We start from the raw sequence: 55,166 nt of genomic DNA, 5'->3' as shown, positions 1-55,166 counted from the left end.
TAAAACAAAAACATGCAGAATAAATATACACACATACAATACACGGAGGACAATCCTAAGCGAAGAGACAAGAAATGGCAACACATCAACATAATGACATAAGGCAAAGATTAATATGGACAAAAAGCCGTATTTAAAAGGACACAAGCAATGGATTAGATTATAAAAACCACCCCTAACTAAACGTCAAGAGCACTCACCAAAAAGAAAAGATCCACCTGCAGGATCATATAACATCATTGCATGGTGATGAAGAAGTCTTTGTGATCAAAAGTCCCAAGGAATATACATATAACCACAGGTTTCTATATGGTGAGAGGAAGGCGTCTCAGTAACTATGGCATCCAAAGAAGACACATGATCCTCCAGTCACATGATGCGAGTCACATGATCGGGATTCTTAGCCAGAATGTTCCACATAGAAAAATATACATGGCTTGTGAACACTTGGTCTGTGGTTGCATGCCACAGACCAAAGGATCAAAATGCTGTACAAAGAATAATGGTAATTAGCAAGTAAGTATAAAAAATACATCATCCGATCATGTGACTGTTTAGATCTAGATCATGTGGTCATATCACGTGACCGCTATTGCTATGGGTACGTGACGGAGACGGAGGAAAACATGTCTGAGGAATTGAGGTAGGCTTTCCCTCTCCTTTCTTTCTGATGTCTAAAACTAATATTTATTCTTGTATTGCTCTGTGGATAGCATTGAGATACACATATAAGTTTAGTGTTTGTAGGGAGAACCTTTACTATGACAAATTGATGAAGGGTGTACTTTTGCAACAACATAATATCATCATGTCATCTTACTTTATATGACTTAAGTATGATCATTCATAACATTGATCATAATTTTTTGATCATCATTCTATAAGCTTGTTCACATACATGCGTTTTTGTGTATCTTTAAGGGTGGTTTCTACTTAGTCTGCCTACACATTTGTTTCTAATGAGACAATTAGAGGTGTGGTTTGTCAAGCTATAAATGTGTTCCGAAGTTTGTATTCTATATGCCATGACTAAGAGACCATGAACTAGGTCTCGAAACGCGTAGGCCATCTGTTTTTGTCTTCTCTGGATCCATGTTGTAAGATAAAAATTTTTTTTTCTTTTTTAACCGAAATGAAGTAAAAGTTACATTTTATCTTATTCAACTGGTTTTCGGGCATGCTGGATTTTATATTTTGTTCTATCATTGCAATCCACCCTTTAGCCAAAAGGTTTCCGTGCAGCCCTTACCATTACAATACACCATTCCCAGTTTATTCCGTAAGGTTGAGCGTGGTTTTTTTCTGGACTCTCAAAAAATACATCAGGTTATAAATGAAAATATATTTTTTTCTTTTTTGTCTTTTCCTGTTTACGTATATATAAGAATATCACATTTTTTCTACACTATGGAGGACACATCTAGCGAAAGCAACAGAATCAAAAGATTAGCGGAAGTTTTTGATAACGCTGACATTTCTGATGTGGACAATGACTGTAAACATTTGCTGCACAAATATTCTAAAATTCGAACCATGGAGACTAAAACGTGGTGGGACCATAACGCTCTTAAAACCTATCATGATAAGGCGATGATCCCGAGAGGTTTAAGGATCAATAAATTTTCCACTACAGTTTTCAATGAGGAGTTTAAATCTAAATGGGAACGCATTCTTTCTCAGTGTTCTCTGGATCTGATGAACTTGATTATTCAGGAGGAGGAGGTTAGAATGAAGGAGTACAAGACTGAGTTAATTAAAGTTAAAGAGGATCTTGTGAAGTTTGAAAGTTCAAAAACATATTTGGACTTGTATCCTAAGATCCAGGCCCAGATGAAAGACCTGGAGGATAACATCATCAAAACTAAAAAAACGAAATTTGTGCGGGATAAGCACGATTATGAAACAGGTGAGGTCTACAGGTGGAGAAATCCTGCAGAGCAACACACACCTAAATCAATCTTGAAAAAAGGTAAAAAACGCTACCATCAGTATAAGAATTTTACACCACGCAAGGTGTCATTTAGCTCATCTGAATCTGACTTTCTTGATGATGTTAACCCTTTGAATAGTTCCAGGAATTCTTCTGATACATCAGTCAGTAACCTCAGATCCTCAAAAAACTCAAAAAACGCAGAGCGGGACGAAAACACCGCTCAAAATACCGAAAGGAAATCCAGATACTGGACGAGAAGGAAACAACATCCTCAATAACCCCTTCAGCTCCACAGGAGACACACACTGACACTGTTCAAACCTTCAGTGTGTTGAATTTGTCAATGTTTGAGTTAACAACTGATATGCTATCTTTACTCAGTAAAGGTCTTAACTTTGTACCTACCTCCAGCTTCAACTTGTTCGATACTATTTTGGACTTGAACAAATTTGTTCGATCGCTTACAGTGAAACGGCACTTTTTTGATTGTAATAAGTCTAATGATGGTGATAATGAATTGTTTTTTTCCGGTGACCTATTGAATAATGAATACAGTAATCTCATGTTTTCTGAGCAAATGTGTCTATTCAGTCTAAAAGCTTTAGAGGACACCTCTGGTAAGATACGTGATTACCACACTACCAATGTAAAGAAATCCAATCCCCTCTACTACCCCATTGCTTCAAGAACCCCTTGTTATGATATTTTTCAACAGGTGGTTGAAAGGGACCTCAGGGAGTTAGCAAAGTCCAAGACACATATACATTTGAACAACAATCTTACAAAAGAGGAGAGGTCCGCCCTTTATGTATTGTCTCAGAATGACTCCTTGGTCATAAAAATGGCCGATAAGGGGGGTCTTGTCGTGGTAATGAACAAGGGGGATTATTATGAGGGAGTTATGCGGATTTTGAATGACTCTTCTACATATAGAATCTTGGGTTCAGACCCTACTCCTGCTTTTTCTGTGATTTTGGAGAATTTGTTGTCAGAGGGTGTGAATTTGGGGATCATCCGGGAAGATCAGAAAGAACATCTCATGACTGATCACCCGGTGGTCCCCATTTTCCACGGGTTACCGAAAGTCCATAAGGACATTAACCCTACTCCTTTACGCCCTATCATAGCGGGCATCCACTCGCTAAACGAACGTGTTAGTGAGTGGGTAGATTCCCTGCTCCAACCACTTGTTCAAAAAATTCCGGGTTTTTTGAGGGACACTAAACAAGTTCTGAAAACCTTTGATAATTTTCAATGGCACTCTAATTTTATGTGGATCTCTTGTGACGTTGAAAGTCTCTATTCGTCTATCCCACATGATTTTGCCCTGTTAGCCCTCTCGAACCATCTTTATAAACACTCAAATTTTTCGGAGGAATTATGTGAATTTATCATATCAATAACAGATTATCTCTTAAGACACAATTTCTTTAAATTCGATGAAAGTTTCTACCTGCAAACATGCGGAGCCCCTATGGGGTCCCGTTTCTCCCCCACCTTGGCCAATATTTATATGGCATGGTGGGAGGAGACTTTTGTATATAGTGACACCAATCCTTATGGGAAACATCTGCGCTGGTACGGCCGCTACATTGACGACCTGCTATTGGTATGGTTGGGAGATGTGGCGGCCGTACCGGCGCTGATGGAATATTTTAATAACAATCAGATGAATCTCAAATTTACCTATAGGGTTGAACATACGTCCATAGACTTTTTGGACGTTTCACTTTTGGGAGATTCTGAGAGGGGCCTTGTACTCTCTAGGATCTTCCGTAAAAGTGTGTCGGGCAATACGGTCTTACATGCAACTAGCTGCCACCCCCGCCATACAATTCAATCCATTTAGGTGGGGGAGCTTTTGAGGACCAAACGGGCCTGTTCTCTGGATACTGATTTCCAGGAACAGGAACGCGAAGTCTATAGTAGACTCAAACGTAGAGGCTATCCCTCTTGGCAGTTGCAGAGGGCGTCTGCCATTGTTAGAAAGAGGTCTAGATCCTCCTTATTGTCGGATCAGGAAAGATGTAACAATAGAAGTTTCTCAGATGGTGTCTTCTTTTGTACGAATTACAGTAGGGATTACAAGGCGGTGGTTAATATTATCAGAAAACACCTTCCAATACTTACACAGGACGATATAACTGCAAGAATTCTAGATAGGGGGTGTAAATTTATTTCCCGCAGGGGTAAATCCTTGGGCAATACTCTGTCCCCCAGTCTGTATACCAACTCTAGTATTGGGAGCAAAAAAACTTGGCTTGACGTACAAGGCTTTTACAGATGTGGCACCTCCCGGTGCCAGGTCTGTCGGTTTGCATCCAAATCTTTATTTTTTGAAAATGTGCACACACATAAAAAATATTGCATCAAACAATTTTTAAATTGTAAAACGGATCATGTTATATATTTAATTTGGTGCAATATTTGCAATTTATTTTATGTGGGGTGCACTATCCGGCCTCTGAAGATTCGAATCTCGGAACACTTGTCTGACTGCAATAAATCTGCTGCCAATAATGTATCTGGGGCGTCCAAACACTTTATTTTGCATCACAATGGCAACACATCATCATTCTGCTTCTGTGCAATTGAGCATGTTAATCGACCAACCCGAGGTGGTGACTGGCGGAGGAAGGTGCTCAAGCGGAGGCGTTCTGGATTTTTGAGCTTGGCACACGTTTCCCCAAAGGGTTAAAATGTATTTATTTATTTATTTATTTATTTATTTATTTTCCATATATATGTATATATGTGTATATATATATATTTTATTTTTTTTTTTTTTTTTTTTTATTTATAATTTTTTTTTTATTATTATTATTTTCTATTTTTATGTTTGTTTGTTTTTTATATTTTTATATATTTTTTTATTTTTTATTTTTTATTTTTCACAAATATTTTTTTTTTTTTGTTCTGTTTTATATATATATATATATATATATATATATATATATATATATATATATATATATACATGTGTATTTTTTATACTTACTTGCTAATTACCATTATTCTTTGTACAGCATTTTGATCCTTTGGTCTGTGGCATGCAACCACAGACCAAGTGTTCACAAGCCATGTATATTTTTCTATGTGGAACATTCTGGCTAAGAATCCCGATCATGTGACTCGCATCATGTGACTGGAGGATCATGTGTCTTCTTTGGATGCCATAGTTACTGAGACGCCTTCCTCTCACCATATAGAAACCTGTGGTTATATGTATATTCCTTGGGACTTTTGATCACAAAGACTTCTTCATCACCATGCAATGATGTTATATGATCCTGCAGGTGGATCTTTTCTTTTTGGTGAGTGCTCTTGACGTTTAGTTAGGGGTGGTTTTTATAACCTAATCCATTGCTTGTGTCCTTTTAAATACGGCTTTTTGTCCATATTAATCTTTGCCTTATGTCATTATGTTGATGTGTTGCCATTTCTTGTCTCTTCGCTTAGGATTGTCCTCCGTGTATTGTATGTGTGTATATTTATTCTGCATGTTTTTGTTTTAGTCAACATTTGTTTTTAATTATATGCCAGCTGTATGCTAATTTCACACCTGTGAGCTTACCTATTTATAGCTCCAGTGTAACAGACGCAGTAGTATTGCCATGAGTAAGGGACGGATGTCCCGAAACGCGTAGGCTTGTCTGTCTTCAACCATACATGCATACTTGGAATTGACCATGTAAGTTTTTCTACATCTTTTTTCCTATGTCTGGTACCTATTTTTTATATTTTTCCAATAAAAGTCAAGTTTTACTATAGACCTCTTGTGCTGAAGGAATATTTTTCTACTGGGTTCTTACCGTAATGACTCGACTATAAGCCGAGGCGGACTTTTTCAGCACATAAACTGTGCTGAAAAACTCAGCTTATACACGAGTATTTACAGTATATGACCTTCCCATATCATCAGCAGGTCATCTATAAAACCATACCACTTAATATGGAAAAAAAATGGATTCTCCTCTATGTAAAGCTACAGTTCTCATTTGACATAAATTAGTTAGCTATCAAAGGGCAACATGGTGGCCCAGTGGTTAGCATTGCAGCCTTGCAGCAATGGATTTCTGGGTTCGTATCCCGCCAGGAACAACACCTGCAAAGAGTTTGTATGTTCTCCCTGTGTTTGTGTGGATTTCCTCCCATTCTACAAAGACATATTGATAGGAAAAAAAAAAAAAAGTACATTGTGATCCCTATGTGGGTCTCACAATCTACATAACAAATTAAATAAATAACTTAGTTAGCTATCACAGGAGAGAATATCGCTCCCATCGACGTTCCCTGTTGCTGTAAAAAATACATTCCATTAAAGGGGTTGTCCCATAACAAGGATCCTATCTATACTGCTAGTTTATGTGGATATAAGACTTTTTCCTAAATGCATTGCTTTATCAAAACTGCTTTGTTCTGCCACTATCTTAATTTATTCACTTCATTGTTTACATTCGTTTCTATGACCACGGTCCCCAGACCATAAGCTTATCTGCTCAGTCCCCAAGTGAGGACTCTCAGGGGAGGAGGCTGAGTGCTGGGAGCAGCTCTGAGCTGTGTATGTCTCTGCCACAGACAAGCAACGGAGCTCCTCAGATAGGGAAGGGGGGAGGTGAGAGCTCGGGGATTTCTGAGCTCTTATCTCCTGCTCTTCCACTTATCAGTCTGTTTAATTGAATTTGGCTGATAAGGGCTGAGATAGGGAGTCCAGTACCTCTGTATGTATTACAAACTGACTCAAATCCAGCTCTGCTACATCAGCCTCTACATCAGCTTCATACTGTGGTAATTCATTTATAACCAATCCCTCATTACTGACTGCAAACATAGCAGATAGCAGAGCAAGTGAAACCCCGCCCACCAATGTGCCAAGAAAACCAGGAAGTGAAGAGAGCACACAGCCTGCAGGCTGCTGAACAAGCGTGATGGGAATACCCCTTTAAATATATAAAAAAAAAAAAAAAATTACGTTGCAATAAAAAATCCACTGCCATACACAGAAACTCCTTTGATAAGAATATTCTGTATTTCTCTGCACAATGTCTTAGACATTCTAATGTGATGTCATGTGGTATTTATGGATACAATGTTACAACATCACACATAAAAGATGTTTGTGTCCAACTCACATTCTGTATGATAGAAATAACATGTTTAGTATCCCTCAAATAGCTTGGTATACCGTTCACTAATGATTGTAAATGAAGATCAATCCATTCTCCTAATTTTTCTCCCAAAGATCTAATTCCTAAAAATAAAGGTCTTAAAGTTGGTGGGAACAAATTTTTGTGTTCGACATAGAGGTATTCCAGTATTTACACAACATGGGCCCATTCATGATTCCTGAATAAAGTTCCAATTTGCTGGATAGGTTAACCCCTTCCAGTTCCGTCTCGTACTGTTGCCATGTGCCTGTGGCATTATTAGGGTACATTCACACGGAGTAACGCTCCGCTCATTCTGACACGTAAACACGTGTCAGAGTGACCGCTGTAAAACGGAATCCCATTGACTTCAATGGGTGCCGGTCTTATGAGCGCTACACATTGAAATCAATGGGAGGCTTTTAAACCCATTGAGTTCAATGTGTAGCGCGCATAAGACGGCACCCATTGAAGTCAGTGGGATTCGGTATTTACGTGTTTATGTGTGAGAATTAGTGGCGTGTTACTCCGTGGGAACGGGGCCTTACTTCTGGCAATAACGGATTAACCCCTTTCACAAGGAAAGTCAATCACTACCAAAGAAATCCTAGAAAAGCTGGGCAACGGTAATGACACACTGTGGACGGAACACAGTTATAGGAATGGGAAATATAAAGGAAGCACTTGTATTTCGCCCTTATGCAAAACCCACTTGTGACTTTAGCTCAAAAAACAGCAAAATCTGCAACAATGCAGCTTTTCTGCCATGTCTGGCCTGATCTTCACATGCTGCAGTTGGGTGCAGTTAGATCTATATCAGAAAAAACTACATGCAGTTTTGATTTTTTTTTCTTTGTTTGTTTAGTTTCTTTGTTAAACACAACACAAAAACTGCATCAAAAACCACATTAAGGCTAAGATCCCACAGGCCGGAAACGCGCGCTGCGGGAACAACTGCGGCGTGAACGCATCGCGGTTCTTCCCGCAGCACTTTGAACAGAAAGTTCACAGAGTTTTCCTCCACGGACTTTCTGTTACAATTATATCTATGGGAAAGCCGCCAGCGTTTCCGTAGTTATAATTGACATGCTGCAATTTTCAAAACCGCAACGGTGGGCATGGGATTCGCATGAATCACATCCACTTTGCAAGTACTGTAAAATGCTGCGATTTTTACCGCGGCATCTCCGCCGCGGCCAAATCGCGGTGTTTACGGCCCATGGGGCCCCGGCCTTAGGCTGAGGCCCAACGTTGCGGAAACTGAGCTTTTTTTTAATTGCAGATTTTGCTGCAGGTGTTTGAGCAAAAGACCGCAGCAAAATCTGCAACCAAAAAAGTTGTGTTTCCACAATGTGGGGCCTCAGCCTAAGGCTGGGGCTCCACATAGTGTAAATGCTGCCATTTTGGAGCAGCATTTTATATCAACACATTGCAGAAAATAATAATGCTGCAGTTTGAAAAGCTTGCGTTTTTGCAAATCACAGCATGTCAATTATAGCTACGGAAATGCTGGTGGTTTCCGTATAGTTATAATGGAAACAGAAAGTCTCTAGAGGAAGACTGCAGACTCTGTGGGGAAAACGGCAATTTATTTCAACAATGTACACTGCTCAAAAAAGTAAAGGGAACACTCAAATAACACATCTTTGATCTGAATGAATGAAATAGTCTCATGGAATACTTTGTTCTGTACAAAGTTGAATGTGATGACAACAAAATCACACAAAAATCATCAATGGAAATCATATTTATTAACCAATGGAGGCCTGGATTTGGAGTCATCCCCAAAATAAAAGTGGAAAAAACCCCTACAGGTTGATGCAATTTTGATGTCCTTAAAACATGTCAAAATGAGGCTCAGTAGTGCATGTGGCGTCCACGTGCCTGTATGACCTCACTACAACGCCTGGGCATGCGGACGGTCTCCTGAGGGATCTCCTCCCAGACATGGACTAAAGCATCTGCCAACCCCTGGACAGTCTGTGGTGCAACGTGACACGCTGGAGGTGCTACCAGGAGACAGGCCAGTACACCAGGAGATGTGGAGGGGGCTGTAGGAGGGCAACAACCCAGCAGCAGGACCGCTACTTCCGCCTTTGTGCAAAGAGGAACAGGAAGAGCACTGCCAGAGCCCTGCAAAATGCCCTCCACCCAGCCACAAATGTGCATGTGTATGCACAAACGATTAGAAACCGACGCTATGAGGATGGTATGAGAGCCCGATGTCCACAGATGTGGGTTGTGCTCACAGCTCAACACCATGCAGGACGCTTGCCACAGAGCACCAAGATTGGCAACTTCGCCACTGGTGCCCTCTGCTCTTCACAGATGAAAGCAGGTTCATATTGAGCACGTGATAGACGTAACAAAATCTGGAGATGCCGTGGAGAGCCATCTGCTTCCTGCAACATCCTTCAGCATGACCGGTTTGGCAGTGGGTCAGTAATAGTATGGGGTGGCATTTCTTTGGAGGGCCACACAGCCCTGCATGTGCTCGCCAGCGGTAGCCTAACTGCCATTAGGTACTGAGATGAGATCCTCAGACCCCTTGTGAGACCATATGCTGGTGCAGTTGGCCCTGGGTTCCTCCTAATGCAGGACAATGCCAGACCTCATGTGACTGGAGTGTGTCAGCAGTTCCTGCAAGATGAAGGCATTGAAGCTATGGACTGGCTCGTTCCAAAGACCTGAATCTGATTGAGCACATCTGGGACATCATGTCTTGCTCCATCCACCAACGTCACGTTGCACCACAGACTGTCCAGGAGTTGACAGATGCTTTAGTCCAGGTCCTGGAGGAGATCCCTCCGGAGACCATCTGCAACCTCATCAGGAGCATGTCTGGGAATTGTAGGGAGGTCATAGGCACTACTGAGCCTCATTTTGACATGTTTTAAGGACATTACATCAAAGTTGGATCAGCCTGTAGTGTGTTTTTCCACTTTTATTTTGGGGGTGACTCCAAATCCAGGCCTTCATTGGTTAATAAATATGATTTCCATTGATGATTTTTGTGTTATTTTGTTGTCATCATATTCAACTTTGTATAGAACAAAGTATTCAATGAGAATATTTAATTCATTCAGATCTAGGATGTGTTATTTGAGTGTTCCCTTTATTTCATTGAGCAGTGTATTTTCCTGCAGTGCTTTTGGCTGCAGCTCACTATGTGGTGATCATATGCCCACATTGCATGATCTCCTGGCCAATCAAGGAACCCAACCAGCCTATTAGAGAACATGGATGAATAACCAATCAGAGAATTGAATGTGTACTTTAGGCCCCATGATTTGTAAATGCAGCTTTTTTTATTGCAAATTTTTGGAGTCAAAACCAAGAATGGCTATAAAAGGAATGGAAAATATATAAAAGTACTTCTACTTTCTGATCAATCCACTCCTGGCATTGGTGCCAAAAAAACCACAGCAAAATCTGCAACAAAAATAGCTGCATTTCTGCAACCTGGGGGCCTTAGCCGGCTGAAGTCCCATGTTGCGGAAACAGTCATGGCAGCAAAATCTTCAAGCAGCTTATACACTGCTGCATATAAGCATTTTAGATGCTGTTTTAACTGTACCAAACTGCACTATGTAAAGTTCCCTTACTTCAGCTGCTGGCATTCATAGTGGCGGCAAGGAAGGTTCATTTACTTTGGTTCTGGTTTCTTTGCTTTTTATTGAATTTTCAACAGTTTTATATAAAACAGTCCCAAGCACCACCTTTCCGTGCCCGCCCTCTCCCAGTTTGTTCAGATAAACTAATAAAAAGTATTATAAGCTTAGATTATATCCACGTCGTCATAATCATCATCATCATCATCATCTGCAAGTACATCAATATATTCCGCTTCTTTTGTATAATCTGTAAAAAAAAAAAATGTAGATCACATAAAATGTTTAAATATATGTTAGATAATCTATGTATTAGATCTATCACCCAATACTCATAGATAATTTGTTTCCACTAAAAATAATGCAATGTAAAGATTTTTTGCAGTAGTGGCTCTCAGAGAAATCTGCCACTGAGTTTCTAAAATGGAGAAGCACAGCTCCTCATAAATAGGGGGCAACCTCTGCCAGGCTTTGCGCTCGTAGCTGGGTACAGCAGGGCCACATCCTTTTCAGGAAAGTGGCCGATTTCTCACACGTCAAGTCACACAACAAATTTCTGCTGTCTGTGAAAGGAGATGGTTGCATACTTTGTTTTTCATACTACATACCTACAGTTATGGCCTTAAGTGTTTGCACTCCTGAAATTTTTCCATAAAATTATAGCAATTACACATGTTTTGTTATACACATGATTATTTCTTTAGTGTGTAACGGAACAACACAAAAACAGAGAAATGCAAAACTCCAAAAATTGGCCCGACGAAATTACTGGTGCCTCTAAACTGGAATTCTGGACCACTTTTTTTTGCAAAGTGCTCCAGGTCTCTCATATTTGAAGGGTCCTTCTACCAACTGCAATTTTAAGATTTCGCCAGAGGTGTTCAATGGGATTTAGATCTAGACTCATTGCTGGACACTTCTGAACTCTCCACCCCGTTGTTTCCATCTATTTCTGGCTGCTTTTTGAAGTATGTTTAGGGTCATTGTCCTGCTGGAAGATTCATGGTCTAGGACCCAGCTTTCTGACACTGGATCCTACATTGAGACCTAAAATCCTTTGATAATCTTCAGATTTCATGATGCCTTTCGCATAGTCAAGGCATCCAGTGCCATAGGCAGCAAAACTACCCTAAAACATCTTTGAACCTCAAAGATGAGTTGCAGTTATGTTGAATTTGGACCTATAATACTACTCACTAGACAGATCAAATCAGGAGAACTGAATCAAAAGAAACATATCTAGGCTGGGGTCAATCCAAGAGATCAAAATCGTCCCCAAAACCAGAAGGCAAGAGAATATTTGGTAAACAAGGCAAGTAGTAATGTTCTTAATTACTTAGTAATAATTAACTAATAGCAGGCACATTGGAACATTGAGAACAGACCTTACATAGCCCTCCTCAATTGCTAATAGGTTTGGCATAGAGTTCTCACAGATACAGAAAGCTTCATGTGTTGGCAGGACAACCTTAAAGTAGCAGCAGTGATTAGAACTACAGAGTGATGCAAACGGAAACCTAATCTGCTTAAAAAGCGGTTACCTGCAGGGACCTGCAGACCTCATAGAATCTAATAGTGTCCGCCAGGTTTCCGCTTGAAGAAGGTGGAAAAATGCAGAGAGAAAAGTCCTACTTGCAGAACTTTTCTCTCTGCATTTTTAATCAGATTTGGGGATGTAAACCCCAAGCGGAGACCAGGCGCAGGTATGAACCTAGCCTGAGATTCCTAACAAAATCCATTGTAAATTTAAATAAAAAAAGAAACTTTACACATGTGGATTCTGCCATAGATTTGGCATGGAGTTGCATTAAAATCTGCAAACATATTTGCAAAGTAATTTGTCACCCCACCTGCAGCTCTATTAAAGGGTTTTAAGGGCTTAAAAATACCAAATACACACCTATAGGTACAGTAGTCATTGTTGTACTGAAGGTGAATAGATGCGTATTTGTTATTTAATGACATAGGCAGCTGCCAAAAAAAACCTTAAGAGTAGGCAAAACGTAAACCCTCACAGAAATCACAGCCATATAACTTACTTTTCGCATCTGTGTTAATATAATCAATTTCTGTGATGTGTCCAACAGAATCATAAGACGCATTTGAATATCTGTCATTTTTGTTGGGTACGTGTAAATTGACATCATATTTTTGGCCATGATATTCAGGATCTGGGAAAACAAAAACATATTGTTATAGACGATAAGTTAGTAAGCAAATATTCTCATGAAATCTAAATGGTACATTACTCACGTATTCCTTGTTGCTGAAGAGTGACTTTCTCTTTTTTCACTATAGCGTACATAACTGGGCTTGTAGAAATTCCTGCATTGGGATCTGAGAACCAGATATTTCCATTATTTAGGTGGAGAGAAAATTCTTAAAATATTCATAGTATAAAAATAAACCAAGGCTAGGTTGACATTTGCATTGGAGTCTCCTGTCCAATACTACTGTGAATACTGTTATGTATGGCTCTGGAAAGGGCATCGTCATTGGGCCCTGTATATAGCATTTTGTATTGTTTAGAATATGTCTCATGAGAAGGCTTGAAATCATACAATTTACATACCAGTCTAGAACATAAGATAGCAGCTAAGCTAGTAAAAAGAAAAGTAAAGTACTAAAAATCCTGAACAGATAAATTGACCAAACAATAGGTATAAATCAGTATTTCCTAACCTTTTCAGACTCAGGGCACCCCTGGATTAAAAAATCCTTACTAAATAATTTTTTATGCTTTTATTTTTAACGCAGTCTTTAAAATTACAACATTGTATGCATTTTTCTGTTGCAATTTTGACACAATTGTAACTGAATTACAACTGCACCAGGTGCATCCTCAAGGCTGTACCATCTGTACCATCCTATATTTTAAACCCAGCATAGCAAAAATTCACCTGTTCAATCACCAAACTTCCTAGTGGCCCCACATAGAATCATGCTCCCAGTGGTCCACCAGACGGTATATGCTTGTTAGGGGCCCTCGGACAAATAATAATGCTTCGCAGTGGCCCCCAGATACCTAATAATGTAGTACTCAACAGTAGCCCCCAGACAAATAATATTCTTCAGTAGCCCCCAGACAAGTAATAATGTTTCCTGTGACCCTCAGAAAAGTAATAATGTCTTCAGTGACCCATAGGCAAGTAATAATATCCTCCAGTGGCCCCCAGACATCTCATAATGCACCCTATTGACCCCAAACAACTAACAATGCTTCTCAGTGCCTCCCACACAACTAATAATTATTCCCAGCGCCCCCAGACACTTAATAATGCTCCCTAGTGGCGCCCAGACAAGTAATAATGTCCCCCAGTGGCCCCTAGATACCTAATAATGTTCCTCAGTGGCCCCCAAGCACGTTGTAATACTCAACAGTGCCCCCAGACAAGTAGTTATGTTCTTCAGTAGCCCCCAGGCAAGTAATAATGTCCCCTGTGACCCATGGGCAAGTAATAATGTCCTCCACTGGCCCACACACACTTCATAATACACACCATTGGCCCCAAACAACTAATAATGCTTCCCAGTGCCCCCCAGACAACTAATAATTCTTCCGAGTGGCCCCCTGGCAAATAACAATACTTCCTTAGAGGCACTCAGTCAAATATTAATGTTCTCCAGTAGCCCCCAGACAAGTAATAAGGTCCCCACTGGGGCCAAGACAGGTAATAGTAGCTCCCAGTCAAGTAATAATGACCTGCAGTCAAGAAATAATGTAGCCCCCTGACAACTATTAATGTCCCTCAGTGTCCCCCAGACAAGTAATAATATCCCCCAGTGGCCCTCAGGCAAATAATAATGGCCCCAAATGGCCCCCAGACAACTATTGATGTCCCCCAGTCGACCCTAGACAACTAAGGATGCCCTCCAGTGGCCCTCTGCCAACTAATGATATCCCCTAGTAGCCCTCTAACAATGAATAATGTCCCCCAGTAGCCCTCTGACAACTAATGCCCCCCCAATAGCCCCCTGACAACTAACGATGTCCCCCAGTGGCCCCACACTGTAGTTGTGCTGTACTTGTGCTAGCTATATGAATTTAAAAAAAAAAAAAAAAACACCACTTGCCCATCATCGTTCTCCGAAGGTCTAAGATCCTCCGTCTCTCGAGAACGATGCAGCAGAGTAATTGAGCTAAAGCCTTCTTTTCAACTACATCAATATTGCTGTTAAAACATACCTCCCACCTTTCAAAGGACAGAAAGAGTGACAGAATGTGTGGGGCGCATATCGCACCGCAGAAAATTTAGTTCCGCTCACTTCTACATTGACTCAGCCCATTCCCATCTATTTCTCTTTGTGCCCCCACACAGTATAATGCTCCTACAGTCACCCTAATATTATATGCTCCCACATTATAATGTTCCACTCCAATTGCCCCCACTATTTAAACCATGGAGGCAGCTAGAGGGGTACATTAAACTGAGGTCAACTGGAAGAGGATTTTAAACCATGGAGATAGCTGGAGGGGGACATTAAAATGGGGACAACTAGAGGGGGACATTAAGAAAAATTTGTCCTGTAAACAATAAGACCTCATATGAATTCAAAAAGTTATGGGATTTGGAAGGTGGGGGAAGCGGCTAGGCGTCAAAAATGAAAAACAAAAATTTGAAAAATGCCTGTGGCAGGAAGGGGTTAAACTGTAATTTTTATTAACTTTTTTTTTTACAATAGAATAAAGACATAGGCAAATGGAAACACGGTGCTGCAACATGCAACAGAACAGTGCAACAAATCTAAATTCTTTCAAAACACATACAGAACAAAGGAACAACAAGGATCAACAAGGAGGAGATATTAGGATTAAGGATGTGGAGTAGCACAGGGGTGTGATACCAACGCATAAGTAACTTGTATTGGGTTTCCCGAAAAGTGACACAGGACAAAGAATTAGCCACTCGGGACCATATAATCTGCCACTGTCCGGGTGAGATCTTCCTATTCAAATTCACTGTCCACCTATCCATATATTTATGAGGCTGAGAAGGTCCTCCCTCAGGACAAGATAGGAGTTTATAGATGTCGGAAATAAGCCCCTTAGTAGAGGTACTGACACGGCATAATCTTTCACACGGTGGCTCAGTGGTTAGCACTGCAGCCTTGCAGCGCTGGAGGCCTGGTGTTCAAATCCCGCCAAGGACAAAAAAACATCTGCAAGGAATTTGTATGTTCTCCCCATGTTTGCATGGATTTCCATCCCATATTCCAAAAAAGACATACTGATAGCGAAAAATGTACATTGTGAGCTCTATGTGGGGCTCACAATCTACATTTAAAAAAAAAAAAATCTTTCAAAGGCTGTAGGGAGTGAGACTTGAGTGGCTCCAATCTGGGCTATAACAAAGTGAGCAATCTGTCGGTAATGGAACCATTCAGAGGTGGGTAAGTAAAGAACTGATGTAAAATAGTTGAAAGGAGTTCCAAGGTTGAAGGATCAACTAGATGGAACAGACCCAGTCTACTCCATGGACAAACCATGGCAGAAGTCATTCCCCCTGGAAGTAGTGGGTTATACAAGAACAACACCATAGAATAGTGTTGGTAGACCAAAGGAAACATTTTAGAGTGGCTGCCCAGTAATAATGCAAGTTATGTGGCACCATCAGTCCCCCCTCTGCCTTGCCAGTCAACATCACCAAGCGGGGAATACAGTGATGTTTAGCATACCAAATAATCTTGAATATCACTTTTTGAAGGGAACCTAGTACAGAACACAGGACCATCACCAGAAGTGTCTCAAAGAAGTTTCTGGAGAAGAGTCATCTTAACTAGAGATGAGCGAACAGTGTTCTATCGAACTCATGTTCGATCGGATATTAGGCTGTTCGGCATGTTCGAATCGAATCGAACACCGCGTGGTAAAGTGCGCCATTACTCGATTCCCCTCCCACCTTCCCTGGCGCCTTTTTTGCTCCAATAACAGCGCAGGGTAGGTGGGACAGGAACTACGACACCGGTGACGTTGAGAAAAGTAGGCAAAACCCATTGGCTGCCGAAAACATGTGACCTCTAATTTAAAAGAACAGCGCCGCCCAGGTTCGCGTCATTCTGAGCTTGCAATTCACCGAGGACGGAGGTTTCCGTCCAGTTAGCTAGGGCTTAGATTCTGGGTAGGCAGGGACAGGCTAGATAGGAAGGAGAAGACAACCAACAGCTCTTATAAGAGCTAAATTCCAGGGAGAAGCTTGTCAGTGTAACGTGGCACTGACGGGCTCAATCGCCGCAACCCAGCTTTCCCAGGATCCTGAATGGAATACACTGTCAGTGTATTCCCGTATACCCGATATATACCCCGATACCCGTTCCAACGGTGTGCCCCCCCACCTTCACCCCAGAAATACCCTGCAAGTCCCCTAGCAATAGAATTGGGGCTATATACACCCACTATTTTTGCTACTGCCATATAGTGCCATTGTCTCACTGGGAATTCAAAGAATATATTGGGGTTACGTGCACCCACAATTTTTACTACTGGTATACAGTGCCATTGTCTGACTGGGAATTCAAAGAATATATTGGGGTTACGTGCACCCACAATTTTTGCTACTTGTATATAGTGCCATTGTCTCACTGGGAATTCAAAGAATATATTGGGCTTACATATAACTTCAATTCCAGGGAGAAGCTTGTCAGTGTAACGTGGCACTGACGGGCTCAATCGCCGCAACCCAGCTTTCCCAGGATCCTGAATGGAATACACTGTCAGTGTATTCCCGTATACCCCATATATACACCCCAAATCACCGTTCCAACGGTGTGCCCCCCCACCTTCACCTCAGAAATACCCTGCAATTCCCCTAGCAATAGAATTGGGGCTATATACACCCACAATTTTTGCTACTGCTATACAGTGCCATTGTCTCACTGGGAATTCAAAGAATATATTGGGGTTATGTGCACCCACAATTTTTACTACTGGTATACAGTGCCATTGTCTCACTGGGAATTCAAAGAATATATGGGGGTTACGTGCACCCACAATTTTTGCTACTGCTATACAGTGCCATTGTCTCACTGGGAATTCAAAGATTATATTGGGGTTATGTGCACCCACAATTTTTGCTACTGCTATATAGTGCCAGTTTATGACTGGTAATTCAAAGAATATATTGGGGTTACGTGCACCCACAATTTTTGCTACTGGTATATAGTGCCATTGTCTGACTGGGAATTCAAAGAATATATGGGGGTTACGTGCACCCACAATTTTTGCTACTGCTATACAGTGCCATTGTCTCACTGGGAATTCAAAGAATATATTGGGGTTATGTGCACCCACCATTTTTACTACTGGTATACAGTGCCATTGTCTAACTGGGAATTCAAAGAATATATGGGGGTTACGTGCACCCACAATTTTTGCTACTGCTATACAGTGCCATTGTCTCACTGGGAATTCAAAGAATATATTGGGGTTACGTGCACCCACAATTTTTACTACTGGTATACAGTGCCATTGTCTGACTGGGAATTCAAAGAATATATTGGGGTTACGTGCACCCACAATTTTTGCTACTGCTATACAGTGCCATTGTCTCACTGGGAATTCAAAGAATATATGGGGGTTACGTGCATCCACAATTTTTGCTACTGCTATACAGTGCCATTGTCTCACTGGGAATTCAAAGAATATATTGGGGTTACGTGCACCCACAATTTTTACTACTGGTATACAGTGCCATTGTCTGACTGGGAATTCAAAGAATATATTGGGGTTACGTGCACCCACAATTTTTGCTACTGCTATACAGTGCCATTGTCTCACTGGGAATTCAAAGATTATATTGGGGTTATGTGCACCCACAATTTTTACTACTGGTATACAGTGCCATTGTCTAACTGGGAATTCAAAGAATATATGGGGGTTACGTGCACCCACAATTTTTGCTACTGCTATACAGTGCCATTGTCTCACTGGGAATTCAAAGAATATATTGGGGTTACGTGCACCCACAATTTTTACTACTGGTATACAGTGCCATTGTCTGACTGGGAATTCAAAGAATATATTGGGGTTACGTGCACCCACAATTTTTGCTACTGCTATACAGTGCCATTGTCTCACTGGGAATTCAAAGAATATATTGGGGTTATGTGCACCCACAATTTTTACTACTGGTATACAGTGCCATTGTCTGACTGGGAATTAAAAGAATATATGGGGGTTACGTGCACCCACAATTTTTGCTACTGCTATACAGTGCCATTGTCTCACTGGGAATTCAAAGAATATATTGGGGTTATGTGCACCCACAATTTTTACTACTGGTATACAGTGCCATTGTCTGACTGGGAATTCAAAGAATATATGGGGGTTACGTGCACCCACAATTTTTGCTACTGCTATACAGTGCCATTGTCTCACTGGGAATTCAAAGAATATATTGGGGTTATGTGCACCCACAATTTTTACTACTGGTATACAGTGCCATTGTCTGACTGGGAATTAAAAGAATATATGGGGGTTACGTGCACCCACAATTTTTGCTACTGCTATACAGTGCCATTGTCTCACTGGGAATTCAAAGAATATATTGGGGTTACGTGCACCCACAATTTTTACTACTGGTATACAGTGCCATTGTCTCACTGGGAATTCAAAGAATATATTGGGGTTACGTGCACCCACAATTTTTGCTACTGCTATACAGTGCCATTGTCTCACTGGGAATTCAAAGATTATATTGGGGTTATGTGCACCCACAATTATTGCTACTGCTATATAGTGCCAGTTTATGACTGGTAATTCAAAGAATATATTGGGGTTACGTGCACCCACAATTTTTGCTACTGGTATATAGTGCCATTGTCTGACTGGGAATTCAAAGAATATATGGGGGTTACGTGCACCCACAATTTTTGCTACTGCTATACAGTGCCATTGTCTCACTGGGAATTCAAAGAATATATTGGGGTTATGTGCACCCACAATTTTTACTACTGGTATACAGTGCCATTGTCTGACTGGGAATTCAAAGAATATATGGGGGTTACGTGCACCCACAATTTTTGCTACTGCTATACAGTGCCATTGTCTCACTGGGAATTCAAAGAATATATTGGGGTTATGTGCACCCACAATTTTTACTACTGGTATACAGTGCCATTGTCTCACTGGGAATTCAAAGAATATATGGGGGTTACGTGCACCCACAATTTTTGCTACTGCTATACAGTGCCATTGTCTCACTGGGAATTCAAAGAATATATTGGGGTTATGTGCACCCACAATTTTTACTACTGGTATACAGTGCCATTGTCTGACTGGGAATTCAAAGAATATATGGGGGTTACGTGCACCCACAATTTTTGCTACTGCTATACAGTGCCATTGTCTCACTGGGAATTCAAAGAATATATTGGGGTTACGTGCACCCACAATTTTTACTACTGGTATACAGTGCCATTGTCTGACTGGGAATTCAAAGAATATATTGGGGTTACGTGCACCCACAATTTTTGCTACTGCTATACAGTGCCATTGTCTCACTGGGAATTCAAAGAATATATTGGGGTTATGTGCACCCACAATTTTTACTACTGGTATACAGTGCCATTGTCTGACTGGGAATTCAAAGAATATATGGGGGTTACGTGCACCCACAATTTTTGCTACTGCTATACAGTGCCATTGTCTCACTGGGAATTCAAAGAATATATTGGGGTTACGTGCACCCACAATTTTTACTACTGGTATACAGTGCCATTGTCTCACTGGGAATTCAAAGAATATATTGGGGTTATGTGCACCCACAATTTTTACTACTGGTATACAGTGCCATTGTCTGACTGGGAATTCAAAGAATATATGGGGGTTACGTGCACCCACAATTTTTGCTACTGCTATACAGTGCCATTGTCTCACTGGGAATTCAAAGAATATATTGGGGTTACGTGCACCCACAATTTTTACTACTGGTATACAGTGCCATTGTCTGACTGGGAATTCAAAGAATATATTGGGGTTACGTGCACCCACAATTTTTGCTACTGCTATACAGTGCCATTGTCTCACTGGGAATTCAAAGATTATATTGGGGTTATGTGCACCCACAATTTTTACTACTGGTATACAGTGCCATTGTCTGACTGGGAATTCAAAGAATATATGGGGGTTACGTGCACCCACAATTTTTGCTACTGCTATACAGTGCCATTGTCTCACTGGGAATTCAAAGAATATATTGGGGTTACGTGCACCCACAATTTTTACTACTGGTATACAGTGCCATTGTCTCACTGGGAATTCAAAGAATATATTGGGGTTACGTGCACCCACAATTTTTACTACTGGTATACAGTGCCATTGTCTGACTGGGAATTCAAAGAATATATTGGGGTTACGTGCACCCACAATTTTTACTACTGGTATACAGTGCCATTGTCTGACTGGGAATTAAAAGAATATATGGGGGTTACGTGCACCCACAATTTTTGCTACTGCTATACAGTGCCATTGTCTCACTGGGAATTCAAAGAATATATTGGGGTTACGTGCACCCACAATTTTTACTACTGGTATACAGTGCCATTGTCTCACTGGGAATTCAAAGAATATATTGGGGTTACGTGCACCCACAATTTTTACTACTGGTATACAGTGCCATTGTCTGACTGGGAATTCAAAGAATATATTGGGGTTACGTGCACCCACAATTTTTACTACTGGTATACAGTGCCATTGTCTGACTGGGAATTAAAAGAATATATGGGGGTTACGTGCACCCACAATTTTTGCTACTGCTATACAGTGCCATTGTCTCACTGGGAATTCAAAGAATATATTGGGGTTATGTGCACCCACAATTTTTACTACTGGTATACAGTGCCATTGTCTGACTGGGAATTAAAAGAATATATGGGGGTTACGTGCACCCACAATTTTTGCTACTGCTATACAGTGCCATTGTCTCACTGGGAATTCAAAGAATATATTGGGGTTACGTGCACCCACAATTTTTACTACTGGTATACAGTGCCATTGTCTGACTGGGAATTCAAAGAATATATTGGGGTTACGTGCACCCACAATTTTTGCTACTGCTATACAGTGCCATTGTCTCACTGGGAATTCAAAAAATATATTGGGGTTACAAATACCCTCATTTCTTGCTACTGCCATATAGTGCCAGTTTCTGACTGGTAATTCAAAGAATATATTGGGGTTACGTGCACCCACAATTTTTGCTACTGGTAGATAGTGCCATTGTCTCACTGGGAATTCCACAAATAATTTGGGGATTCATTCACCCTACATCTCAGGCTCTTGCCATATTCACCCAGGTTGTCAGTGCTGCACCAGCTCGTTCCCAGACAGCTCGGCCCGAAAAACACGTTACCTATATAGAGGATTTGGACAATGAAGACAACATGTTCTAAATCTAATGTCTGCACCTTCTCCAGAATTAAAATAAAGGCAGCGTTTAACTTTCAAATAGCACTGCACAAAGGAAGAGCTTATCAGCTTGTCTCATGACATGCTACTGAAAAGTGTCATTTGTGTATCTTAATGTAAATATAGTTGTATAAGCTTTTTGGGTTTTAGGCACTGCCAAGTTATTTATTACCACCCGCTCCCTTATAATGATGATGACGCCAAAGTCACTGTGGGTGTTCAGAGCTCACAGCTTTGGGTGACATTTGTCTTGCTCTCTGTCGGTACCAGCTGTCTTTTTGGATACCGTAAAGTTATGTTGACTTTATTAACAGCTATAGAAGCTTTAGCCAGGTTGTGACGGTGTGTAACCCTAACAACACTAAGTGGGATACACATTAATAGTCAGTCTATGTACGCTAAACGTATCACTGAAGTAATTTTTTTTCCCTCTCCCCTAATATAAGAAAGGAACAGACATTAGACCTAGACCGGGGTTCGAGGCTTGTAAAAATCCAGTATTATTTGTTCTTCATGATGTGAAATATGTGTTGAAAAGCAACCCAAGATGAAGTCAGCCATGTGTACCAGTGTGTTACTTGGCATGCCTTTGCTGGCCCCAACTGTAAGGGTCACTCTCCATTTCCTCCATTTTCCACTCCCCTTCACACCATTTGTGGTGAAGCAATGGGATGCACTGAAGTGCACCCTCTAGCCTCGTGTGGGATAGGGACATCAGATGCCACTCCAACCCCCTCGTCTTCCTCCGCCAGCCAACGGTGCGAAGATGAGAGGAGTGTGCTCTGAATGTTTTCTGCCTAGCAGAGGCTAGTTCTCACTTACGAAAATGGCCCCACTTTGACCTGTATATCAGGCACAATGGTGTAGGTTTCAAAGAAACATGGCACCAACAAGTTGGAAAACGTGGGCCATGCGTGGACCGTGTTTGAGTCTGGCAAGCTCCAGATCTGCTACCAGGTTCCAGCCATTATCACAGGCGCAAAAATGCCAGGCCCCAGGTGTAGCAGGGAAAAAAAAATGCCATCTCAGCCAGGATGGCATCCCTGACCTCGGAGGCACTGTGCTGTCTGTCCCCCAAGCTGATCAGTTTCAGCACGGCCTGCTGACATCTCCCCATGCCAGTGTTACAGTGTTTTCCGCTAGTAGCTGGGGTGGAGGTTGCAGCTTCGTAGGGTTTCAGTCTACTCCTGCCATGAATTTTGGCCTGGGAGAGGAGATAGGCCACCCCAGTTTGCACCCGGGGAACAGACTCCACCACATTCACCCTGCCTGTCATTAAAGATAAGCACTGCAGCATCCCTGACCACAGGCGCTTGTCCATGTGTCGGTGGTCAAGTGGACCTTGCAGCAAAGCGCAGAGCTCTGGGCCCGACTGATGTTATGGGACACATGCAGGCGCAAGGCAGAGACAGCACACCAAGAGAAGTAGTAACGGCTAGGCCCAGCATAGGGAGGTGCCCCAGCTGCCATCTGCTGACAGAAGGCCTGGGTCTCCAGAAGCATAAACAAACACCAACATCTCCAGGGCCAGCAGTTTATCGATGAGGCTGTTAAAGGCTTGGGCATGGGGGTGGGTTGTGTTGTACTTCTGCCTGCAATGAAAAGCTTGGGAAATGTGGAGTGGCTGGGAAGAGGCGCATGATGGTGCAGGCCAAAAGGGCGCATGAGGGTGAACTCCCCAATGTGTCAGAGATAGGTGTGTAGGTGTCCTTGCATCATATACTTGCACCATATTTGGCTTTGGAAGTTAATTTTGTGCCAAAAAGTGGTTAAGACAGCGATCCCTCAGCTACTCCCGTTACACTGTCTATTGAAGTTACCATCTGTGGAAGTGGACCACCATTTCTAAGATCCCAAAGGAAGCAGGCAAGAGATGTGCAGTTCAGAAAAAAAGATGAGAAAATAAGTGTAGGCTGTAGAGCACAGAGGGATCGGAGAGGACAGAGCAGGTGTCGGCCAGGTATTCCCACAACATGCGCCTATACTTGTCCCTCCTGGTGACACTAGGCCCCTGAGTGGCAGTAATTTGTCCAGGGGGGCCATTAACGTGTTCCAGACCTAGGAATAAGTCTTCCAACAGGGTAGAGTTTTGCATGCCTTTGCTTCTACCCACTGTTTTTGCTGCTTAGCTTCCCTCCACATCTACACTGCTTTAGCCCCTAAACATCACCCCAGTTTATGCCTTTGCTTCTACCCTTTTTTTTGTTGAATTAGCTTCCCTCCACATCTACACTGCTTTAGCCCCTAAACATCACCCCAGTTTATGCCTTTGCTTCTACCCTTTTTTTTCTGTTGAATTAGCTTCCCTCCACATCTACACTGCTTTAGCCCCTAAACATCACCCCAGTTTATGCCTTTGCTTCTACCCAGGTTTTTTGTTGATTTAGCTTCCCTCTACATCTACACTGCTTTAGCCCCTAGACATCACCCCTGTCCATGTGGGGTCGGTGGCCTCGTCATCCACCAACTCCTCTTCCAATTGCGCACTGCCCCCTTACTGCAAACTGCACATGACCACAGCTTGCCTTGATGGCAACTGTGTCTCATGATCCCCACTTAGGTCCAGACAAGTCGGTGGCGGGTCCAAAACCCCAAAATTGGAAGGAAATGGCAGATGCTGCAGTATTTCTAACACCTGTTCCTGGTGCTCGGGCCTGGTCTGTGTTGTACCCTGCACCCTGCTTAACGCAGCTGCCATATCCGAAGTTGTGCTGAGCGCATGCTAATGTTTCGTGTCCAGTGCAATGGATGGGATGGGATTTCACATAAGTCTGCCACCCATGGCCACTCATGGTTGAGCAACTGAGGGAGTTGACTTTGACGAACCCGAGGGTTTTGGAGTTGGAACTACATCAAAGGTCTGTGCTGCTCACACACTCTGCTCAACACATGATATGTTTAGTGCCAGCAGTGTGGAGACGTCGCACAACAGCCGTTGTTCCAGCAGGTACAGGCGTTGTAGGAGTGCATAGAGGCTAGCAGCGGCAACTATAGACTTTAAAAACTATCCGCACAATCACCAGTAGCTCAGGAACATTGGGGTACCTTTTTCAAAAGATTAGCAGCAATGAGTTAAAAACGTGGCCCAGGCATGGAATATGTTGCAGGCTGCCAAGCTACAGAGCCAATCCCAGGTTACGGCCATTATCACACATGACAACATGCCTGGGCCCAGGTGCAGTGGCAAAAACCACATTGCCGTCTCATCGAGGATGGCATGACTCACTTTGTAGGCAGTGTGCTGTCTGGCCCCCAAGCTGATGAGCTTCAGCACGGCCCGCTGACGTCTCCCCACACCAGTGTTGCCGCGTTTCCAGCTCGTAGCTGGGGTCAATTTAACAGCGGAGGAGGGTGGTGTTTCAGCCCTCCTCCCAGGAATGTTGTGTGGGGAGACAAGTCAGGCCACCACATTTTGCGACCCGGTCCACGCCTCAACTACATTCAACCACTGTGCCCAAATTGAAAGGTAGCGTCCCTGTCCGCATGCACTTGTCCATTCGTAACTGGTCACATGGAACTTTAGGGCTAAGCGCTGAATTTAGGGACCGCCTCATGTTTGGGGGAAAGTGCTGGTGTGGACGGCACAGTGCGGTGGCGCAGTAGACACTCTGCCCAAAAAGGGCAGAGTGTCCCCCAGCCGGGATTCCAACATCTCCTGGGCCAGATTTCTTGAGATGAGGCCGTTGAAGCCTTGGGCATGTGGGTGGGTTGCGCTGTACTTTAGCATGAAATGAAAGGCTTGGGAGATGGGGAGTTGCTGGGAAGAGGCGCATGATGGCGCGGGCAAAAGGAGAAATGGCAGGAAAAGGTGAGGATAAGGGTGAACTCCCCAAAGTGTCAGAGGCAGATGTGGAGGTGTCCTGGCTGCTGGTCTGGACTGCAGCGCCAGCCCTGTCAACAGTGGGAGAGGCAGTGGCCGCCAGGCCAAACGACGATTATCCTGCGCTTGCTCTCACCCACTGAGCCCAGGGCTTGCCTTCCAAATGATGGCACCCGCAAGAGGTGGTGAGATTCCTCTCCGCAGATCTCCAAACCATCTTGGACTTGCAAATTGCACTAAATTTGTCATGTAACTGACATGTATACGATGAGTCTATCCATTGTCTGTTCATTTTGGTGAAAGTCAGCCTGTCAGCTGACAGACAGCTGTGCTTGTCAGTGATGATGCCACCGGCTGCTTGTACCCCCAGTTTTTGCTGCTTAGCTTGCCTCCACATCCACACTGCTTTTGCCCCTACACATCACCCCTATCCATGCCTGTGCCTCTAGCCATAAGTCTGCCACCCATGGAAACTCATGGTGCAGAAAGTGAGGGAGCTGACTCTGAGGAACCCTTGGGTTTTGTAGCTGGTACTCCATCAAAGGTCTCTGCTGCTCACACACCCTGCTGAACATACGGTATCTAGGGTTAGAGCGTGTGGTGACCTCGCACAACAGTAGGTGCTTCAGGCAGATGTAGGCCTTTCTGGAGTGTATTGCGGCTAGCTCCAGGTACTGTAGACTTGGGAAAGTGGGTGTCCAAGTGCCGCACTTTCACCCTTAGCTCAGGTAATTTGGGGTATGTTTTTAAAAATCATTGCACCACTACATTGAACACGTGGGCCAGGCATGGAACGTGTTGGAGGCTGGCAAGCTCCAGAGCCCTCCAACAAGACAAAAAAGCCTGGCCCCAGGGGCAGCGGGGATAAACAAATTGCCATCTCATCCAGGATGGCATCCCTGACCTCAGAGGCAGTGTGCTGTCCGTCTCCCAAGCTGATGAGCTTCAGCCCAGCCTGCTGACGTCTCCCCACACCAGTGTTGCAGCGTTTTCAGCTCGTAGCTGGGGTCAATCTAACAGCGGAGGAGGAGGAGGGTGGTGTTTCAGCCCTCCTCCCAGGAATGTTTTGTGGGGAGACAAGTCAGGAAAATTCTTGAAACGGGAGAGTTTTGCATCTTTGCCCTTGCTGCCTATGGACATCCCTTTGCCTCTAGCCACCATTTTCCCTGCTTTGCTTGCCTCCACATCCACACTGCTTTTGCCCCTAGACATCACCCCAGTCCATGCCTTAGCTTGTACCCCCAGTTTTTCCTGCTTAGCTTGCCTCCACATCCACACTGCTTTTGCCCCTAGACATCATCCCTATCCATGCCTCTGCCCCTAGCCATAACTCTGCCACCCCTGGAAACTCATGGTGCAGAAACTTTGGTTGCTGACTTTGAGGAACCCTTGGGTTTTGTAGATGGAACTCCATCAAAGGTCTGTGCAGCTCACACACCCTGCTCAAGATATGGTATTGTAGGGTTTCAGCGTGTGTGAATGACGGACAACAGCCTGTGTTTGGACAGATGTAGGCCTTGCTAGAGTGTTTTTAGGCTAGCAGCGACTCCTGTGCACTTGCAAAAGTGGGCGCACAAGCGCCGCATTTTCAACAGTAGCTTCGGTACATTTGGGTATGTTTTTAAAAAACTTTGCACCACTAGGTTAGACGTGGGCCAAACATGGAACGTGTTGGAGGCTGGCAAGCTCCAGAGCCGCTACCAGGTTCCAGCCATTATCACAGGCGTAAAAATGCCAGGCCCCAGGTGTAGCAGGGAAAAAAAAATGCCATCTCAGCCAGGATGGCATCCCTGACCTCGGAGGCACTGTGCTGTCTGTCCCCCAAGCTGATGAGCTTCAGCACCGCCTGCTGACGTCTCCCCACACCAGTGTTTTAGCGTTTGCCGCTAGTAGCTGTGGTGGAGGTTGCAGCGTCGTAGGGTTTCAGTCTACTCCTGCCATGAATTTTGGCCAGGGAGAGGAGATAGGCCACCCCAGTTTGCACCCGGGGAACAGACTCCACCACATTCACCCTGCCTGTCATTAAAGATAAGCACTGCAGCATCCCTGACCACAGGCGCTTGTCCATGTGTCGGTGGTCAAGTGGACCTTGCAGCAAAGCGCGGAACTAAGGGCCCACCTGATGTTGAGTGACACGTGCTGGTGCAAGGCGGGGACGCCACACCGGGAGAAGTTGAGACGGCTAGGGACGGCATAGTGAGGTGCCACAGTTGCCATCAGGTCCGGGAAGGCGGGAGTTTCAACAAGCCGGAACGCCAACCTCTCCTGGGCCAGCAGTTTAGCGATGTTGGCGTTCTAGGCTTGCGTGGGTGGGTGGTTAGCGGTGTATTTCTGCCGGCGCTCCAATGTCTGAGAGATGGTGGGTTGTTGTAAAGAAGCGCCTGATGGTGCCTTTGATGGTGCAGGAGAAGGAGATAAGACAGAAACAGGGGAGGATGAGGGAGAAGTCAACAAAGTGGCGGAGACAGATGAAGTGATGTCCTGGCTCGTCCTCTGGAGTGCATCGCCAGCACTGTGAGCAGAGGCAGTGGCATGAACGGCGGGCGACGTTTGTCCTGCCGTTGCTGCCTGCCACTGATTCCATTGCTTGGATTCCAAATGACGGTGCATTGAAGTGGTGGACAAGTTGCTCTTCTCAGGGCCCCTACTCGATTTCGAGAGGCAAATTGTGTAGACGACACTATATCTGTCCTCGGCGCATTCCTTGAAAAAACTCTACACCTTCAAGAAACGTGCCCTCGATGGGGGAGTTTTTCTGGCAGCTGACCTCTGCCTCTGGACATGTCTCTGCCTCTAGCTACCCTTTTTGGTGCTGCACCTGCCTCAACATCCACACTACTTTCCCAGCTTGACATCTGCCTTGTCCAGGTGGGGTCGGTGTCCTCGTCGTCCACCACCTCCTCTTCCAACTCCTGTCTCGCCTCCTCCTCCTGCACAATGCGCATGTCAACTGGCTGCCCTGACAGCAACTGCGTCTCATCGTCGTCGATGAGGGTGGGTTGCTGGTCATCCGCCACCAAATCGACCGGAGATGGAATGGAGGAGACTCTAGTGTTTGAGCATCTGGACACAGATACTCGTCTGTTAGGTCCGTGGAATCGCGAAATGGAGGGGCAGGTTGCGGTACAGTCAAAGGAAGGGAGAACAGCTCTGGGGAGCAGGGACAGTTGGGGTTATTGTTCTGGGAAGATTGGGAATTTTGGGTGGAAGGAGGACAAGACTGTTGGGTAAGAGGAGGTAGAGGCTGCCTGGCTGGTGGACAATGTGCTTTAAGCGTTATCCGACAGCCATTGCAAGACCTGTTCCTGGTTCTCGGGCCTACTAATCTTTGTACCATTCAGCCTAGTTAATGTGGAACTTTTGTGCAAAGCGCAGAACTTAGGGCCCGCCTGATGTTAAGGGACACACGCTGGTACAAGGCTCAACTCACCCTAAGTGCCAAAAACACTGCTGGTGCAAGGCTCTACTCATGCCAAGGGCCTCAATCTCTGCTGGTAGCTCAGCTTAAGGTCCTGTAACTTTGTTTGGAAGGGCTCATGTTAAGGGCTAGAAAAGTGAATTTTGGAAGGTCTTACCACATCACACACACACACACACACACACACACACTCAAAATGACAGTTAAGGGTGAGGGCTTTTGGAATTCCCATTGCCTATTCCATTTGTGGTTGTCATGGGGAACGTGATTTAAAGGGGTGGTTGTTACTGTTTGTTGAGCTTAAATTGGGGTTTGTGTCCATCCATTTGGGGAGTAAAGAAGGTTTCCAGGTATTTTCCCACTTTGATAGAGGTTTTTTTGAATGTGGAAAGTGTGTAGTTGTTAGGCAGTGATGTTGGGGTAATAGAGGGTCTTTGGTGTGTTAGATGCCCCCAGACATGCTTCCCCTGCTGTCCCAGTGTCATTCCAGAGATGTTGGCATCATTTCCTGGGGTGTCATAGTGGACTTGGTGACCCTCCAGACACGGATTTGGGTTTCCCCCTTAACGAGTATCTGTTCCCCATAGACTATAATGGGGTTCGAAACCCGTTCGAACACACGAACATTGAGCGGCTGTTCGAATCGAATTTCGAACCTCGAACATTTTAGTGTTCGCTCATCTCTAATCTTAACCACTGTGATGCGGCCAAAGAAGGAGATGTAGAGGGGGTGCCAGTTGTCCAAAAGGGAGCGAAACTCATGAGATAAACAGGGGTAATTAACCGAATATAAGGAGGAGTAAGAAGAGAAGCGTTGGATATCTCTACTGGAAATCATATTTGGGACATAGCAATTGGAGAGTGGAATCTAGGTTGTTGAGTGGGAGGGCTTCTGTTTTAGAGGGGTTTAATATTATAGCCAGACAGTCCCCCTGAAGGGTTTGTAGAAGATTCGGGAGATATGAGGGTTGGTGAGGGTCAGCAAGGCATCATCTGAAAATAGAGTGATCTTAAATTCTCGGTCTATAGCTGCTAACCCACTAATATCTGGATTACACCTAATGTAGGATGCCAGGGGTTCAATACAGAGAGCGGATGGGGAAGGAGGAGGATACATTAAGAAGCTTGACCACTGTGGAGGAGCAGGAATATAGATTTTTAACTGCTGAAAGGAAGGCTCCTGAGAATCCAGATCTCTCAAAGGTAGCAGTCATGCCTTCTCAACATCAAGGCTTAAAAGAAGGGTGTGGGTAGCTGAGCAGTTGGCAACATCGATCAGATCCACAGCCATTCTGGTATTGTCTCCTACTTATGACAGAGAACGAACCCCAGCTGGTCCTTGTGAATGAGAAAAGGAAGCCAAATGTTAAGCCTGTTAGCCCAAAGTTTAGTATAAAGCTTGAGGTCTGTGTTGAGGAAGCAATAAGTCTATAGTTGAAACACTTCTGATGGTCTTTACGGGGCTTAGGGACTAAGATGATGTGAGAGTGTAGCATTGTCTGGGGTATGAGGGCGCCTCACAGGAAGGAGTTAAAGAGTCAGGACATATGAAGGAGCCATACCCCCACGGTTTACTGTCCCCCTCCAGGTCCCGAGACAGGACAGTGGGACAGGACCCGGAATCCAGGACGGTTGGGAAGTATGGTTAAAAGGAGACATGCTGCTATTTTCCCACCGGATTGTCATGGCACCCCAGTTGGGAATTGCTAGTCTACATGAATAAAAGTGAGGACATTGTTGACAACACTTTTTTAAATGAATGGTAGAGATCATAAGTAATAACAGGAAATAGTTTTACTTTAGACTTAGCAAGTCAAGGTGACATTTCTAATTAAGAGTAACTTGTGAAAAAGGTTTTTACCATACTGATGGTCTGGAGTTCTGGGTAATATAATTGGAGGTGGAGCTGTTGGCTGATGAAAGCTGTTACTGAAAATACATAACAAACAAATTCATAGCAACTGTGTCATATAGATACTAGCGAGAAAAATAAATTAAGGGCTACAATCCATGAAGCAACATAAACATCTCATCTCAGGTGATGCTCTACTCAGGCTGGGTTTATACAGCACTTTTCCTGAAGGACTGCATGCAGTTTTTATTTGTAGTACTGCCTAGCACATATTACTAAACATTTCACCCATAATGGCAATGGCTCTGCTCTGTTTTACTGGTCATAGTTAATATACAGATGAATTGCATAGTAGTGTGTGCTAACTGTTACTACAATTACAGACTGCGTGCAGTTCTTCAGGAAAAAAAAAGCACTGTGTAAACCAAGTCTCACATTAAGACAACAAAGAACACAGATTATTAACATGGATCTTTCAATGACTTTCATTGTTCTCTGTATGGTAATGGATAGTAAATTGTAAACCTCAGGCTTACTGGTTGTTAGCATTCCAGTGAAATGCTTAGTTACATGTGATAGGCATTACTGCAATTAAAAAACACATGCAGTTCTCCAGCAAACACTGCCCTGTAAACCCTGCTTAAAGCTAAGGGTAAGTTCAGACGGGTTTTCTTGGACCGGAACCTGAAGCGGAGACTGCCTCAGATTCCAGTCCAAAAGATGGGTAGCCGCGACTGAATGCTGATGCTCTGCACCGTCATCCAGTTGCCCACTCCACTCCGGCTTAGGCCCAATGAATGGGCCTAGTTGGGAGGAGGGAGTGTCTTTAGGCCGAATCGCGAGGCGAAACGGCCTGAAGAATGAGCATCTCGCTTATTTTTCCGGGAGCCGGCTTGTGCTAGCAGAAAAAGGAACCCATTGAGGTCAATGGGAGACTTTTTTTTCACCGCTGAAATTTCACACCAAATTCTTCATCATTTTCCTCCATGTGAATGGACCCTAAGGCTGCATTTGGGTTAATGGCAAGTAACTGTCCATTGGCCCCTATTATAATCTGACCTCGTAATTAACTCTATCAGCAGCTGCCTGTGACTGGGCCTCAGCCTTGTGACATGGGTCACTTTCTGGTGCAATAAATATGTGTCGACATGTGATTGTTGCAGCCACTGTGAGGTCAATATAGCTGTGCTTGTTATTTTACATCCTAGACAGTTGATGTGTGGCTGATATGTGTTGCAAAATGTAGAGGTTTAGGTGCAGATGCCTGAAAGCCAAAAAGGATGCACTGTACATGGTTTGTTGCCAAATATGTCCATCTAATAGGGGTTATATTAGCCTAAAATTTTTTAGTATAAGCTGACAGTAGCAAAATGTACATACAGAAGCTGGCAAGATTGAGTCATAGTTGTGGGAAGCCTTCATGACCACATGACAGAGAGATTTTATATCATAAGACAATAGTGAGTCATTGTGTCACTGTGATCATGTTTAGTCCATTTCAGTCAATTGTGAACTTGCATTAAAGAGGACCTTTCATGCCCTCATCAATGTGCAGTTTTATATACCACTAGAAAGCCCCCCCCCACCCCCCATTGCACTGTTGGCTTTCTAGATATATATTAAACCGGTTGGCTCTGTACAGCAGGGGAACAGTGGAGAATTCATATTTCCTGCCATTGGCCAGGAAAGCAGTATACAGACTGATGTTTATGGAGCAAACCTACAAAAAGAGAAGACTCCAGATAACAAAGCCATGAAGAAGAAAGTAAAAGTAAAGCTTTACTGAATATACACAGGCAATTAAAAATGTACATTAAGAAGGTGGACAAAAATATGGGAGACACTAGACACTAGATCAGAAGGGTATAATGTATTTACAGTAGTGTCAAAAAGTATTTTAAGAAACAATGAAAAAACATGCTGGGGCTGAGGTCTTTACGGTGATCTGTGCTGCCATATATACGGTATACTGGTTCCAAGCAATGCAAGTTTTCACTTATATTTACTATATGCTTTGTACATTCCTGCATAACTTAATGTACTCACTGGCACTATGCACTTCATTTTGCATCATAAGAACACTATGATGCACCTTGTATATTGACAATCCTTTGTCCTAGTTACATGTACTTTATGCTATTCTTGTATTTCCACTTGGACTTTTTTATGCGTATTTTTAATTGCCTGTGTAAATTCTATAAAGCATTACTTTTACTATCCACTATATGATTTTTTCATCTTGAGTCTCTATTTCTGTTTCTGTAGGCTTGGTATGTGATTATTCAGTTAGCTTCAGTACTTTGTGGAGAGCCCACATTTGTAAGTTATTGATTCCATGTATGGAGCAGCCTAAACTTGTAACACATATAGACAAATATTTTTATGTCAAATTATAAAATACATTACTGTTTATTTTCATTTTAGTTTGAATAATTATAGAATTTGTAATTCTTTATCTTAGCAAATATGTACTTAATTATTTAACATATTTATGACATCAAATGTTCGGGTACTGTAACTGTTATATATATAGTACTATGTTATATGTGCGTAGTATAAATATTATATTTATTTAGTTAAAGGAAGTATGTTGGAGATAATCTCAACATTAAACTAATGACATGGTTGGTTTTGGTTGTGGAAGGCTAGGTTGACATCTGCGTTTGGGTTTCCATTTGGGGGATCTGCTTGGGAACCCCTCGAACAGAAACCTAATCCGCATAAAAAAACTGTTACCTTAGGAAACCCACGGACCCCATAGACTATAATGGGGTCTGTGTGGTTCCGCTCAACTTCTGCATCAAAAATGCAGAGAGAAAAGTGCTGTTTGAGGAGAGGGGAACAGAATCCCCGAACGCAGATGTGAACCTAGCCTATCACACAAATATACCTTTAGTTTTGCGGCGTGAGCCACCATTGCCTAGCAGCTTTACCAGGTCATGACAAACGCTCCATAATCCCTGTTGCCTGTTTCCTACTTTGAGGCCTCTTTTGCTGTCAGACATAATTCTCTGCAGCACTAAAATTTTGTGTATTCTCAGTACCACTCACAGTGGCATTGGGCAGCAAAAGGCGCTATCAGTCAAGACAAAGTGGAGTCATTGGGCACGGATTATGGAACACTTGCTGTGATGGAGACAGATGCTGAGGATTTATGGCTCACCTGCATGTGAGGTAAGTTTGTAATGCCAGTGCAGTAATTTATTTAATGTGGTTCTAACAGATGCCCAAAAAATAAAATCCTTGATTTTTGACATTTTTTTAGCAATGTAGTAGATTTTTCTGAACGTTTGCAGCTGTTAATTTAATACTGTGTATAATATATACTGTCTAATTTGTGCTTCTGTGATAAAGAGTTGAAGGTGTAGATACATTATTTGGAGGCTGGCTATGGTACAGTTTACATAGAAAAAAAAATGTTAGTAGAAGGTTCTTGGAGTTCCGTCAAAAGATGGCAGGGCTCTGAGATTTCTCCACAGTCAAAAGGCAGAAAGTAAAACATGAGCAGCTTGACAGTAGAGATTAGCAATGGATGTAAAAAGAAAATTCTTACAATACATTAAAAAGTGCTTGCAAAAAATCTTTGTGCAGTTGTATAATCATAATAAATAAATCACAAATCAGATTATAGGAAAATTGTATTAAGAAATCCAGCCGTTGAATATAGTTATGCCAAATCAATAAAAAATAACTCACACTGAAATAACTGCTACAGTTTGGTCATCTGCCTGTTTTTTCTTTTGTTTTTCACTTTTTCGAATTTTTAGTGTTCGACCTTGAAGAATAAACAATGTAAAAGTTTTTATTAGGGTTTTGATTTTGTACTTTTCTAAAATGTAATACAGGATCATCCAAAATTCCTTTTTTTATGTTGTACGGTGATGTCATATTGGTGGCAGAGTAGCCTAAAGGTTCCAAAGAATATAAATGGAGTCTATTTTTAGGATGGCCCAGATATGCAGCTTACATTCACTTATGGGCCAGTTAATACAACATCTTACATCAATTAAAAAAAATATCTTTGGTCATTGAAACAATGATAAAGAGCCATGGTTGCTCTTCACCTCCCCCCAACAATATCAGCTGGTTATATTGGGTCTGTGAAAAGATAGAGCATGTACTATTTCTTCATGGATCACAGACACCACATTGCCCTCAAATGAAGCAATCTAAATAGAGTCTTTCGTAATCCTACAGTTACGTCTTATGCTGTTCTCCTGTTATACTATACATATAGAGTTGATCAAAGTAGATTTTATTCTGGTTTCTGTTCTTTTCTTTTTTTAATGTAGATTGTGAGCCCCACATAGAGCTCACAATGTACATTTTTTCCCTATCAATATGTCTTTTTGGAATATGGGATGGAAATCCATGCAAACATGGGGAGAACATACAAACTCCTTGCAGATGGTTTTCTGCCCTTGGCGGGATTTGAACACCAGGACCCCAGCGCTGCAAGGCTGCAGTGCTAACCACTGAGCCACCGTGTGGCCCCTCATTCTGGTTTCTGTTCAGGGGGTCCACTTGGGCTGGGAAACCTAATCCGCTTAAAAAGCGGTTACAGGCGGGTCTGGTTTTGTCAACTAAAAAATTAGCCGAACTACCATTCATGGTGGATAACAACAGATATCTGTCTGCTGCGAATATGTTGAAGCAGGTTGAATAATTTCAGCTGTGAATTACCCTTTCTACAGCTTGAGCACCTTGTTCAACGTCATAGTCTCTAACTAGTTTAGTCTGGCTGAGTGGCATAACTAGCAAAGACTTGGCCCCCCAGCAAATTCTTGATTTGAGCCCCCCCACACACAAACACAGCATAGTGTCCCCTTTCCTGGACCCCACACAGTACAATGCCCCATTTACACACACTATAATATACCAAAGTGGCCTCCAGATAGTATAGTTTGGAGGCTCCTCCAAACAGTATAATGTCCCATAATGGTCTGTTCACACAGTATAATGTCCCATAGAGGCTCTTGCACACAGTATTATGCCTCACAGTGGCCCTTGCACACAGTATTATGCCCCATAGAGGCTCTTGCACAGTATTACGATATGCCCCATAGTGGTCCCTATACACAGTGTTATGCCCCATAGTGGACCGCCCATGAACAATTATTATGCTCTAGAGTCTTTTCAGACCCCACAGTATAATGATCAAAGGCTTTCCCTGGCTTCAATGCACTCCCTGCTGCTTTCGACCTTCTACAATGTTGGTACAGACATCATGTGAGCCAGGCTGGCATCACAACACATAATGATGCTGGCCTGGCCACGTGACATCTGTAACATTACCAAATAAGCCTGAAGACTGCCAGAGCAAAGGAAAGGTAAGTAGCAGTGTTTTTTATGTTACCTCACCTCACTTGGGCCTCCGATCATTATATTCTGAGGTCTGAAAATACACCATAGTATATTGATTGCAATGTTTGTGGGGTTCATGGACCAGCAACCTCACTTACCGATCCCCACTCCTGCTCACAGCCGCCTCTGCTACCCCTTCTGCCCTCCAGAGGGCCACAGCGACATGAAGGGGAAGCTTAGGCGGCTGTGGTCAGGAGTGGGGATTGGTAAGTAGATAGGGCCTGTTACTTGTTGGGGAAACTCCAGCAGGTAACGGCCTATTAAAAAAAAACAAAAAACCTAAGGTCCCAGGACCCCCTACCGCTGCTACCCTGATATTCATGGCACTGTTCTGACATTTTGCTGGTAAGATCATTTATACAAATAATGCTAATGGGGCAACTCATTGGCTACAAAACACTGCCTCGTGTATTTTTGGCTTAACAGGTGGGCTGATGGAAGGCAGTAAGAAATGACTACAGTGTCACACTGCTCTTAGGGTTTGTAGTAATAGTTCTTTAACCATGGAGGCACATAGCTCTAGGTAAGAGGTGTATACTCTGAGACAGATTAAGTGATTGGTGATAACCCAATGTGGTGAGGGCTTTCAAGCTACCTATGACACACTTACCCCACGCAGTGACTTGTTATGACCACCTACAACATTTGACCTGAATTCAGTATAGACAACTATACTTATACAGTAAATAGAGCAAAATTTGTGTTTCATTCGTCAGCAGGTACAATATAAAGTCTTGTGAATGTTTTATGGTTTGGTTGGTTTGTTTTGGTCATTGGATTTTTAGAACTCAAATTTCCTTCTGTTAAATCCTCTTTTCTTTGAATCTTAATGCTGTATCATGTATATGTTAAATTGATTAAGAAAGTAGCATAGCTTAGGTGTATAAAATGTAGGTTTTACTTTGAGAGATGGGTAGTGTGAGAGAGTGAAGGGTGTAGTCTGGGAAGACACGTATATTCCATCCAGGCACCTAAGGGGTGTGTGGTGAGACCCACACCAGGGAGGTCAGCTGACTAATCAGGCCCTAATAACAGTCTGAGTGTGAAGACTAGCAGTGTGGCATCACACTGACATAGCTGACCTGTCCAGACCGGACCTCCAAAGCAGGTACTGTGCCACCCATTGTTGTTGCCAAGGTGGGAGACTGGTAGCCAGTCTCCTGTATAGTCAGGGAAAAGTTTCCTTACGTTTAAGTTAGTCTCTCAGCCGAGAAGGGTTTTGTTTTGTTTATCCTGTGGCTTTGCAAAAGCAGTGTATGCGCTACAAGTGAATAAAGCCTGAACTCGTGTGCAATCCAGTGTCTGTGTCCCTGTTTCTTGCAGTGCTACAAGCATCTACCTGAGCGATTCCCACAGTAGGCATATCACCTCTACACAAACACTGGATTCTTAGCTTCAACTCAGAATATTAACTTACATCTTGAGAGTTGAGTTCTGCAGAAACAAACCATAGCAAAGCTGATGACGGCTATGACAAGAATAAGACCTCCAAAAACGAGGAGCCAGAAATATTGCCTGTACCACGGCTGGTCCATTAGTTTTCACACCTACAAAAGTAGAAGATCAGGTAGAGTGAAGACGTAGCAAAGCTTGGGACCCACTGGAGGTAAGTTCTGCAATGTTTTTGCAGCTTGTGGCCTCAACATTCGATATTTCTCATGCAGTACTCTGCTCAGTAGTCAGCACTAGTATTTGTAAGCCAATCGCAGAAGGAAATGATAGATGTACAAATCTTTGCATTAGACTTTCTCTCTGTATAGATTCCATTTGTTATTTTTGGTGTAAAAATACTGATGCATAAACATTTTATGTCAGGGGATAATCGTACACATTAGGGAGAGTGTGTGCTTACATAGGCAGTACGGAGACTTACAAGTCATTCCTGCTCCGCTAGGGATTCTGGGTAAAAAATATGCAAATCTATTCTCCAGGATGTAATTAGGAGAACAGTGCCTCTGTATGCCGCCCTCTAGAGGGCAGCCTCCTTAACATCATACATGACTCCAGCTAACAAGCCTACTATCATGATGCGGATTTAATTGCCAAATTAGTATTTCTATTCCAAAAGGAACAGATTCCCAGCTATGGACAGCGCTGTTTCGGTCTTTTGGACCTCCTCAGGGCGGCATACAGAGGCACTGTTCTCCTAATTACATCCTGGAGAATAGATTTGCATATTTTTAAACATTTTATGGTCATATGAATTTTTCTTTAGGCAACAATTTCTAAATTCTTTGTTAAATATGAGTACTTTCATTTTAGAGAGCTCTACTAAAAATAAAGGCTAAAAAATGGATTAGTAAACGTAACATATCCAAAAAAAGGAATTCTATTTCTGTTAGCTGTCAATATACAGTTGGCATAGTGTCTATAACTTACTGTGACTTCAGGAAACTGCGTATAATACATAGCATCAACAAGAAACTTTCTATATTGAGTAAGGATAGGACACTGACCACAACTTCTTTTTAAAAAAAACGAACTGCTATTACATTATGTGGTAGTTCATGTGAAGGAAATCCTTTCCTGGAATGTGTAACACGATATATTCAATATAAATTGCATGCCATCTTCCTTTCAGTTCCTGATTCCTCAGCATAGTTATACTAAAGCTGGCTAGATACGTTTGATGAAAATTGTCGATTTTGACCGTAACAAAGATTTCTCAGGTGAAATTTAACACAATTGTTCCAAAAAAAGACTATTCATCCTGTAGCAAATGTAACAGCAAATGAACATGTATGGTAGTTTTAAACAACTGTAACAAAAAATATCCCAAAAAATTACATGTGAATCATATGTGAAAATTTATTGGTTACAACTAGAGATGAGCGAGTAGTATGCGATCGAATATCGAATAACATTATAGTCTATGGGAAAAAACAGGAATGTTGTTCCGGTTTCCATGGAAACCAAAGTTCGACACATTGGATCCTCCAAGTTCCGGAATTAGTAGAACGAGGAGCACGAGGAGGATTTTGCATTGAATTCAATGGAATTTTCCCGCGTGGTATTTGAACGATACCAGTATTCGATCGAATAGTCGTATTCGATCGAATACCACTCGCTCATCTCTAGTTACAACTGACTTGTACCTAATGTTTATGGCCATGTTAATGGACTTCTCATGAACATATTTGCAGCAATTAAAAATTTTACATTTTTGCTAGAATAATTGAAAAAAAAAAATTACATTTTTTCTAACCATGACAGCTTTTTGCCTTAATAGGTTACTAATGGATACAGTCATGAATGTAAGACTATGGTCTGGCACGAAACTCACGATTTCATGATTTCCTTATTGTGGTTGGGTTTTCTTCTTGCGCATGTACTCTCCTTGTCTGGAATTTATAGCTGGGTCTCTGACAAGCTCCAGACATCAGAAAGTTCTGTATTCATGTTTGTATATGTTGACAGACAATCAAGAAAAAAAAGACTGTTACCACTGAGGCTGGGTTCACACTGGGGTTTTTGGACTGGATTTTGACGTGGAATCCGCCTCAGAATCCGGCTAAAAAAAAACGCCCCCCATTGACTTGGCTGATAGCTGTTCACTTCCTTTTTCCACAAGCGGTTTCTTCCCGCTCACGGAAAAAAGAAGCGAGCTGACCTTTCTTGTCGCAGCGCGACACTTCCCATTCATTTGGGTCTAGTCCGGAGCAGAATACCGCCACTGGATGCCGGCAGCATTAGTCTCAGGGAGCCAGTTAACGCTATCCTATCTCTTATCCTGCTAGAATACATGTGATGGTCTAGAAAGATAGCATGCTCCTGTAGAGGCCACTAGTAAATCCCTGTATATCAAGATCTATATTGATTCTACGGACATGCTGATGGAAGTCACAGCGGTAGGAAAGTGCATTAACATCTTCAGTTCCCAGTACTCCGATGGTGAGCTCCGGTATTTAAAATGGGTAAACGTCTTGTGGCCAGATGAGACCAAGAAAAAAAAAAAACACAGAACAAACAGTCAGATATGGTGGAGGTTCAAAGATGTTTTTGGGTTGTTTTGCTGCCTCGCGCACTGGATGCTTTGACTGTGTGGAAGACATCATGAAATCTTAAGATCACCAAAGGATCTTGGATCTCAAAGTGGGGCACAGTTTCAGAAAGCTGGGTTTGCATGACCTAGGGTCATAGTCTTCGAGCAGGACAATGACCCCAAACATACTTCAAAAAGCACCCAGAAATGGATGCAAACAAAGTGCTGGACAGTTCTGAAGTGGCCTGCAATGAGTCTGAATCTAAATACTATTGAACACTTGTCGAGAGATCTTAAAATTGCTGTTAGGAGAAGACGCCCTTCACCTGCTCCAAAATTCCAGGTGAGAGTTGTAAGAAGCTTATTGATGGTTATAGGAAGTGATTGATTTCAGTTATTATTTCCATGAAATGAATGTAGATCACAATCTACTTTTCTGTTCCGTGCTGACACTGCGCAGAGAGCACACGGACCCCATTATAGTCTATGGGGTCCGTGTGCCTTCACTGCACACCGCTTGCCAGTGCGTTTGGTATTTCATACGGGGGGTCCCCATGCGGATTACCAAACACAGATGTGAATGAGAGGTAAGTCATATAATCAGATTCTGCTCATTCACTCCCAAAGTCCTAAACCAGTACTGCGTACAATGTTGGACTAGTCTAGTCTAACATAAATGGTTGTAAATTATTCCCAGTTTGGGTATCACAATGTTATGCACACAAAAATAAAGATACTCATATATAAACTAGCCATACAGAGAAACAAGCATACGGAAACTTCACACCTGCTACTGGTCATGTGAACTGACTTCTAATTAATCAAAAGTAAGAGGATTTAACAGTATAACACTGTGTTAATTTCAATAAATAGGATAAATTGACAGATATTTCATGATAAACTTACTGTCTTCCCTTGAAAGTCCACTCACCTCCCTTAAAGTTACTTCTCATTGCATCCAGGATTGTGTGCTGAAGGCTCAAAAGAGAAGGCGTGCTATGAAGTAGATTTTGACACACTCATTTCCACTTCCTGTTAATGCTGTCTGTGTAATTGACTAAATTAGGTTATTTATAGTACACATTGTATAGCAACTATATAAATTTATAGCAAGTTTTTACACATCTACCTTCTCCGCAATCCACTCCTGGCTTTGGATGAAGAAAACGCTGCAAAATCTGCAACAAAAACCGTTGCCTTTCCGTAATGTGGGGCCTTAGTTTAAAAGAGTTTCTTGAGGTTTTCCAGATTTCCAGAGGTTTTCAAAGCTGACCAAGGTGCCATTTTCCCAGCGGTGCTTGGGCGCCACCATTTTGCTGATGATCGTCGGCACCAGGAGCATGCTCCAGGGCCGATGTCAAGTTGGCATGACAGCCGGGAGCCTTGTAAAGGCTCCCCAGCCTGTCTGCAGTGACTTTCTCTGGCAGGCTACTCTATGTAGCCTGCAAAAGAAATGATGATATTTTGCAATGCATTGTAATGCATTGCATTAGTGATCAGACTCCCTGGGGTTCCAAAATTTTGAAAAAAAAGTAAAAAAAAATATATATATATATATAAAAATAATTAAAAGTATTAAAAAAATAAAATCACCCCCCTTTCCCTAGAACACACAGAAAAATACTTAAATACTGTGAAACACATACGCATTAGGTATCCCTGTGTCCGAAAAATGCCCGGTCTACAAATCTATAAAAATATTTTTCCTATACGGTAAACGCCGTAGCGGGAAAAAAGTAAAAAGTGCCAAACCGCCATTCTTTCACTGTTTTGCCTCTGATTAAAATTTTTATTAAATTGATTAAAGAAATACCAATTCCCCAAAATGGTATAACTAAAAATTACACTCAGCCCTGCAGAAAAAAAAAAAACGCCCTACACGGAAGTATAAAAAAGTTACGGGTATCAAAATATGGTGACTTTTAGAAAGAAAAAAATTTGGGCACATTATTGGATTTTTGTTAAGGGATTAAAATGTAAATAAAACCATATAAATTTGGTATCCTTTGAATTGTACTGAAACATAGAATACAGGTAACATGTCATTTTGGCTGCATAGTAAACGCCGTAAAAATGAATCCCGTAAGAATATCTCACAAATGTACTTTTTCTTCAAATCCACCCCATTCAGAATTTTTTTTCCAGCTTCCCAGTACAGAATAATTAATGGCGGTATCATGAAGAACAATTTGTCCTGCAAACATTAAGACCTCATATGGCTCTGAGAGTGGAGAAATAAAATAGTTATGGGGTCTAGAGGGGGGGAGGAGTCAGAAACAAAAAATTAAAATAAAAAAAATGCCCTCGGTGGGAAGCGGTTAATGCTTTGTCCAACTGATGCTGTACCAAGCTAATTTACAGAGTCTAAATATTTCCAGATGTCTCCTGAGAAACCAAAAAGTGGACAATGCCGTGTCAGGAAACAGACGCAAGTGTATTTAGAGAACAGAGACAGTAGTGGAGTCAAACCAAGCTGACAACCAAAAGATGAGAGGAGTCAGAAACCCAATAATAAAAGTGCCCATGCACCATATTTGGAGCTATTCCTCCAGACTCCCCATACACATAAATACTCAGTTCAGGCAAGCAGGTATATGTTTTCAATGGCAGAGTGCAGTGGTAGAACATCTTCATGGAATACAAAAGGAATGGGTGTTGAAATCCAACATGATTAATCCTTTCTTCCCAATGCATTATCTCTTGTGAAGAGTCAGGAAGACCCCAAGCATATTTATACATGATCCATGTTACTGAAATGTTTCATGTAATTAACACATAATTCATGGACTTTGTATCCGTAAAAGACATGCTCTGTATTTGTCCCTTTTTGTGGATCATGGACACTCATTAAAGTCTATAGGTCAGTAAAAAAAATTAACAGCAAAGGCAATACAAAGTATAAATAAAGTCACGATAAACGGATAAACTACTGACACAACACAGTCATGACATCAAATCATGCATGTGCTATCAATAGAAAACCTGAAGGAACACGTAAAAAACAAACATGTGAATAAGGCCTAAGACGGTGTTCACAATTTGCAGCATATATTGCAGCATTCCTTAGGTGATACAAGTTGGAAAATACTCGGATAATCTTGATGTGTTTTGGAAGTGAGTTTTGTATGTTATCTAACAAGTTTATGCTTTCGAGATACCTGTGGAGCCTAGGAGATGTTTATTGGGGATACTGGAGATGGAGGAGCTAGATGACAATAAAGCTTTGCGGATACAACTCCTATATCAGGCAAGGCAAACCATAGCAGCCTACTGGATTCAAATAAACCCATCTAATTTATCTCTAAGATGACTACAACAATAAGGTTAGAGTGGGGGTTATGCCTCAAACGTAAAGCACCCTCAAGGTTTGAAGCCATATGGGAAAGACAGATAACTACCCCTGGATTGCCAGGTCAGGCTTTAGTGGACATGCATGTCTCACATATAGTCTACTCGCCAGTGAAGGCTAACCATTGACCTTCTCTAGACTTGCGAGATCTGTCTAACTTGTGGATTGTAATTCATTCACGACGCTGAACCAACTATGCTGTTATTAAGGGATAGTATGTTATAACCAGCACACTGGACGGGGGCTGGGAGGAACAACATTATCTTAAATTACATAGCAATAACTCCATGTATTAACCAGCTCCTATTAGAGTTGAATGAATTGTTGTGCTATGTCATACTTCTTAAATTTCTCTGCATATGTTTCCAAAATGTGAAAATCTCAATACAAAGTTCTGGTAAAAAAAAAAAAAAAAAAAAACACACATACATTTCAATTTGTTGGATTTAGGTTTAAAGTTTAATAGATATAGTTTAAAATGTCACGTCCTCTATGTCATATAAAAACAAAACTTTAACATTTATAATCTGTGCGTGTGTTTCTAGTTTACGCCTCAGGTTCCGTCTTTTATAGTTCCTCTTTCGTTACACAAAGAACCTACGTTATTGAGTTACACCCAACCTCATATATAAAAACTATCTAACTAGGAAATGTTGATTTGTCACCCATAGCAACATATCTCAGTTTACATTTCAGTTTTCCTATGCTGCATGACTGGGCAACAAGGAAATAGTCATGATACATAAGAAAGGAAAATATGGTTCAGATAGAGTGCCTTGCGAAAGTATTCGTCCCCCCTTGAACTTTTCAACCTTTTGCCACATTTCAGGCTTCAAACATGAAGATATCAAATTTTAATTTTTTGGGGAAGAATCAACAACAACTGGGACACAATTGTGAAGTGGAACGAAATTTATTGGATATTTTAAACTTTTTTAACAAATAAAAAACTGAAAAGTGGGGCGTGCAAAATTATTCAGCCCCTTTACTTTCAATGCAGCAAACTCACTCCGTTCAGTTCAGTGAGGATCTCTGAATGATCCAATGTTGTCCTAAATGATGGATGATAATAAATAGAATCTACCTGTGTGTAACCAAGTCTCCATATAAATGCACCTGCTCTGTGATAGTCTCAGGGTTCTGTTTAAAGCGCAGAAAGCATCATGAAGACCAAGGAACACACCAGGCAGGTCAGAGATACTGTTGTGGAGTAGAGATGAGCGAACAGTGTTCTATCGAACTCATGTTCGATCGGATATTAGGCTGTTCGGCATGTTCGAATCGAATCGAACACCGCGTGGTAAAGTGCGCCATTACTCGATTCCCCTCCCACCTTCCCTGGCGCCTTTTTTGCTCCAATAACAGCGCAGGGTAGGTGGGACAGGAACTACGACACCGGTGACGTTGAGAAAAGTAGGCAAAACCCATTGGCTGCCGAAAACATGTGACCTCTAATTTAAAAGAACAGCGCCGCCCAGGTTCGCGTCATTCTGAGCTTGCAATTCACCGAGGACGGAGGTTTCCGTCCAGTTAGCTAGGGCTTAGATTCTGGGTAGGCAGGGACAGGCTAGATAGGAAGGAGAAGACAACCAACAGCTCTTATAAGAGCTAAATTCCAGGGAGAAGCTTGTCAGTGTAACGTGGCACTGACGGGCTCAATCGCCGCAACCCAGCTTTCCCAGGATCCTGAATGGAATACACTGTCAGTGTATTCCCGTATACCCGATATATACCCCGATACCCGTTCCAACGGTGTGCCCCCCCACCTTCACCCCAGAAATACCCTGCAAGTCCCCTAGCAATAGAATTGGGGCTATATACACCCACAATTTTTACTACTGGTATACAGTGCCATTGTCTGACTGGGAATTCAAAGAATATATTGGGAATACAAATACCCTCATTTCTTGCTACTGCCATATAGTGCCAGTGTCTGACTGGGAATTCAAAGAATATATTGGGGTTACGTGCACCCACAATTTTTACTACTGGTATACAGTGCCATTGTCTGACTGGGAATTCAAAGAATATATTGGGAATACAAATACCCTCATTTCTTGCTACTGCCATATAGTGCCAGTTTCTGACTGGTAATTCAAAGAATATATTGGGGTTACGTGCACCCACAATTTTTACTACTGGTATACAGTGCCATTGTCTGACTGGGAATTCAAAGAATATATTGGGAATACAAATACCCTCATTTCTTGCTACTGCCATATAGTGCCAGTGTCTGACTGGGAATTCAAAGAATATATTGGGGTTACGTGCACCCACAATTTTTACTACTGGTATACAGTGCCATTGTCTGACTGGGAATTCAAAGAATATATTGGGAATACAAATACCCTCATTTCTTGCTACTGCCATATAGTGCCAGTGTCTGACTGGGAATTCAAAGAATATATTGGGGTTACGTGCACCCACAATTTTTACTACTGGTATACAGTGCCATTGTCTGACTGGGAATTCAAAGAATATATTGGGGTTATAAATACCCTCATTTCTTGCTACTGCCATATAGTGCCAGTTTCTGACTGGTAATTCAAAGAATATATTGGGGTTACGTGCACCCACAATTTTTACTACTGGTATACAGTGCCATTGTCTGACTGGGAATTCAAAGAGTATATTGGGAATACAAATACCCTCATTTCTTGCTACTGCCATATAGTGCCAGTTTCTGACTGGTAATTCAAAGAATATATTGGGGTTACGTGCACCCACAATTTTTACTACTGGTATACAGTGCCATTGTCTGACTGGGAATTCAAAGAATATATTGGGGTTATAAATACCCTCATTTCTTGCTACTGCCATATAGTGCCAGTTTCTGACTGGTAATTCAAAGAATATATTGGGGTTACGTGCACCCACAATTTTTACTACTGGTATACAGTGCCATTGTTTGACTGGGAATTCAAAGAGTATATTGGGAATACAAATACCCTCATTTCTTGCTACTGCCATATAGTGCCAGTTTCTGACTGGTAATTCAAAGAATATATTGGGGTTACGTGCACCCACAATTTTTACTACTGGTATACAGTGCCATTGTCTGACTGGGAATTCAAAGAGTATATTGGGAATACAAATACCCTCATTTCTTGCTACTGCCATATAGTGCCAGTTTCTGACTGGTAATTCAAAGAATATATTGGGGTTACGTGCACCCACAATTTTTACTACTGGTATACAGTGCCATTGTCTGACTGGGAATTCAAAGAATATATTGGGGTTATAAATACCCTCATTTCTTGCTACTGCCATATAGTGCCAGTTTCTGACTGGTAATTCAAAGAATATATTGGGGTTACGTGCACCCACAATTTTTACTACTGGTATACAGTGCCATTGTCTGACTGGGAATTCAAAGAGTATATTGGGAATACAAATACCCTCATTTCTTGCTACTGCCATATAGTGCCAGTTTCTGACTGGGAATTCAAAGAATATATTGGGGTTACGTGCACCCACAATTTTTACTACTGGTATACAGTGCCATTGTCTGACTGGGAATTCAAAGAATATATTGGGGTTATAAATACCCTCATTTCTTGCTACTGCCATATAGTGCCAGTTTCTGACTGGTAATTCAAAGAATATATTGGGGTTACGTGCACCCACAATTTTTACTACTGGTATACAGTGCCATTGTCTGACTGGGAATTCAAAGAGTATATTGGGAATACAAATACCCTCATTTCTTGCTACTGCCATATAGTGCCAGTTTCTGACTGGTAATTCAAAGAATATATTGGGGTTACGTGCACCCACAATTTTTACTACTGGTATACAGTGCCATTGTCTGACTGGGAATTCAAAGAATATATTGGGGTTATAAATACCCTCATTTCTTGCTACTGCCATATAGTGCCAGTTTCTGACTGGTAATTCAAAGAATATATTGGGGTTACGTGCACCCACAATTTTTACTACTGGTATACAGTGCCATTGTCTGACTGGGAATTCAAAGAGTATATTGGGAATACAAATACCCTCATTTCTTGCTACTGCCATATAGTGCCAGTTTCTGACTGGGAATTCAAAGAATATATTGGGGTTACGTGCACCCACAATTTTTACTACTGGTATACAGTGCCATTGTCTGACTGGGAATTCAAAGAATATATTGGGGTTATAAATACCCTCATTTCTTGCTACTGCCATATAGTGCCAGTTTCTGACTGGGAATTCAAAGAATATATTGGGGTTACGTGCACCCACAATTTTTACTACTGGTATACAGTGCCATTGTCTGACTGGGAATTCAAAGAGTATATTGGGAATACAAATACCCTCATTTCTTGCTACTGCCATATAGTGCCAGTTTCTGACTGGGAATTCAAAGAATATATTGGGGTTACGTGCACCCACAATTTTTACTACTGGTATACAGTGCCATTGTCTGACTGGGAATTCAAAGAATATATTGGGGTTATAAATACCCTCATTTCTTGCTACTGCCATATAGTGCCAGTTTCTGACTGGTAATTCAAAGAATATATTGGGGTTACGTGCACCCACAATTTTTACTACTGGTATACAGTGCCATTGTCTGACTGGGAATTCAAAGAGTATATTGGGAATACAAATACCCTCATTTCTTGCTACTGCCATATAGTGCCAGTTTCTGACTGGGAATTCAAAGAATATATTGGGGTTACGTGCACCCACAATTTTTACTACTGGTATACAGTGCCATTGTCTGACTGGGAATTCAAAGAATATATTGGGGTTATAAATACCCTCATTTCTTGCTACTGCCATATAGTGCCAGTTTCTGACTGGTAATTCAAAGAATATATTGGGGTTACGTGCACCCACAATTTTTACTACTGGTATACAGTGCCATTGTCTGACTGGGAATTCAAAGAGTATATTGGGAATACAAATACCCTCATTTCTTGCTACTGCCATATAGTGCCAGTTTCTGACTGGGAATTCAAAGAATATATTGGGGTTACGTGCACCCACAATTTTTACTACTGGTATACAGTGCCATTGTCTGACTGGGAATTCAAAGAATATATTGGGGTTATAAATACCCTCATTTCTTGCTACTGCCATATAGTGCCAGTTTCTGACTGGTAATTCAAAGAATATATTGGGGTTACGTGCACCCACAATTTTTACTACTGGTATACAGTGCCATTGTCTGACTGGGAATTCAAAGAGTATATTGGGAATACAAATACCCTCATTTCTTGCTACTGCCATATAGTGCCAGTTTCTGACTGGGAATTCAAAGAATATATTGGGGTTACGTGCACCCACAATTTTTACTACTGGTATACAGTGCCATTGTCTGACTGGGAATTCAAAGAATATATTGGGGTTATAAATACCCTCATTTCTTGCTACTGCCATATAGTGCCAGTTTCTGACTGGGAATTCAAAGAATATATTGGGGTTACGTGCACCCACAATTTTTACTACTGGTATACAGTGCCATTGTCTGACTGGGAATTCAAAGAATATATTGGGGTTATAAATACCCTCATTTCTTGCTACTGCCATATAGTGCCAGTTTCTGACTGGTAATTCAAAGAATATATTGGGGTTACGTGCACCCACAATTTTTACTACTGGTATACAGTGCCATTGTCTGACTGGGAATTCAAAGAGTATATTGGGAATACAAATACCCTCATTTCTTGCTACTGCCATATAGTGCCAGTTTCTGACTGGGAATTCAAAGAATATATTGGGGTTACGTGCACCCACAATTTTTACTACTGGTATACAGTGCCATTGTCTGACTGGGAATTTAAAGAGTATATTGGGAATACAAATACCCTCATTTCTTGCTACTGCCATATAGTGCCAGTGTCTGACTGGGAATTCAAAGAATATATTGGGGTTACGTGCACCCACAATTTTTACTACTGGTATACAGTGCCAATTTCTAACTAGGAATTCAAAATGCGCAAGGCTCCCGGAAAGGGACGTGGACGAGGCCGTGGGCGAGGTCGGGGGAATGGTTCTGGGGAGCAAGGTAGCAGTGAAGCCACAGGGCGTCCCGTGCCTACTCCTGTGGGGCAGCAAGCATTGCGCCACTCCACAGTGCCAGGGTTGCTTGCCACATTAACTAAACTGCAGGGTACAAACCTTAGTAGGCCCGAGAACCAGGAACAGGTCTTGCAATGGCTGTCAGAGAACGCTTACAGCACATTGTCCAGCAGCCAGTCAGACTCTGCCTCCTCTCCTCCTATTACCCAACAGTCTTGTCTTCCTTCCTCCCAAAATTCCGAAGCTTTACAGAACAATAACCCAAACTGTCCCTGCTCCCCAGAGCTGTTCTCCGCTCCTTTCATTGTCCCTCAACCTGCCTCTCCACGTCACGATTCCACGAACCTAACAGAGGAGCATCTGTGTCCAGATGCTCAAACACTAGAGTCTCCTCCATCTCCGTTCGATTTGGTGGTGGATGACCAGCAACCCACCCTCATCGACGATGATGTGACGCAGTTGCCGTCAGGGCATCCAGTTGACCGGCGCATTGTGCGGGAGGAGGAGATGAGACAGGAGTTGGAAGAGGAAGTGGTGGATGATGAGGACACTGACCCGACCTGGACAGGGGGGATGTCAAGCGGGGAAAGTAGTGTGGATGTTGAGGCAGGTGCAGCACCAAAAAGGGTAGCTAGAGGCAGAGGCAGAGGTCAGCAGCTTAGGCGAAGCCAGGCCACACCCGGAATCTCCCAAGATGTTCCAGTTCGTACCCAGCCCCGAAAAACTCCCACCTCGAGGGCACGTTTCTCGAAGGTGTGGAGTTTTTTCAAGGAATGCGCCGAGGACAGATATAGTGTTGTCTGCACAATTTGCCTCTCGAAATTGATTAGGGGCTCTGAGAAGAGCAACCTGTCCACCACTTCAATGCGCCGTCATTTGGAATCCAAGCACTGGAATCAGTGGCAGGCAGCAACGGCAGGACAAAGGCCGCCTGCCGTTCACGCCACTGCCACTGCCTCTGCCACTGCCTCTGCCTCTGCCACTGCCACTGCTGACTGTGCTGGCGATGCACTCCAGAGGACGAGCCAGGACACCACTTCATCTGCCTCCGCCACTTTGTTGACTTCTACCTCATCCTCCCCTGGTCCTGTCTTATCTCCTTCTCCTGCACCATCAAAGGCACCATCAGGCGTTTCTTTACATCAACCAACCATCTCTCAGACATTGGAGCGGCGGCAGAAATACACTGCTAACCACCCACACGCGCAAGCCTTGAACGCCAACATCGCTAAACTGCTGGCCCAGGAGATGTTGGCGTTCCGGCTTGTTGAAACTCCCGCCTTCCTGGACCTGATGGCAACTGCGGCACCTCGCTATGCCGTCCCTAGCCGTCACTACTTCTCCCGGTGTGCCGTCCCCGCCTTGCACCAGCACGTGTCACTCAACATCAGGCGGGCCCTTAGTTCCGCGCTTTGCACAAAGGTCCACTTGACCACCGACGCGTGGACAAGTGCATGCGGACAGGGACGCTACATTTCACTGACGGCACACTGGGTGAATGTAGTTGAGGCTGGGACTGCTTCCCAAACTGGCCCGGTGTACCTCGTCTCCCCGCCTAACATTCCTGGCAGGGACACGAGAAGAACACCCCCCTCCTCCTCCTCCTCTACCGCCTCCTCCTCCGCCACCGCCTCCTCCTCCGCCACCGCCTCCTCCTCCGCTGTTAGATTGACCCCAGCTACGAGTTGGAAACGTTGCAGCACTGGCGTTGGTAGACGTCAGCAGGCTGTGCTGAAGCTGATCAGCTTGGGGGACAGACAGCACACTGCCTCCGAGGTGAGGGATGCCCTCCTCGATGAGACGGCAATATGGTTTGAGCCGCTGCACCTGGGCCCAGGCATGGTCGTTTGTGATAACGGCCGGAACCTGGTAGCAGCTCTGGAGCTTGCCGGACTCCAACATGTTCCATGCCTGGCCCACGTCTTCAACCTAGTGGTGCAACGTTTCCTAAAGAGCTACCCCAATGTTCCAGAGCTACTGGTGAAAGTGCGGCGCATGTGCGCCCACTTTCGCAAGTCGACAGTAGCCGCTGCTAGCTTAAAATCTCTCCAGCAACGCCTGCATGTGCCACAACACCGGCTTTTGTGCGACGTCCCCACACGCTGGAACTCAACGTTTCAGATGTTGAATAGAGTGGTTGAGCAGCAGAGACCTTTGATGGAATACCAGCTACAAAACCCTAGGGTGCCACAAAGTCAGCTGCCTCAGTTTCACATCCATGAGTGGCCATGGATGAGAGACCTTTGTGACATCCTACGGGTCTTTGAGGAGTCCACAAGGAGGGTGAGCTCTGAGGATGCGATGGTGAGCCTTACAATCCCTCTCTTGTGTGTTCTGAGAGAATCCCTGATTGACATCAGGGATAACTCAGATCACACAGAGGAGTTAGGGATAGCATCCGATCCGTCACAGCTGGAGAGTAGGTCCACACATCTGTCCGCTTCACTGCGTTTAATGGAGGAGGAGGAGGAGGAGGAGGAGGAGGAAGAAGAGTTGTCCGATGATGTGATGGTGATACAGGAGGCTTCCGGGCAACTTCGAATCGTCCCATTGTTGCAGCGCGGATGGGTAGACATGGAGGATGAGGAGGAAATGGAGATTGAACTTTCCGGTGGGGCCAGAGGAGTCATGCCAACTAACACTGTGGCAGACATGGCTGAGTTCATGTTGGGGTGCTTTACAACCGACAAGCGTATTGTCAAAATCATGGAGGACAACCAGTACTGGATCTTTGCTATCCTTGACCCCCGGTATAAAAACAACATCTCGTCTTTTATTCCGGTAGAGGGGAGGGCCAATCGCATCAATGCTTGCCACAGGCAATTGGTGCAGAATATGATGGAGATGTTTCCAGCATGTGACGTTGGCGGCAGGGAGGGCAGTTCCTCCAGTAGGCAACCAAGTTCTCACCGGTCCACACAAACGAGGGGCACACTGTCTAAGGTCTGGGACACCTTGATGGCACCCCCTCGCCAAAGTGCCGCCACGGAGGGTCCTAGTGTCACCAGGCGTGAGAAGTATAGGCGCATGTTGCGGGAATACCTTTCCGACCACAGCCCTGTCCTCTCCGACCCCTCTGCGCCCTACACGTATTGGGTGTCGAAGTTGGACCTGTGGCTTGAACTTGCCCTATATGCCTTGGAGGTGCTGTCCTGTCCTGCCGCCAGCGTCCTATCTGAGAGGGTGTTCAGTGCAGCCGGTGGCATCATCACTGACAAGCGCACCCGTCTGTCAGCTGAGAGTGCCGACCGGCTCACTTTGATAAAAATGAACCACCACTGGATAGAGCCTTCATTTTTGTGCCCACCTGTGTAAAGCACCCCAACATGAAACTCCATGTCTGTACTCAACCTCTCCAATTCCTCCGCATCCTCATACTCATCCACCATAAGCGTTGCACAATTCTGCTAATACTAGGCTCCCTCCAACATGATTTCCCCCAACTCTGCTGGTTAGAGGCTCCCTCCACCCTGATTTCCACCAACTCTGCTGGTTAGAGGCTCCCTCCACCCTGCTTTCCCACAACTCTGCTGGTTAGAGGCTCCTTCCACCATGAATTTGCCAAAACTGGGCTGTTTAGAGGCTCCCTCCACCATGAATTGGTCCAAACTGGGCTGGTTAGAGGCTCCCTCCACCATTAATTGGTCCAAACTGGGCTGGTTAGAGGCTCCCTCCACCATGAATTTGCCCAAACTGGGCTGTTTAGAGGCTCCCTCCACCATGAATTTGCCCAAACTGGGCTGTTTAGAGGCTCCCTCCACCATGAATTGGTCCAAACTGGGTTTTTTAGAGGCTCCCTCCACCATGAATTGGTCCAAACTGGGCTGGTTAGAGGCTCCCTCCACCATGAATTGATCCAAACTGGGGTGGTTAGAGGCTCCCTCCACCATTAATTGGTCCAAACTGGGCTGGTTAGAGGCTCCCTCCACCATTAATTGGTCCAAACTGGGCTGGTTAGAGGCTCCCTCCACCATTAATTGGTCCAAACTGGGCTGGTTAGAGGCTCCCTCCACCATGAATTTGCCCAAACTGGGCTGTTTAGAGGCTCCCTCCACCATGAATTTGCCCAAACTGGGCTGGTTAGAGGCTCCCTCCACCATGAATTGGTCCAAACTGGGGTTTTTAGAGGCTCCCTCCACCATGAATTGGTCCAAACTTGGCTGTTTAGAGGCTCCCTCCACCATTAATTGGTCCAAACTGGGCTGGTTAGAGGCTCCCTCCACCATGAATTGGTCCAAACTGGGTTTTTTAGAGGCTCCCTCCACCATGAATTTGCCCAAACTGGGCTGTTTAGAGGCTCCCTCCACCATGAATTTGCCCAAACTGGGCTGGTTAGAGGCTCCCTCCACCATGAATTGGTCCAAACTGGGGTTTTTAGAGGCTCCCTCCACCATGAATTGGTCCAAACTTGGCTGTTTAGAGGCTCCCTCCACCATGAATTGGTCCAAACTGGGGTGGTTAGAGGCTCCCTCCACCATTAATTGGTCCAAACTGGGCTGGTTAGAGGCTCCCTCCACCATTAATTGGTCCAAACTGGGCTGGTTAGAGGCTCCCTCCACCATGAATTGGTCCAAACTGGGTTTTTTAGAGGCTCCCTCCACCATGAATTTGCCCAAACTGGGCTGTTTAGAGGCTCCCTCCACCATGAATTGGTCCAAACTGGGCTGGTTAGAGGCTCCCTCCACCATGAATTTCCCAAAACTTGGCTGTTTAGAGGCTCCCTCCACCATTAATTGGTCCAAACTGGGCTGGTTAGAGGCTCCCTCCACCATGAATTGGTCCAAACTGGGGTTTTTAGAGGCTCCCTCCACCATGAATTGGTCCAAACTTGGCTGTTTAGAGGCTCCCTCCACCATGAATTGGTCCAAACTGGGGTGGTTAGAGGCTCCCTCCACCATTAATTGGTCCAAACTGGGCTGGTTAGAGGCTCCCTCCACCATTAATTGGTCCAAACTGGGCTGGTTAGAGGCTCCCTCCACCATGAATTTGCCCAAACTGGGCTGTTTAGAGGCTCCCTCCACCATGAATTTGCCCAAACTGGGCTGGTTAGAGGCTCCCTCCACCATGAATTGGTCCAAACGGGTTTTTAGAGGCTCCCTTCACCATGAATTGGTCCAAACTTGGCTGTTTAGAGGCTCCCTCCACCATGAATTGGTCCAAACTGGGTTTTTAGAGGCTCCCTCCACCATGAATTTGCCCAAACTGGGCTGTTTAGAGGCTCCCTCCACCATGAATTTGCCCAAACTGGGCTGGTTAGAGGCTCCCTCCACCATG

The 55,166-nt window shown here is 43.3% G+C and overlaps 1 protein-coding gene across 1 annotated transcript; it reads right to left on the bottom strand.

The window, feature by feature from the left end:
• Window positions 1–10,858: 10,858 nt before the first annotated feature.
• On the bottom strand, window positions 10,859–38,084 carry SCIMP (SLP adaptor and CSK interacting membrane protein). The gene is made up of 6 exons (XM_075266406.1): window positions 37,967–38,084; window positions 34,882–34,960; window positions 31,195–31,262; window positions 12,945–13,028; window positions 12,731–12,862; window positions 10,859–10,941 (listed from the first exon to the last, which is right to left on the bottom strand). The coding sequence occupies exons 1-6, from the start codon at window positions 38,082–38,084 to the stop codon at window positions 10,859–10,861; spliced, it is 564 nt and encodes a 187-aa protein (XP_075122507.1).
• Between the last annotated feature and the right edge of the window lie 17,082 nt (window positions 38,085–55,166).

This window comes from Leptodactylus fuscus, chromosome 2 (genome assembly GCF_031893055.1).
Source record: "Leptodactylus fuscus isolate aLepFus1 chromosome 2, aLepFus1.hap2, whole genome shotgun sequence".
NCBI classification, from domain to species: domain Eukaryota; kingdom Metazoa; phylum Chordata; class Amphibia; order Anura; family Leptodactylidae; genus Leptodactylus; species Leptodactylus fuscus.
Note: the sequence above shows the minus strand (reverse complement) of the source record. Positions and strands in the feature narration are given on the sequence as shown.

What these genes read in the sequence shown, in the direction of transcription:
- SCIMP (XM_075266406.1), bottom strand. Translation starts at nt 38,084, where the DNA reads ATGGACCAGCCGTGGTACAGGCAATATTTCTGGCTCCTCGTTTTTGGA. An exon ending in ACTGTAGCAGTTATTTCAGT is followed by an intron (nt 31,263 to 34,881) that starts GTGAGTTATTTT and finishes ATGTATTTTCAG; the next exon opens with TAACAGCTTTCATCAGCCAA. An exon ending in TCTTCAGCAACAAGGAATAC is followed by an intron (nt 12,863 to 12,944) that starts GTGAGTAATGTA and finishes TTGTTTTCCCAG; the next exon opens with ATCCTGAATATCATGGCCAA.